The sequence below is a fragment of the Diplotaxodon limnothrissa genome, linkage group LG18 (genome assembly GCF_057381915.1).
Source record: "Diplotaxodon limnothrissa isolate DT_005_m linkage group LG18, D_limnothrissa_male_GT1.1, whole genome shotgun sequence".
NCBI classification, from domain to species: domain Eukaryota; kingdom Metazoa; phylum Chordata; class Actinopteri; order Cichliformes; family Cichlidae; genus Diplotaxodon; species Diplotaxodon limnothrissa.
In genome coordinates this window covers 8,872,411-8,943,768 of record NC_140613.1, presented here as the reverse complement: position 1 = coordinate 8,943,768, position 71,358 = coordinate 8,872,411, and the positions used below count along the sequence as shown (strand labels likewise).

The window sequence follows — 71,358 nt, the reverse complement described above, 5'->3', positions numbered from 1 at the left end:
GGCCAAAGTTGAGTATTTGTTCTTCATCCATCCATCCATCCTCATCCGCTTTATTCGAGGCCGGGTCGCGGGGGCAGCAGCCTAAGCAAAGAGGCCCAGACCTCCCTCTCCCCAGCCACCTCCTCCAGCTTATCCGGGGGAACACCAAGACGTTCCCAGGCCAGCCGAGAGATATAATCTCTCCAGCGTGTCCTGGGTCTGCCCCGGGGCCTCCTCCCGGTGGGACATGCCTGGAACACCTCACCCAGGAGGCGCCCAGGGGGCATCCTTGTCAGATGCCCGAACCACCTCAGCTGGCTCCTTTCGATGTGGAGCAGCAGCGGCTCTACTCTGAGCCCCTCCCAGATGGCCGAACTTCTCACCCTATCTCTAAGGGAGAGGCCAGCCACCCTTCGGAGGAAGCTCATTTCTGCCGCTTGTATCCGCGATCTCGTTCTTTCGGTTACTACCCACAGCTCGTGGCCATAGGTGAGGGTAGGGACGTAGATCGACCGGTAAATTGAGAGCTTCGCTTTTACACTCAGCTCCCTCTTCACCACGATGGACCGGTGCAGCATCTGCATTACTGCAGCTGCAGCCCCAATCCGTCTGTCGATCTCCGGCTCCCTTCTCCCATCACTCGCGAACAAGACCCCGAGATACTTTAACTCCTCCACTTGGGGCAGGAACTCATCCCCGACCCGGAGTGGGCACTCCACCCTTTTCCGGCTGAGAACCATGGCCTCAGATATGGAGGTGCTGATCCTCATTCCCGCTGCTTCACACTCGGCTGCGAACCGTTCCAGTGCGAGCTGGAGGCCCTCACCCGATGAAGCCAACAGAAGTATTTGTTCTTCACTCACCTATTTTCACTCACTATGTGTGGTTATGGGAGACTGCCCCGCCCCACCGAGCCTGTTTCTACCAGAAATTCTTCCTTACAGGGGATCATTTCATTGTTTGGGTTTTCTGTCAATTGCTGTAGATTCTTTACCTTACAATATCAAGCGCCTTGAGGCGACTGTTGTTGTGATTTGGTACATAAATAGAATTAAATGAGGTTTGTAGTAAAAAGCATGTTTAATGCTCGTTTAGAGTATGAAAGCACTATGTAAGTACCTGCCAAATTTAGGTAGTGAAACACGATCATTAGAGGATTGATTAGATTCTTGAACAAAATCCGAAAGGGCATATTTACATTTACTCCAAGATCTCATTAGTTACACGTCATTCACAAGAATAACTTCTGGTTTGTTGAGGCGGATCACATAACACTTTTAGCTCTGCTATTTATGAGGTCCAAAATAAATCTGTGCACCTTGTGAAAAGTTTTAAACTCACGCATGGTGCATAGTGTTTGGAGATATTGCCATGTAACAGTTTTGCAAGTTTTACCAAGGACCTGATTTCAAAACTTGAATAATGTGAAACTAAAGTGGTGCGTGCAGAGTCCATACTCTGCCACGACCAATGTTCTGTTTTTCAAACTTTTAGAACGTAATAACAGACCAAAGTTTAACAAGTTCTTCCTTTGCCACTGCTTCACCTCTCCATTAAACTTCATGAAATGCAGATCAAAAGTTGTGTAAACACAAAATCAGATGAACAAATGGCATTCAACTAATGTCTATCTTGACTCTCATCTTGGGGAAGAATTAAAGTTACAACTCTTTAATGTATGTTATTGGTTTGTTTCTGTCATTTTACATATCTCACCATCATCCTGGGGAAATTACTTCCTCCGGCTTCTAATTGTTTTGGAATTAAGTTAGTGATGGTTTAATTCAGTTATAACATGCATGTTTATCTTTCTGCAGAAAGCCAGGGTGGTGCTGGTGATGTGAAGAACTCTCTTGAAAATGTGCATGCTGATGATGGACCCGCCACTCTGTCTGTACCTGAAGTGAAGGTCAAATGTGAACCTGTGGAGGAGGAAAATCAACAGGCCAGCAGACAGTCCGACAAACCAGGAGAAGAGCTGCCTCTGTATGAAAGTGGACAGTGGAGATCGACGACACAAAATGAGACTGGACATAACAGCTCTCATTATTTACGTTTAGGACAGAACTCCCTGTCGTGTCTTCCCGAATCGTCTTTGGACAGTGGGCTGGCCGTGTCCTGCAGCAGCTCTGGTGGATTTCAGCAGAACCACTTTGGTCGTGGGTTACTGGGTTATAGTCTGTACCGCAATGCGTACAACACGGCACGGAGGAGGACGGTAAAGAGGCTGATGTTTAAGAAAGGCTTTATCTGTCCGTACTGCGGCAAATGTTTCGAGCGCGCGGGGCATCTCGAGCGGCATAAAAGGATTCACACTGGTGAGAAGCCATACCGCTGCGAGATATGTGGGAGGCGGTTCAATCAGAAATGCAGCCTCAAGGAGCACACAAAGATTCACAGAAGATGTAAGTAAAATGCTTCCTACTATGAGGTTTTTGGTTTGTTGCTTTAAGTTGGATTGTAACCAGCTCTCATCAGTGAAACACTTGGTCAGTTAAAGCTTGTGGAAATGAAGGCAGTGTTCATCTTCAATGCTTTCAAGCACTCAACAACTGAACAAGCAAACTATTCTGAGGGTGCAAGTATAGACACATGACTCCTTTCTTTTTTTGCTGATATATGCCTATGCTCCTATGAGCAAGCTATTGCAGTATTAAAAAAAGGGAGGGTTCAGCAGCCCCAACTATATGCTTCATCAAAGAGGAAATATTTAAGAAGAGAAGAAGAGGGGCCTGAAAGCTGAAGGATCTGCCTCCTATTCTACTTTTTAATCCCTAAGAACCAGAAACGTGCTCTGTTGGGGTGATATCGTATTATAAGGTCTTTAAGATTATATTGGGCCTGATTCTTCAAGACCTTGCATGTGAGAAGAGTATGTATAATGTTAAATGGTGATTATGAGACAGAGTTTTTCAGCTATTTTACAGAGTAACATGAAAGTATTGTAAGTAGGATAACAAATAACTTTTTCCTGAGAGTAATGAGGTAATGTTTTAGGAAAGCCTGTAAATGAATTACTATAGTTGAGCATAGAAGTTTTTCAGCATCACTTTGAGACAGGGTGTTTCTAATTTTAGAGATATTTCTTGAATGCAGGAACACAGTCCAATCATGATAGGTGTCGTAGATAAATAAATACTAAAAATTGATCGTTTTAGCCTATTGCTAGGTGGTTCCTAAGCAACAGGACATGCCCGAATAAGTCTTTGTGGATCTAAATGAGATGTTATTGTGAACTTAAAACTTTTAAAAGGTGTTATAGGTGCATAGATGAGAATAATTGATCATTTATACCTACCTAACTATTGTTTGGTGGTTGCTAGGCAACATGATGGCATGATATACTTGATAGAGAGATAAACTTTGTTCATGCTGAAAGCACTTTGCTTGTTGCACTTTGCTGTGAAGCTGACAGCTGCTCACCTGCTGACATTCCAGGTTCTGGTTGCCTTGGTAACTCTCTAAGATTGTATGCCAGTCAACAGTTTCCTGTACTCTCATTGGTCCTGTACTCTCATTGGTCCCGTACTCTCATGTTGGAGTCCTGCCCCACTCATAGTCACTTGAAGTCACCAAATGTCATTCATGTTTTCTCCTCACTTTTATCTTCCATGTTGCTTCCATCTTTAGATGTACCTGTCCTCCACGTTTGGTTGCTCAACTCACGATTGTTTAAGCATAGTTGGAGACAAAGAAACAAACAGATTTTGTATAAGAACAATATGTCGACCAATTAGCTTTTCAGAAGCGACCAAAATGGTTAGTGCAGAAAGCTCGTTTAGATGATTTGAGACACAAAGACAAACACAAAAGCTTCTTATTATAGTTTTTCAGGAGCATCAACCACAGTCACAAACTCTGTCCTAGGCAACGGCTCTGTCAGATTAAGCCATTGTTCTGAAGAACTACAAACTGATTGACAGCTCTCCCTACTGGTGGCAGGTTTGGCAAAACAAAAAAGAAATAAATATGACCCTTACATTTAGCGCCATATTTATCATAAAGGTTTGAGCTATTTTCACACAGGAACTTCATACAACGCTAAAAGGGAACCTGTCACAAAATGGTTCGAAGCTGCCTGTTCTCACTTCTAACGCAACAGGAAATCTGCTTCAGAAGGTTTCTTACTAGCAGAAGTACTGTTGATTTTTAGGTGATAATGCCATTCAGGTATGGGACCAAAACTAACTCGAGTGTGACTTCACGTTGACAGATGAAAGACCGTTTGTCTACATCCTCGCATGCAGCTCGTTTTGTACAAAGACTAAAAAGGTTCAGGGTGAAAGCAGCCCTGGACCCAGTTAACTCATTCACTGCCAGCCATTGGCAGTGAATGAGTTAAACCCATTGACTCATTCACTGCCATTGACGGCTATAGACGTCAATGGCAGTGAATGAGTTAAGCTGCTCCTCTGCTTTTCTAACAGTCTGAACATGAGCAGAGAAAAAGTTGTGAAAACATCTGTCGTACATGCTCAAATATTTCAGTAACTGCACAATCATTGTCACTCTCAGAAGGGCCAAAAGACTTTGTGTTACACTTGGCAGTTTTGAGGTCTCCAGTAGTTTGGAGGTACATGTAAATCAGGGTGTTGCTGCATAATGGTGTGTGCACTCAGGCAGTATCCTCCTCTGTTATCGTACTGAAGGAGGTCAGGACCGGTGGCTGTTTGGTTGGTGGGGAATTACTACATTGCTCAACGATTCTTCAGCAGGGCAGGATTAGGGAGGTTCACGGATTTGTGGAGGATCAAACTTGGATGCCTGGGGTCATTGGCTCTCTGCCAGCGTACAGTATTATAGATTTTACTTATAAGAATGAATGAAAGATTAAAGACACATTTAAAATTATATGTAATTTATATGAAACATATAGAAGCAGTAATTTTATCTTTTAATTTGAAGGTTCATGTCACTCACATGACACGTTAGTAGCTAGTTGTACGCTGTAGTGTGTTATTTTTATCTTCTGTCTCTGAGTCTTGGTTCACAGTTTGAAGTCAGTAAGCACAGGAAAAATTATGTGGGTTAGGTGTGACGACAGTGAGTGAGTGGAGGGGAAGGTGACTTAAAAGGGTCTCAGTGAACAGCAGAGTCCCCCTTCCTGCCTTGTAGAGCCAATTTCTAGCTTTGTGCTACCCAGAGCAAGACCACCGGGCTCTGTACAAGATCCACCGGATATTAGTTACCGAGGTTGAAACCCAGTTCATGCATGTAACGTGACACTATTGAGATGTTCAGTGCCCTTCGAACCTTTAGGCAATTAACCAATTTTCAGCTTATTTTCTGCTGATCTTAGCAGAGCATAGCAAGCAACACCGAGGACAAAAATGACCCTCTGTGTTTGCAGACAGATGAAACAATAAATCATTTCAGGGGTTCCCTCAAAGTATTTAGCATAGTTGGTAAGCCACCATAACTTTGTGTTCGAGTGTGGCGTCAAATCCAAACCGTTTCCAGATGTCTTCATAGACGACATCATGATTATTGTCAAGCAGGGGTCGCAAGTTTCCTTCCCTGCGGGTGTTTAAAGGAAAGAATTTCTAAAGCTTAAACTACTTGTGTTTTAAACAGCTTAAAGCTTTAACTGCTGATGGTAAAGAAGCAGGAGCATTATTTTCCATACCAACTGATCACTTTTGGTCTCAATTGTTGTTATTATTAACAATAAAAAATGAGTTTTTTGACATTTAACTTAGGGGTGAGCAGAATATTCCTTTCATCCAATAAATAAACAAATTCAAAATGATTAATTTTAATTGCAGTTTCTACACTCAGTTGCTCTGTGGCTGCCAGTGGGGCTCGCTCTGCAGTTTTATACCATTTCTGTAGTGTGAGGTTGAAACCTGCTAACCCCGTGAATATACCAAACATGGCTGCATGTTCTGGCTCTGAAGCCTCTGGAGCTAATTGCACCCACTCAAAATGATGATTACAGTTCCACCAGATGTGCTGCTGTGTGATTCAGAAGCATTGTAGGAGTGACTTGAGGTCTCAGTGCTGCTTAAAATGGAGCCGGGTCTATTTTTGATGAAGACGCCTCAAGTTGCACAGAGCAGATTAGGGAGGCGAGAATCTGGTCAGTTTTCAATATCAACGAACCCCCACCCACAAGACTAAACACTTCATTTCTGGTGTGAACTGACACTCTGAGAAGCGCTGAACAAAAAACTGGAGGTCACAAAACTCCACAGACATACACCTGACTCAAGTTTGAGAACATGTACCAGTTTAATCTTTGGTTTTGTTTGTTTTTTTTTTTTTTTTTTTTTTGCCTCAATAATGACTAAAATGACTTTTGAATAATGAAATTTGCTTATTTTTGATGAACTTATCCATTAATTAAATAACTGGAACACTACAATAGACTTCATAGCAGACCTTAGTCAAACCACCAGAACTGAAGAAGCTTCTCGGATGAGAGGTGAAACGTCTTCAAGCAACTTAAAGAAGTCCAGACGCTTTTCTTTCCAAGCTCCTTAGACCACCATTTTCATCCACACCTCTGAAATTGCAGCGATAGTGAGCTGAGTGTTTTCAGGCGTCATTTTCCCAGCAATGTTTTCTCCAGTTCCTCCTGGAGGTCCTGAGGTGTCCACAGGCCAAATTCTGGCCAAAAACATCTGTGTCATTTATATTCAGTCTGGACAGGAAACCTATATTTAATATAAATTTTTCCACATTCTTGGAGGGTCTTTAAGTGTGCTTTAAATGAAATCTAGTCTTTAATTCAGATGAGGCTGGCACCATTAAAAAAATATTTCCTCCACTTAGTGTTTCCAATTAACCTATCCCCACTAACTGCATGTCTTTGGACTGTGGGAGGAAGCCGGAGAACCCACGCAAACACAGGGAGAATATGCAAACTCCACATAGAAAGACCCTGGCCTGATGGTGGAATTGAACTCAGGACCTTCTTGCTGTGAGGCAACAGTGCTAACCACGGTGCCACCCAATTTAAATCATATTTTAAAACAAATTAGTTATAGTTAAAAGCAATTTGGCATAAAGCCCACCACTGAAAATGCTGAAACAATGGGGAAGGTACTGACTGGAACTTGGAGCAGTGGCACTGATGATTTGACAGATGGGTCGTAGTTGGTTTGTGGAGGTCTTGGGGAGATGGTGGACTGACTGACTTGTAAATTGTAAATGGTCTGGTACTTTAATATAGTGCTTCTCTAGTCTATTTAAGAACTCAGTGTGGTTTCTTGTTACAAGCCTCATTCACCTATTCGCATATATTCATGCAAGAGCCTTTTTTTTTTTTTTTTTTTTTTTTTTGTCTAAGCACCTTTTTACCCAACATTGAATCAACGGGGTCAAATATCTATGGATACTTTGACATCTGGATTGGAGGAGTAGTGATTGAATATAAGATGATCCATTCTGAAACCAGAATAAACTCTAAATCGTCAATGTTTAAAAGGTGAATTACCTTATTTTTCCTCCTCTCTCTGCTTAAACAGGTATTCAGTCAGGACCTGTTGAGATCCAAGTGACTGAGCAGAAACTGATTCCTGAGGTGACTCCACCTATTGATGCGCATCGCCCTGAAGAAGCGATCGTTGAAGATGCTCTACCTAAGAGTGAGGACATTCTGCCAACACCTGTACAGGTTAAATCTGAGCCTGCAGAGAAGACTATCACACCGCCACCACTCTTTCACGGGGGAAACGAGCAGACAAGAGAAGGAGTTGAAACCCTCGGCGACACCTTCGCAGCGTTTGAGAGAGACAGCCAGCAGTGGATGCCCAGACTACAAAACAACCCTGAGATGGGCAGTACAGAATTTCTTAGCAGCTCGGAGCAAAACATGCCATCGTTCCCCGGGATGGCTCAGTTACTCTCTCCACCAGCTGAAGCTTCTTGTAGCACCTTCTCTTTCCCAGGAAAACCGTACGGCGAACTCAAAAACAGCATTATCTCCCAAACGCCCTTTGGATCCTCAGACCCTCTTATGATCTCACAAGAAGGAGGCTTACACGGTATGACAGAGACCTTGATGAATCATGTGCATCAGAGGAGAAGCAGATCTTTTCAGGTAATCAAACCAAAGAAGTGCTTCATCTGCTCGTACTGCGGCAAGATCTTCGAGCGAGCCGGACACCTTGAAAGGCATTTGCGAATTCATACCGGCGAGAAGCCGTACGGCTGCCACATCTGTGGGAGGTGCTTCAATCAGAAGAGTAGCCTCAAAGGCCACATGAAGACACACAGAAATGGTAAGGAAGGGGCAAAAGTATCGAACTTCTCTATAACATTATAGATGATTGAAAAAAAGCAGGTACACGTTTTGGTAGCTGGAATAGTGCATTTTTGTTAAAGCTTAAAAACTCGTACTTTTTTCCTAATGAGACACACAGGTTTCACAACATGGTAAGAAATTTATTTCTGAAGAAATTCATTAGGAAAAACAGCAAATTAACAGTATAATTCATTTAGTTTTGGTCATGATAAATATTATAAGTTTATCAATGCTGAAACCAGGAGTCAACTGTGATACAGCTTCCTGTGGAGCGGTTCGTGGCAGCCCGGCGAAAGCCGTGAATAGTTTTTTTTGGTTTGCTGATCATATTTCTATATCCCCATTAAATGTGTATTTTCCACTTTATGGGATCCATATGTGAAAACAACCAGCACTATTGTGTATAAAATTTGTTGGCTAACACTATCTGCTAATTAACGTCTGTTCTTGTTTTTTCTGGAAAGGAGAAAACCCAGATGTGCTGGAGCCCCAGCACATGATGTTTACACTTCCTGATAACCAACTGTTGCAGAACTTGGCAGAATCTAAGAATGGACTACCACCTTTTGAGGAACCCTTACCAGGCCCCACATACGGTGAGACGGCCAGGGAGGAAACTGTTATGGTAAAGCTGGAGCCTAATGGAGAGAATTTTCAGGCTGTAGGTCAGGTAGGGACTGATAATGGCACGGCAGCACCAGATCAAAGTCAGCTGTGGACGTCTGGGCTTGAGAAGAGCAGCGATGCCCCTGAACAAACTGTCTGTGTACTTCTACAAGATGTCAAGTATCACCTCAGTCCTGCTGCCGGAGCCGCGAGTGAGCAGCAGGGATATACGTCGCCGATCAAGGATCTGCCTTTTCTAGACAAAGAAAATGAAGAAATGATGCTCAGTGACCAGTATTCTGTCTTAGGCATGCAACCCAGCAGCTCTGATATAACTCTCACACCTGAGCCACACAATCAGCATATCATACACAAGGTGGCTGTGAGTGATTACAACACAGCGAATGACCGGACTCCTGAAGTGAGTGTTTTTGGATTTAACATGAACTCGTCAACTGACCGTGAGGGAAACTGCGGCGAGGAGTCTGCCACGCAAAACTGCTTCATATGCTCGAACTGTGGCCAAAGCTTTGATAGCTTCGATATATTTCAGAGACACCAGTGTGAGAAAATCACAGAGCAGCCTTTCAGCTGTGAGATCTGTGGAAAGAGTTTTAACCAGATGAGCATCCTGAAACTGCATCTTAAACTGCATGTGGACTGAAATATACAAAAATATGTAAGCATAGCACACAAGTACAGTTATTCATATTATTTATATAAACACTTGTAGTAAAACTCTCAAAGGCTGAATCTGAAGAACAAAATCTTGAGGTAGGTTTTTTTTTTTTTCAAGCACAAAAATGACTGATCCATCTGACTTCTGTGATATTTTTAAGTGCTCACAGAAATGTTTTCCTGGTGCTTCGAACCACTTCATCTGTTTTTGAATTGATTGAGGAGTGTAATTGCTCTGCAACACAACTGCTCTTTACTTGCTCTGTATTGTTCTGTGCTGGGCTCTTGAGTGCCTTTCACAATAGTGTAATTAATATGAGGAGAGAAACAAAGTTGAGAGTATGGAAGTGTGATGCATTCACTTGACAAGAACAAAAATACACCTGTTTTTTTTTTCTGAATTACAATAATTATCTTGGAAATCCAAAGAAAAACTTGAGATCTTAAAATCGTAAAAGAGGAGAGAGTCTTTGAGTCATATAGTTGATAACAGTACAAACTGTTTGCTGTATATTCAAGTGTTTTTCTGGGATCTCTTAAACATCAACATACAAAAATAGCAGTATCTCCCAAAGTTTTAAATGTGAGCAAAAGTAAATCCATCCATCCATCTTCTTCTGCTTATCAGCTGCCGGATCATGGGGGCGGCAGCCTAAGCAGAGAAGCCCAGACCTCCCTCTCCCCAGCTATCTCCTCCAGCTTGTCTGGGGGAACACCAAGGCGTTCCCAGGCCAGCCGAGAGATATATTCTCTCCAGCATGTCCTGGGTCTGCCCCGGGGCCTCCTCCCGGTGGGACATGCCCTGAACACCTCGCCCAGGAGGCGCCCAGGAGGCATCTTTGTCAGATGCCCGAATCACCTCAACTGGCTCCTTTCCATGTGGAGGAGCAGCGGCTCTACTCTGAGCCCCTCCCAGATGGCTGAAATTCTCACCCGAGAGGACAGCCACCCTTCATAGGAAGCTCATTTCTAACTGTGTAACACTAAGTGGGGAGTCAGGAATTATCATTACTACTCAAGAAATCAAGCTTTCGTGTTCTTTTGAGATCTTACGTGAAATATGTTTCTTTGGTTGGCACAAACAACTCATTTTTAGCATTTATGCACCTGCAACACTTATTTTCATAAAGGTGAATTATATAAGCCTAGAAAACCACCTTTTAATGGGCTAAAATTACCGATTTTAGCATCTAAACAAAATCTGGTGCCTGAGTTAACCAGCAGCACAGACAGAACAAACAGTGCTGCATGTGCATGGACTGGTCTCACTGATTCAGAAAAACAGGAGCGTTTTTGCACAAATGAATCCATTATGTCTCTGTAGGTGAGAAACATTAGAAGCTGTCAGATGTTCTTGTCTGTAAACGGAGCATTTACTCAGACTTGTCATTCGTTTATGTGTTACTAACTTTTTTTTTTTTTTTTAAGTAACAGGCCAAAAACAAATGTTTGATATTTGCAAGCTACTAACTAAAAGCTTTTTCTGTTATTTAAGTGCAGAACTTCAATTTTTAAAAAAAATCTAAACTACTCAAAGACATTTATTTTGTGTCAAAAGTACTTTATTTTATTATAGTAGCCAGTACAGTCCTGTAATCAACCATTACCTCAACCCATATGACATATTAATAGAATTTTAAAGGGCACTGCTTCTTATGTGTCCTTTTACATTTGAATTACATTTTTAAAAGATAGATTTCATTTCTCATTATCACATATCAATTCGAAAATATTTGATTGTTTTTATTGGTACAAGTGTATGCATTATTTTAACACATTACATTGAAATTTAGCGTTCTGCTTTTTTATTTGCTGTTCCATACTATAGCATATATAACGAAGCAAGTATACTGGACCAGTTTTTCTAAACTTTGGTTGAGACATCATGCCAATGCTGTTAAAGTAAAATAATTTAATTTTGCATCAGTAAAATAGATTTTAAGATATGGGCTGGTGTGTAGTTCACCCACACAGAGTTTAACTGTTGTAGAAGTTACTGTAAGGTAAGTTTTAAATTTAGTCGAAGACATTCAAATAGTTGCTTTGCAGCATTTTATTTCTGTCCTCTTATGGGCTGCGCACTGAACCTCAAATCACAGTATCTTCTAAAGTTACATGAAATTTGCGCTTGCACTGTAGTGCCACATTCTGCAAGTTTGGTCTTAAACAAGACAAATTACAGCTGGATAGTCTTTAACTTTCCAGTCGAGCCAAGATTTCAATTATGTGACATTTTCCACTAACCAAAAAAAATTTCCTTGAAGAAATTAAAGGATGAGTGTTAATGATGAAGAATCAAAGAGAAGGTTGTGCATTAAATACCTCATTTACATCTATGGTGACTATCAAGAATTTCAAATGGTCAAAGACTTTGAAGTTTCTCTTTGTTTGTTTGACTACCTATACCTACCCACGATGATATTTATTGTGTGAAATGTATTTTTATTTATGACCTGGGTCAAAGACATAATCCAGAAACTAGTTACTAAAGCAGTGTTGAGTATTTTATATAGACAACAGTGTCCTGAATTGTCAGATGGACTTAAAGAGGCCATTAAAATAGCACCGACCAAGCCAACAGAGAGACTGTCTGAGGCAGGTGTCACAAAACTATTTCTTGTATCATATGAGTGCTTCTGGTTTTTTTTTTTTTTTTTTTTTTTCCATGGAAATGAAATTCCTAACCTGCCACTGCAGTGTCGATGCCTCTCAAAAGTGCATCACAAAGTAAACCTCTTATAATTTCCCCCCTTCCTTATATGAAGTGTTTTCTGTTTACTTTAGTACAGAGGTTTATTACACAAGGCTGCTGATCAACAATTGCTGAAACCCAAGGCCGTTGTGGAAAGATTTAAATTCACTTTGTACATGAAGTTGGATTACATATTCAAGGATACGTAATATGTGAATAACAAAATATAATTTTCTTTATTTGTATTTTCTAATAAATGGAAAATTCTGTGTTTGAGTTGTGGATTCTTTTCGTATTGATCAGTCTAAGTAATTGCTAAATGTTAAATCTTTCAAATGCTGATTTCTTCCTTCTCTCCATTCTGTTACATCTCCTACCTTCCTCCTAGTCTTCCAGTTTTTCCATATTCTTGGAAAAAATGTAAAACTGGGACCCTGTAGGGATCCTTGAAGGAGCCTAACTTACACAAAATGTATAAGTTCTAAAATCACAGATGGGACCTTTGACATTACGTTTTTTTCTTTTCTTTTTTTTTCAGTTACTAAGATGCTAACTCACGAGTTTATAATTTTTAGGATCCCTGGATACGTCTGTTACATTAACTGCATATTCTAAAGTGGGCCAGTGTGTGACTTGGGAAGATGAATGGCTGATGAGCAAAGCCTGTGAGTTAGTTGAGGCAGACATCACATCGCACCAAGTCTATTTAAGTGTAAAGAATCTTTCTCTCTGACATCTCATGCCAGCATCCACCCTTAGTTCTGGAGGACATTTGACTCATCACTATGCAGTTTCTATGTGTAGCATGTTTGTGGGGAGTAATAAGCTTAGTAATAAGTAATAAGAGAGTAATTAAATTCAGTTGTGTATTTGAGATTAAAATGAGAAGATTTAAAACATGGGCGATGTTACCGTGACTACCATGATCTGTTTGTAAAACCCTGATCTTGAACCCCAATAACGGCATTTTGGTTGTTGCCATGTTGTGTTTCTTAAGATCCTGCCGTGGGCACATTTGGATGAATAGGTGGAGTTTTTAGTTATCACATTAAGGCTTGTGAGATACTGTTATGAAGGGAGTTATTACTTCTAGAGACAATCAACTGTGGCACCAAGCCATAAACATTTTAAATTTTGCTTGCCACAAATGCCCTGTGACAATGCGCACGTGTTTCTTTTGGTTCTTCGAAGTTGGTGTCTGCTTCATTCTGAGTCGAGGGCAGTGGTAAAGGCACAATTCCACAATGTCTTTAAACTGACAGTGAAAGATGGTCTCAATGAAAGTTGGTATTAATTGTGACGCACCACGAGTGGCTGGATTTAGCTTTCTCAAATCTGTTTTGTGTGTTTCAAACTTTTTTGTAAACAGCACACTGGGTGCTGGCAGCTAAGAACAAGAAACTGAGGATACAGTTCACACAGGCTCACCAAAACTGTACAATATGAGGGATGAGTCTTGATTTCTGTTGCAACAATCAGATTTTAGGGTCACAATCTGAGGAAAAATCGGGGTTCGGAGTGCTGCTGGTGGTGTAGCAGTGTGGTCGATCTTTCCTTGGCACAGTTCGGGCACCTTGGTACCAATTGAGCTTTCTTTAAACACCACAGTCTGAGTGTTGTTGCTTGCTCATCCCTTTATGACCACAGTGCACCCATCTACCGATGGCTGCTTCCAGAAGGATAACACACCCGTCAAAAATATGTTAAGGGTTTAGTCTAGAGGTATGATTGGTCTGGTACTCATTTGTACCAAGAGATCTATTTCACAGGTTCTTCTTACACAGAAAAAAGGTCTCCAAACAAATTCATATAAAAGCAAATGAACTAGATTAAGGTATCCACGTATGTTTTCTTGTATTTTCTAAATTTTTTACTGATGTCCTGGAGTCCCAAAGAGAAGGTCTGTTGTTCCATTTGCACACATTTCCTGAACTTTCTTTATTCAAACATTTTTTCTATCTTTCTTTAGTTTTTACTACTACTGCAATTAGTATTTGTAAGTACAATCTGACTTGTTTTTTGAGACCATGTGGCATATTTCCCAATAAAATACAACAAGAATCTAAACTAATCTTTGAGCTGGTTATTGACCTTTATCTCATTTCCTAACCCACAATTTCCTTTCTACGTGCAGTTTTAGCTCAAATTTAACACCCATGGGTGATGACTCAGAAGGATGAAGGCCTCGTACCTGTTATTCCACCGCGCCTCTATTCGTGTATTTATGGTAAAGCCCTCCGCCACACGGAAGAAAGGTTTCAGCTAGCATGATGCTCACAGGGATGTAAAAATTTTCTACTGCGTCGCTTCTTTTCACATTTTTTAAACCACTACTTGGAAGCACTTACTAATTCTTCTAATTTACCTGGCATATATTACTTTGAATGAGTCAACATGGCGACGTGCATTCCCTTTCAAACACAGTTATCCTCAATAATGGAGGTTCTGGTGAAGGCAGCAGTGGCAGAGATATCCAAACTAGTCGATGACAAATGTGCGTTTCTGCATCTTGAAATATCCCGAAAGCAGAGCGAGAACGAGATGCTGAAGAGGAAACTGCTGGTGATGGAGAGCAAAAATGCGCAGCTGCAGCGAGGATTCGGTAAGATTTCCATCACTGTTTGTGCCAACTGACAACTCAGTGTGTTGTGCATCTAAATGTAGAAGTAGAACCAAACGCAGGAAGAATTTGATTTAAAAAGCCACCGCTGGTGTGTTTTATGTTAACCTCTGCTTATTTTTGTAAATGAATTTCGAGGTATTTTACTCCCCCTCCAAATAATATCTACTTTTCCTCTGCCCGAGCTTTCAAATTGAGATTTTTCTTCCCTTCTGCAACCAGAAAACTACATGGACAGAGGAACTGATGTGGGGAGCAACTGTCCGCACCCTGCAAGAGATATGAAGGTCTGTGTTTACTACATGCTCTAATAATTGTTGCCTTTTGGACAACATTTGCTCTTTTAAAAAAAACCCCAAACAAAACAAACTTTTTTGTTTTTAGAGAAGTCATACATAAAATGAATATGTTGCTGCAAGTTTCAATGTTTACACAGTTTAAAAACATACCAGCTACATGGAAAAAGTAACTCCGCTTAATTTAGATGTTTTAAAAGGGAGACCTGGCCTTTAAACAACCATGAAGTGACATCTAAGGGATAACTTTGTAACAGCAAGAATGGTGATTGAAGGATAAAAAATGTTTTGAAGAAAAGTCAACAAACTGTTAATTTTATTCCTTGTTAAATTAAAGTTATTTCAATAATCCTTCAAAATAGCACCTGTAGGTCTTTCATGGTGGTTACGATGGGGTAAGATTTGCATCTCGAGTTATTTTGTTACCCCCTCTGTGTCACACACCTAGACTTAAAATCAGGTCCAGGTTAGGCGTCTGCGATTTGAGCTTCCTTTAACAGTGACAGCTGAAAGCTGTGAGGTTTGTGCTCTGCTGTTCTCTTTGCTGTTGAAGTTTGTGGTTGTCATCAAGACAATATCTGAAGATTGTGTTCATTTAAAAATAAATAAATAAACAAATAAAACAAGAAAACGTGTATTGCCTGTGAGCATGGGAATTCAAACATATCCCCAAATGATATGAGATAAAATCCCCCACACGTGGAAGGTCAGTTCAACCCAGGGGCAGATTGACTGATGCAACAAGAAGTCTTGCAAAAAACTTGAGCATTTGTTCATTTATTCTTTAGCTGTTAGTGTCAAAGTGTTAGCATCAGAAAAATAAAGAAACAGTAGAGCTGTATGGCTGGAGTAACAGTAGACATGTTTGGTGCAGACAAAAGATGGCTTTTCATGAGAAAAACTGTTCACCATCTGTGAAGTTTAGTGGTGGAAGTGTTGTGGTTTTGCGCTGTTTCGCTGCCTCTGCAGAAGGTCCCTTATAGTCATTTATTTACTTGTGAGTTCTACTTCATATTAAAAACTGCTTAGATATAATGTGAGGTCATCTGTTGAGTTTGCATTGAGGGGATTCTCAAAAATCTTTCATGTTAGAGTGATCAGAAATTTTCACACCCAGACTGATGAACACTTCCGAAAAGCCTACAAAAAGTTACAGTGTTTGGACGTGGATATAAGATGTGTAGTTTTGTACACCAGTACAGTGGATTTTAGATCAAACAATCGAGATGTGGTGAAAGCGCAGACTTTCAGCCTTTAATTGAAGGGGTTTAACAAAACTGTTACATTAACCTTTCAGGAATTATGGGCATTTTTATGCACAGTTCCCCATAATCAGAGGCTCAGAAGGACCTCACTGTATTTCTGCTAGGCCTTCACACACCAGTTAAAGTAATTGCTGTTGCTGTTTTTGTACTGTAAATGATTGAAATGGTAACTTTATCTTAAAGCGTCATCTTTATTTTGTTTTCCAAAAGAATTAAAAGTTTGCCTTTCTAAACAAAAAAAAATCCAGAAACTTTTAGTGGTTGTATATATTTTTTCACAAATTGTAAAAGAAAAATGGGGGGAAAAATGGGCAGCTGACACTGGTGATAAACTAGTTCAAAAAGTGGATCAAAAACCTGTGTGTTAATCTAATAGTGTCAGTTATATGATAAATGTCACCTCGCTGCGGAAATGTCACCTCTTAATCTTATAGTTTTGGTTTCATTGCTGAGGCTTTGTTTGTGTGACACCACTCCCATAGGTGTTTCTATTTATGGCAGGTAGCTGTGTTATGAAAAGGGTGGATTAATAATTAGTAAGTTGTTTGTAGAGGGGAAAACAAAGCTAAAAGAAGTGAAATATAAAACTTAATTTGGCAGATTCTGGTGTTGCAATCTCTATATTATTAACATATATCTTAGAAGTTCTCAAGTTGAAAAACAAATAAGGTAATCCATGCCCTTTTTGTGTAGTTTCCTGAGATTGAAGATGCAACTGTTTCCTTCACAATTAAAGAAGAAAGTCCAGATGAGGCTCTATGGATCAGTGATTCTGCTGGACCAATTGGTGAGTTGAAGACCTAGGTTTTGTGCAAGAATTAAACCTTAATTGAACTTCACACCCTTACCTGAAGTCTCCTAACACCTGTCACCTGCAGGTTCTGCTGTTCAGTACCCTAACGCTGCTAGTGCTCCAGAGAACCAGCAGTTTGAAGAGGGCCACCAGTTAACCCATCCAGAGGTTGCCAGACAGAAGCCATCAGAGTTCAGTGACTCGTTTAACTCTGCCCAGCGTGCAGTAGACATCAGTAGCCTTCAGTTCACAGTGAAGACAGAGAAGGAAGAAGATCGACTGGCATTCAGACAGGATGGGTGCCAGCACAATGTGGGGAAGCAGACGCAACTTGCTGCTGAATTTTCATTGGATGAAAGGGAGAATCAAATTTGGTCGTCCATAATTGAAGGTAATGACATTGACACTGGGTTCCCTGACTTCTCTAGTGTAGTAGAGGAGTATTCCAACACGTACCCGGACCATTCAGATCCAAATGTAGCTTCTAACCTGAGCAAGTCGACTAACGTCCAGCAGTTGCCTTCTCAGAGGCTTTGCAATGGGATTTACAACAGCGAATATCAGAAGGACGTTCCACAGTCGTCAGATTTCCAGCCTAGGTCGCAGGCTCCGTTATTGCAGCAAGACAAGCAGAAGGAACTAATTTACCCGCAGAGAAACGCGTCACACTCCACTCACCTGAGCCAGCTAGAGGAAGACCCTGAGAGGGAGACCGCAACTCGAGACGGACCAGTTGTAACTCAGTCGCACAACACGTTCACACCGAGCAGCTTTAACCCTCACAGCCTACACAAACCCCTCTCTGGGACGGCCCGATGCTACGGGTGCTCGCAGTGCGGAAAGTCGTTCAGCCGCCTCCACCAGTTCAAGCTGCACCAGCAGAGCCACAAGAGAAAGCGAGCGTTTTGGTGCACGGTGTGCGGGAAGAGTTTCCAGTGCTCGTCGCACCTCAGCATACACCACCGGACTCACACGGGAGAGAAGCCGTACGGTTGCGGACAGTGCGGGAAGAGGTTCACGCAGCAGAGCAGCCTGAGGGTTCACCAGCGGACGCACAGCGGGGAACGACCATACAGCTGCTCACAGTGCGGGAAAACCTTCATCCTCATGCATCATTTAAAGCGACACCGAATCATTCACACCTACAGCTGAGGTGGTGCGAGTGGTCGAGGTGAAAGACGACGGTCTGAGAATCAAATATTCAGTGGACGGCAGCTTTTTTTTCCAGTGGGATTTTTTTTTAACCATATGGCATTACTGAACAACTTTGTATATTAATGCATATTTTACTATGCAAAATCCATCTGGATATCAACATGTTTGCTTCTTTTTAAGTACTTAAAATGATCAAAATGTGAAACTGAACTGCACCCTCGTTCACACGTTTGTGAAACCCTTCCAAAGCTAGAAATCCAAAAAAATGGAAAAGGAAAACCAAGCTCTTAAATGGTAAATGGCCTGTATTTGTATAGCGCTTTACTAGTCCCTAAGGATCCCAAAGCGCTTTACACAACCAGTCATCCACCCATCCAATCACACACTGGTGATGGCAAGCTACATTGTAGCCACAGCCACCCTGGGGTGCACTGACAGAGGCGAGGCTGCCGAACACTGGTGCCACCGGGCCCTCTGACCACCACCAAGCAACGGGTGAAGTGTCTTGCCCAAGGACACAACGACCGAGACTGTCCAAGCTGGGGCTCGAATCGGCAACCTTCCGATTACAAGGCGAACTCCCAACTGTTGAGCCACGATCGCCACCAAGCTCTTAAATGGCTGAGTCATCATCTAAAACCACGTGGCTTTGCTCTTACAGTTACCTGCATAAGTGCAGATCTGCTCTGACTTCCTGTTTGTTTTTGCTTCTCATGTCGAACTGGGGTTCGTGTCATCTCAGTACTGAAACCTTACAAGCACAAGATGCTCATTACCCCCATTCACTCTGACAAAGGTTTTTCATTCAAATTCATTCAAACTTTTCTCAGGTTTGTGCTTTAATGTCAGACGTTCGAAGCCTGCCTGACTCGTCCTCTCTGTTAGATTTTCCATGAAACTCTTCCCATAAACCCTTTGCTCTTTGTTATGCTTTATATTAAAACTGTTATCAAAACCAACAGATGCATTTTTTTGCTGTTATACTCACATGAAAGAATTAAATTCAGACCTTTAGATGGATGAAGGGATAGAGGGTTTTGTCAGTGTTTCTGGTTTTGGACGTCACACTTTTTCAACGACAAACTTCGAGCTCTTGGGTGCAGCTACTCGCGTAGTAAAAATGAATGTCATGTTGTGGTTTGTACTCACAGTTATGTGACTATAACTCACAGGTACACACTTCTGTTTGCTCCACTTCACGTGCCCGGCCGTGGAGCGCTGGCTGTTCTGAAAACTCTGACTGCGAGGTTAATTAGCTATGCGAGACAGCTGTGCCTCTCCTCAGCTGGCAGTGCTCCCATCACACCGCTCCAGCTCTCCTTCATACACCTGAACCAGGAAACCACTCCCTGCTGACACAGAGTTCCTCAAACTACTTGCCTGAGTTCACTATCATTCAAAATTAGGCTGCAAATATTATTTTAATCCATTAACTTTCAAAAGATATATGACTGATTAATGTTATTTAACTCTTGTCACGTTGACCATTAAGTAATTCACCATTTTGTGAGTCATTAACAATAGAAACGGATACAAGCTGAATTTTAGCATTAGTAAAACCTTTGGGGATTTTTCCCTTAAAACAAAAAGGTTAAAACCACAGCTTTAACTTTTTGTCTTGAACAACAATGGTCCAAAAACCAATTACGTGAAAGACACGAAAAAAAACAAGCCTTTGATTTTAAGATTTGATTTTGTAACACAAACAAGATATTTAATAGGAACATTTTATAATTAATTTACTCGGTCAGCAATCAGATGATGCTCAGATTATAGCATCCTACTGTAATCCACCAAATTTCTGTCTGCTTCTCTGCAAACTACAAGACTTCAGCAATAGTCATGGCAACTAATTTTAAACCTTATCTAGATTAAATTTTATTTTACCTAACAAACACCCACCGACATGTGAAAATGACCCTTTTTTTTAGCATTTATACACTTATCATTTTATATAAGCATCATAGCATTTTAATTGCACGACAATTAAACGTCTCTATTATTGTGGCCTCTTTAACTTAGGCATAAAGCGCCTTGAGGCGACTGTTGGGATCTGGCGTTACATAAATCAATAACCTGATTTATATCTACAAAACTCGCCTGCCGACCACCGAACAACAGACTGAAGTTGCAGACAGACACTACTGCAGCATGCCATGCACTCATCAGATTTGCAGTCAGTCCATTAGATGAGATGTCAGCAGAGGGCGTTGTAACTCATCCAGGGTGACTGTGCAAAAAGGGAACTATGCTGCTGCCTGAACAGGAACAGGGAGTTCACACTTTGATGTTTATTACAGGAACTAACAGCAACCACCTGCCTGTGAACTTCATGTATTTTACAGCCTCTTACATAAACTGCTCTCAGGACAGTCCTGCGACAGGCACATCAGCCTCTAGAGCACTTGTCTCTGTCTCTTTGCGTTATTCCACCTCTTCATGCTTTGTGTTCTTCACTCGCTGTTTTCTCTTGGACTGTCAGGCTCTCAAAGAGGAGAAACCCTGTAACACTGAGACAGTAGATTGAGTCGTACACAGGCTGTAACAGGCCTGAGATCATTTGGATAAAACTGCTTTCTGTAGTTTATAAGATAAGCCTTTTGGATTGTAATGCCAGCTCACTTGGTTTATACTGAAATCTCTAAACAGCAGTGGATTACTGCGAAATTTACTTCTATGGTTTCCAGACAACAGATCCATGAAATAACACATTCATTCTTAGAAAAATAATGCTGGCATACCTGAAATACTATTTTATTTTTTTTTATTTGCTTTCATCGAGTCAATATCCCAATTTTACTACCAAATATGGCCTTACTCTGGGTTTGTTCTATTAATAAATGTTGGAAATATAACATGCTAAAGAATGATTATTATGCTATAATGTTAAATATTAACCTTGGTTAACATGGACTTTTCAATATCATCATCATCAACAGATCAACACTGTGACGTCAGTCTTCTGTGTAAGGTGACCTTGAGTGTTTTGAAAGGCGCCTAAAATAAAATGTATTATCATTATTGTTATTACTTCTCTATCCCGTTTTCAAGGCTCCAGACTCTTGGCCTTGTTCAAAACCTGTCAGAGTTTTTGGTAAGAGCACGTGCACAGAACTAATATGGAAAATCTTGTTGGTTAAATTTAAAGTTTATCTTTGTGGGCAGGATTAAATACACAGTTTTAATGTGGCTTTTTATTGGGAGGTTGTAAAGTACAACAAAAAACTGCCCGGGTGCAGTGTGCCCCGGTAGATGGCGTGTGAAAAACACTTCCTTTTTCTTCTACATTATCTTTCGAGAACAGCTGTCATATTTGTGAGACTTTTTTGATGTAAGTGGAGGAAGTTTTCAAAGGCTTATTTGTCCAATAATGGGCCATTTTAATACAACCCTTCAGTTTATCCTCTGTGTAAAACATCCTGTTTTAGCTCACTTCACCTACCTTTGAGCCAACTTTCTGTCAGCTGGATGCCTCTCACAAGGATTAAACAGTAGGTGGGCGGGGCTTCTGTGTTCTTAGTTTTATAGCTGCGATGACAGTAATCGTGTCCCCTCTAAATAATAACACACAGAGCTGAAGCGGAAATGTCTAAACCTTTGTCTCTTAACTAATAACTTGCACACATGCGGACACTTTATTTGTGTGTGCGTTTTCGACTATTGTTCAGCTGTTTGTCTTGTGTAAATATCTGATCATGACTGCAACTCAATGCATTTCAACATCTAAGTTAAACTGGTGACAGAGTTTACAGAAAATAGGTCTGAAAAAGAGAACAAATCTAGTGAACTTCACTTCTCTAGGTTAAAATGCTTTGTTGAGGCCAGAGGTCAGAGGAGAATGGCCAGACTGCTTCGAGTACATTCAGAGATCAGAGGTGCGATCTATTCCTATGGCCTTATTAGTAATCCTGTATATATTTCCACTCACATTTCAGCAGAATCTGTCTTCTGTCTTTTACCTCAGCTGCAAGTTGTAGAACGTGTTATCTGTGGCGATTCAAAGCTTATATATAAAGTGTGTTCAAGTCAAATAGTGCAGATCAGTACCTTTAACTTTCTTGTTCGAAGGAGGAACCAGAAGTGAAAATATGTCAACCGCTTTGCGTTCAACATATTTTTATGAACAGCAAGCAAATTACTCACAGTACACTGAGGACTCACAAAGGTTTATGTGCGTACTTTTCCATAAATCTAGCCTTCACACCCACAGGATGATTCTTTGTTTCTGTGTATTTATTCAGCACATTTTGTGCAGACACCTGATCGCCCTCTTTTGGATGCTGGATTACAGACAGCTTGTAAAATTCTCACAACCTTGTTTGGCTATAAACAGCAGTGCCTGAGCGTCATGGAATTTTTTTTCTTTTCATGGGAGGAGGAAGGGAGCAAATGGCAGTGGGTGATATTTGGGTAAGAAAGTGACCAGAGGTGGCATGCAGAGTAGAAAATGCATGGGAAAGTTAGGGGAGGCTGTCAGTGATAAGAAAGGAGGATAAGGACTGCAGATAAAATGAGAAACAAACTGAGTACCTACTAAATTCTTACTCAGGGAAGCTTACACTGAGCTAGCAGGTTGTGCTTTAATTGAAGGTTTTCTTCTAACAGGCTCCTTTATGTGTGGACACAGTTTGGATTTCTTCACCTTTTTTGGTCCAACAGTATTTTTCTTTGTCCTTTAGGTGAAGCCGAATATTAAAAATAACATTAAAAATTTAGGAGTTATTTAAATTAAGCTGATCAGATTGTCTTTGCTTTAGTGGCACGTTTACAAGGTAATAAATAAACCAAAGGGGTACAAAAATACTTGAATGAAAGACACTAACTTCACAAATAAAAAGGTGAGAACAGTCAGGAAATGTTTGCACACGAATAACAAAAGAACATTACTTTAATTTTGAGTCTCTTAATGCTTTAGCATGAAAATGAAGATTGATTTAAATCATTTCAAGATGACTGGAGAGAGACATCCTGTGATTGATCACAGAAACATTCAGCCCCACAGTTTCAAACGCAGCACACAAAAACCACTTTAGTTTTCCAACAGAGTAATTTATTGTAAAAGCTGAGCTATAGTTGTTACAGATCTTAGTAAAGTACCACTAAAAGCACAGGCTGACGCACAGCCGGCCTGTTAGTTTACACAGTGACAGGAAATGGCAAGACATTTTTAATGTAATCTACTTTCTTTCATAACTGTGCCATGTCTCTTTCTTCAATGTAGTCTATACATTAAAAAAAACAAATACAAAAAACCTACTTAAATACATTTTCTATAAATAGTTTATAATTTACATTTTCTCTACAAAAAAAAAAAGGAACATTATTACCACTTTAGTCAAATTGACAGGAACGTATGCTGAATGAGTTGGTCCTCTTAAATAAAAAAAAATGTGAACATCATTTGTTTTTCATATTAGCGAATAGTTGATGTGAGGGAATGTAAGAGAATGAGAAATAAATAGGTTAATAATTTAGGTTTTATAACACGATACTGTTTCACTGAATCCCTTTGCAGCTGGACACAGTACAGTATACTACAGCAGGAAATAGTCAAGAGAACGTTTGTCCTAACACAGTATCTGTGCAGTGTAAATGTAAACAAAGCTTATTATGTGGACTAGTTTCCAAGCTCATAAGACTAAAAAGTTTCGCTAAGAAAGTAGTTCATCATTCTACAAGCATTGTGCTTTAAAAATTGCTTTCAGCTAAGCGTTTTGATAGAAATCCTCTAGATGTGATGCAGAGATCAAGTGCAGTGACGGTGGCCACCAGGTCATCTATCAGTTATTGATGTTATGCTCCAGCTGAGCCACAATGGTGGACACGAGCTTCTCCATCTGCTCGGCCCTCAGCCTGCCCGTCTCCAGGACCTCTTCGTGGTTGGCCTTCTCGTGGCTGTCGTAGTCCATCACTGCGCGGTTGCTGATCAGAGACAAGGCGAAGCAGCGCATCCCAGCGTGGCGGGCGACGATCACCTCGTGTACTGTGCTCATCCCTGCATTAAAAATTGAAAAGGTAAGTTATAACACTGACGTTCTCAATATACTTCCTTAATTAAATGGCATAAAGCTTATTCTTAAACTAGAAGAACAAATATGAAATTATTTAACTGTCAGATTTTATTTAGTATTGTACATATGGATGTAGTTTTGGTATATTAGTGCATTTGGGCAATCTTTTTCTATAGAGGGATGACACGTTTCGTCTGTGTGAGGTATGCTGATATGTTGATTATTATTTTATCCATTAAATGCCTTGTTTGTGTTTTGCAGTCCCTAACAAGAATTTTCCTTTGCCTTACATCTGAAAAAGGCCTATTCTGCATATCATATTATAAAAGAGACTGCTTGATCGATTAAAGCAGCTCCTTTAAGAAGTAAATTAATCTGATAAGACTTTCAACAGGCCTCCTAAAAGCCCAAGCACCGATCCTGAGCTCCCCATGAGTAACAGAGCTCTTCACCTTATCTCTCAGGGTAAACATGGATCTGTGATTTTATTCTTTCAGCCACGACACACAGTTTGCAGAGACAGATGAGAGTAGGAACCTCGATCAACCAGTAAACTGACTGCTTTACTTTTGAACTCTACTTCACCCTCCATCCTGAACAAGACTATTATCTGAATTCTTCTCCTAAATAAGCAACTAATATCCATCCTAGAGCAAGAAATCCATTTTGGATCAGATAAGATCTCCATTCATTCAAAAAGATATCTGCTTGTAGTTGTGATGATTCGGGATTGGGACAATGTGAGGCGCGTAGGAATATTAAAACAGAAGTCGATGTGTTTTTGTGTGAGAGAGCAACATTTAAAACTCACCGACAGCATCAGCGCCTAGCATGTGCAGCATGCGGCACTCGGCAATGGTTTCGAAGGAGGGGCCTCCGAGGACGCAGTACACGCCTTCACGCACAAATTCACTAAAGCCCAGGTCTGCGGCCACATCGTGCGCCAGCTGCCGGAGCTTGCGATCGTAGGCATCAGACATGCAGGGGAAACGCAAGCCAAACCTGAAGGGAGAACAGGAGTGTTGACGCAAAAGAATCTACACAACAAAAGACAGGAATCTACACAGCTATGACTCAATACTGAAGTTACCCAACAAATAGATACTCAGAGTTTTTTAATGTGATCATGAGAAGATAAAAAGCTCACAAAGGATATTTTTCATCAGCCAAATTGTCTTATCTTTCAGCATCTCTTACAGAGATAAGAATGTGCTATGTTCATTATAACAGACCAACATAAGCTGGTCATAATTTTAAATAAACCACAACATCCCCACTTGGCAGTTGTTAATGTCTCAACCTGGCTCTGTGGCCAGCATTAAATAAGTGTCATGCAAAGCCTCCAGTGTGAAGCCACCCTAAACAACAGGCATACTTGCTGACCCTAAAAATCAAATGCCTATTGTTGTTAAAGGTCTGAAGAGTCACAGTTTTGTGTAGGAGGGCCCAACAATGCACATTTGTCATGGTGGAGGAGGGAACTTAGAACAGCTCAATTGTTTGCACAGTGACGGTGTAGCCCTCGCTTGAAATATTTAACCAAATGATTTGGGGACCACGAGTTGCTTACAAACATAAAATTTGCGATCTTTAGGAGGACAGCAGTCAGTTATGATAAAATAAGTAGCAGAATGAGCAAATTCTGTTACTGCAGCGCATCCTTTCTAACATTCATGTAAATGTGTTTGTACCAAGGTTAAACCTGAACAAACTTAAGTCCGAAAGGTGCCTCTCTTGTGGCCCCAGGGCTACTTTAACTGTGAGTAAAATTCAACCATGTGTACGCTGAGAGTGTAGCATCGGGTGGCACCAGGGTGAGGCATTTTCCAAGGTCTTGTTAATGATTTTAGCGGTCGGTCTGTCTAAATGTTTATACTGAGCGAAACAACGGCTCATTCATAACAGTTTGTTTTTAATTCAGAGGAAATCTTCTCCAACGCTTCTTGTTACACAGGTTCACATTCAGCCTGCTTTATTTATAACAACAGAAGCCCTTAGACTGATAGTGGACTGGTCGACTTTCATAGCTACAGGGAAATGTTAACAATGACTGGAACAGCAAAATGTAATGCTTAATGTACTGAGAAAAAAATTAGCTAGAAAAGCTTCAAACCAAAAAATGCTATCTTCAATATCTGCTTCTACCCCTCCCTCACCTCCACCTACCTGTCATCATTGGGTCCAGACAGCGGGTTGACCCCAGCAAACCCTGGCATGTTGATGTGGTCCTTGATGACCATGATGTCCCCCACTTTGTAGTCCTGGTTGAGGCCTCCGGCTGCGTTGGTCATTATCATCGTCTCTACGCCCATCAGCTTGAAGACGCGCATGGGCAATGTGATCTAGTATAAATAAGTGAATATAAAACACACACAAAAAAAACGTGTGTTAACGTTATAAGACAAACAAGCAAAACTCATGCAAAGCGAACATTGAATAACACAAGAGACATGAAATGTGTGGAAGAAAACTGCTCTCAGTTATCGATTTAGGAAATTCACCTTTATTTATTAACACACTGATGTAACAATAGACACAAAGAAATTTCCTACACTGATAACCTGAATACAGTTGTCTTCTCCCGAGAGCAGTCGACATAACAAGCTTAGATCAACGTTACATTTAAGGAGCCATCCAAGTCAGAGAGAACGCTAATTTTCTCATTGTTTAGTCTCCATGCGCTCCACAGCAAAAGTCTGGGAGTGAGTAATCTTCCAGAAGCCTTAGAAACCTGAGATTTACATTTGAGATGCTCAGCAGCTGTTTGTGTCTTCAAAGCTCCGAGCTGGCACTTTTTGTGGGAATAACTTTCTACTAGATAAACTATTCCACTGTAAACACTGGACAGAAAAGCCTGTGGATAACCCTGCATAATCCTGACCAGTGTCTGAGGGGAAAAAGTTCCTGCTGAGTTTTTAAAATGTTTTTATTAAAAGCTTTTTGGCTTTTATTCATCCACATTTTGTATCTCTATGATTGGAAGTATATTATGAGTAAATCTCTCTAAAATCTTCTGTATTGTTCAATTAGGTAAAACATACATTCGAATAAACATCTGCTGTGTTGTCTGAGGGATACAATCCTTTAATTTAGCATTTTATGATACGGACTACAGGGGTTTAAAGTACTGGGACTTATGTGCTGCTAACACTCACAAACCACAAAGCTAAAATCGGGTGTATAGTATCGATACAGAACATTTACAATGTTCAGCCATCCAGAAATGACTGTGTACTTCCTCTCCCCACCACTGCCTCAGGTTTCCTTTTGTCCTCTGACTGAATACAACTTATTGACCCTGTGAGAATCTATGGAATGTCCTCTAAATGGAAGAACCTGCTCTAGTCCAGAAGACTCTGATAGCAAAAAAACGACAAGCTTTTATTGCCTGTGTTAGCTTTTTGTCTCTACTCACCTTCTGGATGGGGTAGCCCTCGTACAGGTGGAACCTGCCCTGCATGCATACACATGGCTTCCCTTTTAGTGTTCCAAACACGAGCCGGCCAGCATGACCATGCACTGCAACACACACAAACACACACTGTTAGACCCCAGTGCAATTCACAACACAGCCCAATCTTATGGCAAAGTGTGAAGTAGTCATGAGTCAGCACAGTTGAAAAGCTGGATTTGACAATGAAGAAGATGAAGCTCTAAAAGTAGGAAAAGTGGCAACTATTATATTTTAACCCAAAACATGATCTTTTTCTACACCTAAGACAGTATTTGTACTTCCTAATTCTAACTGAACAGTTTATATGGTTCAACTCACCCTTTTTAAGAGCAGTGTAATGACAATTTATGTCCAAGAATAAAAAAATCAGCAGATTAAATCTTAAGACTGTTTCATAAAGTGCCGTGGGACTGTGTCGAATCAAGGTCACAAGCATGCGCGTACACACACACACACACACACACACACACAAACAAACAAACAAACAGTTGTGTTTCCCAAACTGCTGGAGGTTGTGGATACCTGTACTCCGGGGGAAATTGGGAATATCGCTGTATTTGAAAATCTGCGGGTCCTTGATCATTTCAGCCAGACCTCCCAGGCCTGAACCGCACACGATTCCCACAATCGGCCGCACCTGTGTGTTCGACAGCAGCCAATCAGCTGTGGTCTTGCATTCTTCATAGCTGACGCTGGAAAGCAAGAGAAACATATATGAAAACATGAAGTTATGCAGTGTTTCAAAGCAGAACGTGGCCTAACATGTGAGGACACACAAACAAAGTCAGTTTTTATTTATAGTATTTATCTCAAAGGTCTGACATAGAGGCTTTAGTCTTCTTACACACAAATTCATACTGCATACAGCATTCCTTTACCAGGAAATAACAGTGATTTGCCATTTCAGCCGATGCAATTTGTAAGGAGGAGTATCCTGTACAGTTCCTGAGCTGAAATGAATGTCTTGAACAGACATGTACAAACACACTTAATATCCTGTTATTGTGCAAACATACAGTGTGTCACGGTCAGGTGGTTGAGTGAAATGCCTGTGTGATGTAAACAGAATGAAATGTTTCTCAACCAAACATCGATGCACCTTTTATTGTTCAGTTTTGTTTGTCTGTACATTTGAGGAGTCAATTCTCACATCAACACTGACGGTTTTCTGCCTTCTGTGCTCTGATCACCACCAGCACGGCTCTTTAACTTTACTTATAACCCTGTTAATTTCCTGAGGATGGCTACGTTTTTTTAAACTATATAAATAATAAAATGTTGTAAAGCCACTTGATTACAGCCACTAGGTTGTTCCACATGAAATAGAACCAATGAGATAACATAAAACCTTAAAAACAACCCCAAAAGCAAATAGTTTAATCAAAAGCAAACTAAATATTGTTTAACCTGTCTGTGCTCTTTTCTACAAACACTTTATCTTTAACCGGATCAAAGTGAGCTGTTAACAGGCTCATCCGATATATAAGCCATTAACAAAGACTGGGGAAGTGTCTTATTAAAGCTGAATATTAGCATAAAAAGGGGCTCAGCAAGATAGCATCAGAGAACTTGTTTATTCTGCTTGTTACACACCACGTATTGCCAAATTAGCTTCACTGCATGCTTGCCCTCTGGCCACCCCCCTCATCCTATGCAGTAGATGCAGAGGCCTTAACCACATATGGTAAGGCACTGATTTGTAGAGTGGATGCCTATCACCAATGGAAATATCACATGTAGTTTTAAATATCACATGTAGTTTTAAATATCACATGTGTTTTAAATCATTTCATTAGTGGTACAAAACATCCCAGCCCTTCCCCCACTCACCCACCCAAGTGGAGCTATTGTAATTAAAATCACCACAGTGTAATTACCACAAGAATAACTGAAGACTCTGGAGGAGTTTGGGAGTTAATCCCGCCCTTTGAACCCCCTAAAGCCCCTTTAAAGACCTTCTTTTTCGTTCAGAAAGAAGCTTCACGGTAGTTGGAAAAATCCAGGTGGTAGAATGGGTCTATTAATGATGCTACTTCGATCAGGTGTTTTAAGCAGGACAAGATTCAAGATCCAAGATCCTTTATTTGTCACATACATAGTTCTGAGTACAGTGAAATGTGTACTAAAAAAGCATTATAATAATGGCAGTATATGCTTATTTTATATAAGGATAAAAAAAACCCGATAATAAATCGAGGGAAAGTGAAGATCTGTTCTTTTTTACGCGCTCAACATTTAAAAACAGAATAAAACAAACAAAAATCATGTTCTAATCTTTCTGTTCAATCGTTTCCAATGTTTTCATTCTTTTCCTCTTTCAAAGTGGTACGTGCGCTCCGTCACTAACCCAGCCCACACTTTTATGTGATGGTGGTGCAGGCTGTAGCTGACTCACGGACACCTCATTGGGCCCACATGTGGTCAAATGAAACAAACTGCGACATGAAGGAAGCATTACGGCAACGAGGAGATTACAGTGTGTGTTCACTGTGAATAAACCACCTTCCTGTGCCAGTAATGGGACAGCGGGTTCAGTGACGTCACGGAGGATCTCGTGTGGGGTTTTTCCGCCCCATCCATCAGTGCCGGTGGGCACGTTGTAGCTCTTCCGCGCGTAATTGCGCGTTCAAAGACTGCGGAAGAACTCAGGAAAACTGCCAGCGGAGCGGAGAGATGTTAAAGCCCCAGGCAGTTTATTTATTTATCTATTTTTTAAAAAAAAATCAGGACCACCGTAATTAAGCAGTTTGAGGATATTAGTTTCCTTATTGATGTTCGACAGAAGCAGCTATACACATTCAACAGAATAGAAACCCGGTGATGGACTACACAAAGTTAATCCAGCCTCCACACAGAAAACGTATGCTAGAGGTGCGAGTATTTGGTATTTGAGGGATTAATACATCATAAATAGAGTCTGCCTACACGAGTAGTTCTAATCACACACAGATGTTTAGTCTTTAATACGAATACAAAAGGAAGGTATGAATAGTTCACTCACCCAGAGATAAACTCAGACATGATGGAATGTGATTCAGATGGAGTCAGCAGGTTGTTCTGTGTTAGAGTGAGTCCTGTCGGTATTATTCGGGTTTCCTGATGTGGGACCGGTTTTAGATTCACACCCCCACCCTTCTATGTCACTGCTGGCATAGCATGACATCGGAGGCTCTGATTGGTCCACCCACAGGCGTGTGCCTCTGATGCACTGGTTAACACAAGTAGTCATAGCAATCGGTGCTGCGTTCAGGATACAGCGCGTCGACATAAGGAAGGATGTGTGTGGAATTAAGACAAAAATCCACACGAGGCAGCCTCTTGAGGAGCCGGGATCCGTCCTCTGTTTTTGTTACAAAAGGAAATTAGTGAGACTGCTCCCACTTTGACTGAAATACACCTCTAATACTTAAGAATGAAACTGAAAAAATAACTACGAATTATTAATACGCATTTGTCCAAATATACCAACTGTAAGACATTCTTTATTAATTATATATAATATTCCCTTAAGATGAGTTAACCTTGTTAGCCTTTTATTATAAACCATTTAAATTTACTTACTTAGCTCATATATTCTATATTACCTCGCTTTCTTAACTTTCTCGAGCTTTTATTTAGCGTGTTTTACACCCAAATAAAACTGCTGCGCACACAAGAATATACCCACTTTGGGATAGATAAAGAACAACAACATTTTTAATAACGGGATCAAAAACAAGCAAATGTTTCTGAGGGATATTATTGTTATACTATTTGAAAAGGAGATTGAAGGTAAGATGTTGGGAGTTATTCTTTAGCTTTTTGAACAAGCATCAAAACTTTGGTCGAATTTCCCACAGGACTTGAAGGCAGCACCGAACCCCATTCAAGAACGTGGTTGTGCAGGTTTTGGTGCTGATGCAATCTCCCTGCACGTGATACAAAAAGGACCATAGGCTACATAATATCCGGCATATTTTAATTTCTTCTAGTATTTACTAGAAATATTAGAAGGAATAAATTGTCACAGCTCAAAAAGCTTACCGCATACAGACTTTGTTGACAAATGATAGGGAAAGGAAAATCAACTTTCCAGAGTAACTTAACCACACGTGGTAAGAGTAGGCATTTCTTCATGTACTTGAAACAATGAAAAATTCTAGTTTATCATCGATCTGTGTTTGGAGGGATGAACTGATTCACAGGAAAACGAACTCAGAAGATTTTAAGCTGTGTTGAGATAGTGAGAAGGCGATTGTGGATCAAGTCTCAAGGTTGTACATTCCCATGTGGCACTACTTAGCAGTGTGAGCTGTCCTGGGTTCTGTGTGCAAATTTTACGCTTTTAATAAAGTTTTTATGAAAGAAAAAAAAAACGTTTTTTTTAAAGCAACAGCTTGCAATTGTTTTCTAAAGATACAGTCATTTAAAAGAAAAAGAAAAGTAAGCCCACTTTCAGTTCTAAGGTTTTATCTTTATATTTATCAGGACATTTAAAAAAAAAAAGTCATCTGTCAAGCACAGGGGGTGGTGCATTTGGATTTGTTTTATAAACACAAGACCTGGACTCCTCGCGGTTAATGAGCTGACCATGACCTACACTGTATACCAAAGTATTCTACAGTTAATGATCCCAAGCACTGCAGCAAACTGAATGGTTGAATGCTGGATTGTAATTAGTTTTTCACTCACTGCTTCAGCATTTTGCTGAATTTCTCTTTAATATATAATAACACTGTAATAAATCATGTACCATCAATCATCTGAGGTTGTTCTTAAATAATTTTAGAACGTGCTGAGAATTATTTTTAATTGCGTCCTGATGTACCCTTTTTAATGCCGTGTATTTATAAGATGAGTGTAAGTTTTTCAAGAGCTGAAAAAACATTTTTCAGCCTCTTCAGATTATTTTGTCAGTCTGCTATTTTCCTACAGCTGTTGCTGCTTACAGAAATGAACTGTCAGGACTGGGGACCCTTCCTCTGCTCATGGCTGAACATGCACTTCTCCTCAGGCATGAGGGGACACTTGGGTAAAAGGGCTGGGCGTCTTTAACATTAAAACGTTTCATTTCATTGGTAGCGAGGAGTTCAGCACTAAATCTGCCCTTGGGCTCTTACATAATGAAATACTACACTTCAGAGGAGACATACTGCAGATGTTGGTGGAACTAGAAGAAAAGTATATGTTCCAAAATGAAGGATATGTTGCTTTTGGGATTTAGTGAATATTTTCCATGGGTTTTACCACAAACATTGGGTCTAAACTCCTAAAGATCATTGCAAGTGTTGCCCCAAATTTCACCAAAATCTAGTGAGCACTGTTTAAGCACCAGTCATTCTTTAAAGTGTTGACTAAGTAAAAATCCTAAATTGATGTTTTTACAAAAGGAAGGCCGAACACTTTTCCAAAATAATCAGGAATAGTCCTTCAAGTACAAATTAAATGGCAGCCCATTTGTATGCATGTGAACATAACAGTAGCTTTAGTGAATAAAGAGTTTTAAAACCAGATGGTTTTAAAATGACAGGTTCATACACGTGTAATGTATGCATGCCAGAGTTTATGTGTTCACTATATCACAGTGTGTCCTGTGTTATATACCTGCTTTGGGAGCTGTACAGAGCAGCCAGTGTTCTGTTACATACTGTTATGTAACTGCTGATTTGCATTCACACGGCTTCCTGACGTGCAAGCCAAAGCCCGCTGCTCTCACTCTGAATATAAATTAGTAACAGGACACAAGTGCAAGAATTTTGCTTTGATAACCCAAAGCAGATTCGAGCTACTGTTTAATTGTAGGTTAATTGTCCTTTGACGTCCTTTTAAGGAGCAACTTACTCTTTTTTCCCCCTTTTACTTCCTCCACAACATCCACAACCTCAACCCTTCATCTTGAATTGAATTCAGTTGAATGTTGAACACATTCATGTTATTTCCTGTTGTTTATAGGCCTCAAACCTAACCAAGCTAACCAGTTAGATTTGAGCTGCAGTAGTGAGGCATCCATGCGCATGTGGATATATTATATATAGAAACACAGTCAACAGAATGCTGAATGAATGAATAAATTAAAAAAAAAAAATCAATATTAACAACTTAATTTAGTGAACCAGAGCTATGATTTGTTTATTTGAGTGTTGGATCCTGGAACAAAGTATTGTTCTGCACTAAAACCCTTTTTTCCAGAAGCAGGAAAGTCAAAGTCGCTACGCGAAGGCTGAGAGTTGTCAAGTAAAACTGTCTGCACAAGGACGACTGGTTCAGCTGTGGCTCACCAATCAGCCTCTTAGACAATTTAACATTTTGGTTGAGTAACTTTCTACTTTCTGTTCTTTTACAGATAAACTTCCAAACCACGATACCAAGGAAAAGGATAAAACAAACTTGATCTTCTTTTGCTTTCTGTTGTTTCCTGTAGGGGTCGCCACAGCCCTCTGATAAAGGACGAATGAGGCTGAACTGTGAAGCTGAAGAAACTTTTGCCTTTAACGCACATTTATGTGTTTCAGTGTGTCTTTGAAGGGGAGCATGTCCTACTGGATGCAATGCTTATTCTGTAACATGCATTTCTTAACAATGAAAGAAACTGGGTCATTTTTTGTGTTCTGACTACAGACCTATGAGCTGACTTTAGCCCTCATGTTGTGTTCATTTCGCGTCAAACAATTTTGTGTTCCCACTTTATTAATCTCATTAATCTGATCTTATATGTCTTGAATTTGAGTTCTTATAGAAACACAATTTCTGTCTTATATTGATTATAAGAAATAATCGGATCAAACGGTAAACTGTGTATTAGAGACTACTCTGGGTCAATATTATAATGAACTTTTGTTTTGAAACATTTAAAAGTTTTATACAGTCACATAATGTAACCTGTTGTGTTCCTGGTCAAAAGTGAATGTTTTATTTGTGCACCGAGGAAAGTATCCCAAAACTACACTTGCTTCTGACACAGTTCCTGACCAAGACCGCACAAGATGAAGAAATTATCATCTTATGTCCCCGAGACCTCCAATCAAGCTCCAGAACCACAACCTTTGCTTGTTTCTTTTCAGGAAATCTTCTTTGTGGACAAAGACATGGAATCTTAGGTCAGTCTGATAAGTCAACTACATTTTTTGGAGGTAAAACTTTTAAAGTTGTCAAATTTGACCTAACACAACATTGGGGTTAAAAGCATCATATCACTAATGATGGCAGTTTTGAATAGTTAGATAATCAACTTGTTATTTTGTCAAAATAAAGAAAATAATAAGTAGTATCATATCCATCCCTAAAGACTGGAGTCGTCGTGGAATAAAGTGGTTATTATAGTTGCTTTCATTATTTTTCATGAAACTTTAACAATGAAGTCACACACCAACGAGCATAAATTGAGGGTTGGTGCCTTTGGCCACCAGTAGGGGGCGCTCCAGTCTTAAAAGCTGCTGATTCAGTAGGGGACGCTGATACTTCACTAGGTAATGATTTGGAATTCAAAGAAAAATTCTCATACTGAGCAACTGTGGTTCTAGCAGCAGTGCCAGAGGTATTATAAGTGTTGTCTGGACACCAGATCAGATAAGTTTTCATGAGGACTTTCTTAAAATTCCTTGCTCTTGGACTTATTCATACAGGGAGTGCAGAATTATTAGGCAAGTTGTATTTTTGAGGAATAATTTTATTATTGAACAACAACCATGTTCTCAATGAACCCAAAAAACTCATTAATATCAAAGCTGAATGTTCTTGAAAGTAGTTTTTAGTTTTAGCTATTTTAGGGGGATATCTGTGTGTGCAGGTGACTATTACTGTGCATAATTATTAGGCAACTTAACAAAAAACAAATATATACCCATTTCAATTATTTATTTTTACCAGTGAAACCAATATAACATCTCCACATTCACAAATATACATTTCTGACATTCAAAAACAAAACAAAAACAAATCAGCGACCAATATAGCCACCTTTCTTTGCAAGGACACTCAAAAGCCTGCCATCCATGGATTCTGTCAGTGTTTTGATCTGTTCACCATCAACATTGCGTGCAGCAGCAACCACAGCCTCCCAGACACTGTTCAGAGAGGTGTACTGTTTTCCCTCCTTGTAAATCTCACATTTGATGATGGACCACAGGTTCTCAATGGGGTTCAGATCAGGTGAACAAGGTGGCCATGTCATTAGTTTTTCTTCTTTTATACCCTTTCTTGCCAGCCACGCTGTGGAGTACTTGGACGCGTGTGATGGAGCATTGTCCTGCATGAAAATCATGTTTTTCTTGAAGGATGCAGACTTCTTCCTGTACCACTGCTTGAAGAAGGTGTCTTCCAGAAACTGGCAGTAGGACTGGGAGTTGAGCTTGACTCCATCCTCAACCCGAAAAGGCCCCACAAGCTCATCTTTGATGATACCAGCCCAAACCAGTACTCCACCTCCACCTTGCTGGCGTCTGAGTCAGACTGGAGCTCTCTGCCCTTTACCAATCCAGCCACGGGCCCATCCATCTGGCCCATCAAGACTCACTCTCATTTCATCAGTCCATAAAACCTTAGAAGAATCAGTCTTGAGATATTTCTTGGCCCAGTCTTGACGTTTCAGCTTGTGTGCCTTGTTCAGTGGTGGTCGTCTTTCAGCCTTTCTTACCTTGGCCATGTCTCTGAGTATTGCACACCTTGTGCTTTTGGGCACTCCAGTGATGTTGCAGCTCTGAAATATGGCCAAACTGGTGGCAAGTGGCATCTTGGCAGCTGCATGCTTGACTTTTCTCAGTTCATGGGCAGTTATTTTGCGCCTTGGTTTTTCCACACGCTTCTTGCGACCCTGTTGACTATTTTGAATGAAACGCTTGATTGTTCGATGATCACGCTTCAGAAGCTTTGCAATTTTGAGACTGCTGCATCCCTCTGCAAGATATCTCACTATTTTTGACTTTTCTGAGCCTGTCAAGTCCTTCTTCTGACCCATTTTGCCAAAGGAAAGGACGTTGCCTAATAATTATGCACACCTGATATAGGGTGTTGATGTCATTAGACCACACCCCTTCTCATTACAGAGATGCACATCACCTAATATGCTTAATTGGTAGTAGGCTTTCGAGCCTATACAGCTTGGAGTAAGACAACATGCATGAAGAGGATGATGTGGACAAAATACTCATTTGCCTAATAATTCTGCACTCCCTGTACAATAATCTTGCATCTAAGATACATTGTAGTAATATATATGTCTGTATATACATATATATTTCTGCAATGTATCTAAAGTGTTGTTGAGGAGATGAAATACTATCAGGTGTGAGTGATTGGGCCTGCAAAGAGCATAGCAACTGGTGGCCTGAATGTCTGCTGTAAACTCACATATAGTACCTTAGATATTGAGGTCATTACCCAAACTTCCTGTTCCTGTTAAGCACATTTTCACCTTAACTTTATCTTATGGAAACTTGCTGTTTTTTCCTTGCAAGGGAAACAGGTCCCTGTGATGTGGCTGTGTGAAGAAATAAAGGTCATCTGAAAATGAGTAATACGTGTACCACACACACACACGCAAACACTCACTCACACACACGCACACACACGCACACACACACTTCTCAACCCTCACCGTTACCTAAACCACAGTGAGTTATACTATAATGACTTGTTTTTTTTTATCTTAAAAGGGAGCTCATTCCTCAAATGATCAATAGTAGGAAATACTGTCATATGTTTCCCTCTGCTGACTAAACCTGGAATTGCAGCAAAAGTCAAACTTCTGTAATTGGTCTTGCACAGCTACTATTTTTTAAACAAAACATCAAACATCCATCCATCCATTTGTCTATTGCCTAAAGCTCATCTGAAGCTGACAGATATTGAATGAAACATAGTATGATATTATGTATTTTTATTGTTATTATTGCGGCATCATAATTACATAATGCTGGATGCTAAACATAATGAATGAATGAACCAAGTCTACATTTTAAATAAACCCTGAATTTGTAAGTCTGTCATGAATATTGGCAACAAGTTTTTTTTAAACTCTCTGTAACCTGATGTCTGTGTTTTCACCTTAGTGAATTCACCAAGCAGAAGTAAGAACCGGAAGGAAGTGGGAAAAACAGCAAAACAGCAACTAAATGTGCAGAGAGAATCAGATAAAAGGCTGCAGAGAGAAAAAGGAGGGTGAGAAAAAGAGTTTCTAAAGAACGGAGGTAAGTTCACCAACACCACCACTAACAGCTAACATGAGCCAAGAGCACTGACTGACCCCACCACCCACACACACACACACACACACACACACACACACCCCTACTTTTTTTCCCTAGCATGCGCATGAAGAGAAAAAACGGTAAACAGCTGATTTTTTTAACAGCTCTTCATACTGAAACTGAATCACATGCATGCACGCATGTATGTCTCGATGTCTCGAGTACTTCAGCACCTTGAGGTTTTAAATGATCAAAGTCATGCTCAAAAAGAGAAGATGGTGAGATCATTACTTTTTTTGCAGGTACCATATTTGATGACATATCTTCAATTAGAATATGTTGATACTAATACTTTTTAACTAAGTGAGAAAAAACCCCATCAGTAAGTGGTATAATAAAGATAAAGTTTTAAAGTAAAAGGGAAGCCATATTTTTATCGTTCCCCCTTGCTTGGTCCAACTTCCTAGTCAAGTCAGAAGTACTGACTGTAATTTACAAGAACTGTGGAGGAAATTGAATGTGGGTTGAGTGATGCTCATACAGGTTGGGGTAAAATTAGCACTGAGGGTCGACTTTACGTTCAGTGCACAAACTTACATATAATTAGTGTGCAGTACAGCAACTTTATTTGGACAGATACTTTTCTCACATAGTTACATAGTTAATAAAGGTAGTTTCCGCACATAATATACCTGCCAAAAACAGATAAACTCTAGACTGCGGGGCTATTAATGCACGTGCAGGTTAGCATGCATTATTTTAACAAAGTGAAATACTTGGCTAAATGCTCGAATGTTGTTGTGTTGTAATAACTGGATTTTCAGGCTAAATTACTTAGAGCTTGATTGTCACTGTGACCACAAAACAACCCTTGAAGAAAACTATTACTTCTACTTTTACTTTTAACTTTATAAACTAACACACACTTTATAATTCTTGCGCTCATACACTAATGTTGAAGTACAAGCACCTTGCGTGGAGATGCCCTGCAAAATGCAGGAACAAATAACCAACTAACTGCCACAAATGAGAAGAATAAACGTTCATGCTGCTTCAGCCTACGCTTTGATTTTAGGATTCTTGCTCCTGCAGCTTTATAGATGTGCATGCAAAAACTGACTGCGTAAGAAAAGTTCAGACAGCGTGGTTTAATCTTATCTTTTTCCTTCCTCTTCAAAGGCCACACGCTTGCATTGCCACGATCACACATATTTTCCGTTTCTTTTGAATACACAGAAAACTTTTACACAGTTTCACAGTGGTTATTTAGTTTCCACGATACTGACTTCCTCTTCATATATGTGTCTTGTTTTTTTGGCGGTCGGGGGTAATACAGAAAGGCTCCAGTGTTGCTTTAAAATAGAACATCTTGATGGCAACAATAACAACACAAAAATAAAGTTCAGGGCTGATCCTGCACTTTGTTCAAAGTGGACTCTTCTGCACATGTGACCAATGGTCCTCTTTCTATTAAATAATGCTTTGTCACCCTCTCCTGAGCCAAACCATGGGGTTGTATTCACCTCACGGATGCCCCTCTTTATGTGGCGGAGCTTAACAGGATGCTCCGTACAGACGCTCTTGGACACAGCAAACGCCGGGCACAGAAGAAATGAATAGGGTGCTCTGTGGTTTCCCCTAAAAGAGTGTTTGTGTGTGTACTTGTGTGTGTGTAGGTTTGCTGCAGGGGGTGGTTTGTTAGGGCCATTTGTTGGCGCGTGCACATGTCCTTGTGTGCGTTTGTGCAGAATGTGCACGCGAGGCACTGAACATGTGTGTTTATTTCTCTCTGCGTGAATCTGGTGTGCTGCCTGTATGATGTATTCATGGCCCTTTGTGTCATTTTAATAAAAACAAAAGGAAAAAGGGAGACTGTGGGGAGTGGCGATCAATTATTACACCAATTACACAGACTTTCAGGACGCAACAGGGATTCAGGAATGAGAGAGCTCAGGGGGAACAGTGAGAGAGGGGCCTGTTATAAAGCCAAGTCCTGTCACTTTGGGAAGAATTTGTAGCCAGTGAGAGCGGGCTTTGGGTCCGAAAAAAGAGCCCGATGAGCCAGTGACTGTCTCCATAATTCTCCTCAGCGGTGTATCAGTGTCGTGGGACGCAGGGTGTTGAAGTTACTCCTGCAGAGTTACAGTCCCAATTGTGTCCTGTGAGCATGACAACAAAGCAGCCATGTGGACGAAAGGCTGAGGCTCCAGGCTCCTAACTCCTCTCTGTACGGGTCAATTAGATTGCAGCCTGCGCTGAAAAGGTAAGCAAATGAATTCTCAACAAAGTGCGCTGGAAATACGAAAGAATAAATCAGAGTTGGACCCGATGATCATTAGACTCGTAAAGTAATAATTCTCCATGGAATTAATTCTCCAGGACAAAGCGATTGTGTAGATGTGTGTAATTATATATTTGAGCTTATTAAATTGATTTGATTTTTTACTGCATGTATTGTTGAACCTAAACAATATTTCAGAAAATGCTGACACACTGCAAATTAGATCATGAGAGCATTGCCTTGCACAATCAGAGGTTGCAAAACACAAAAATCCATGACAGTAGCATAAACGATCTTGAATATATCATTTACAAAATAAAAAGTTAATAAAGGGGACTTGTCTTTTTGTGCTGCATTTTGAAGTAAAGTTTCACAGTTCCTTAAAGTGTTTCTCTTAATATCTTGGTTTCCGGAAGATGATAGATAGATGGACATTTTATCAGCAATCAGCTTGTCAGCAATGATCAGTTTGTTCTTTCCATCTCTGTAAAACATACCGTATAAAACAAACTTAAAAATGCTTTGAAAGCTGTGGATACAAATCGAGTTCAGTTTATTTCACAGTGTAAACCAGGCAGAAGGTTTATTATTGTGCATATTTGCTCCAGTTTATTATTTCAGTTTACCTTAAAAAAAGGTTCAATGCTGCCTCAAAAGAGGTAAATCAACAGTTTTTGGTGAAGATCTGATCAACACTTGAAGAAGTTTACACTTCCCCGCATCTCCATCGCAATGAAACTATAGCATGATATTGTCGATTATATTTCCCCAAATCTGATCTTTAAAGAGGGAGAACACGTCTAATAAATGAACTTTAGATCGTCAGTAAAAAGACGCTTAGAGGATGAGAAAAAAGTTTTTATTTCTTAATGAATCTTAATGAATTTTTTGACAGAAGGAAAAAAACAAAATAACAAATAAAATAAGAAGGGGGAGAAAAGTGTGTGTGAGTGTGTCTGGAGGGGAGGGAGGGGGATTACTCCTCACTCCAGAATACTAATGAGGGCCTTTTGTCACAGATCTTTCTCTCTTTCCCCTTCTGTCTGTGTGCTCTCATTTTCCACTTTACTCATTTCTCCCTCTCTTTCATTTTCACACACACACACACACACACACACACACACACACACACACACACACACACACACACACACACACACACACACACACACACACCACTTCACAGGACATTCAGGACTTTTACTCATTCATTCATTCACTCAAAAAACTTTAATATAAGCTTCCCTACCTACAAGCCTAATTCAACCAAAATGCACTGATTTGTGTTTACGTTGTGACGACTTGCTTTTCTTCCATCAGTGAAACGTTGAGTCCTCACAATGTGAAGACGTATTTATACTGACACAACATGACTGGCACACATGCATAGCTGTGCACTTGTATTTACATGCATACAAAATGACACACCTACGATCACATAAAAGACACATGTAATTTCAATCCTACTCTCACATAATCACACACACTCTCGCACACGCACACACATGGATGGGCACAGAGTCGTATTTGTCAATGGCGCCTTTTGTTTCTTTTATCTGAGCTCGCAACAAAGCATTCCTGTGTACACAGAGGGGAGAGAGATAGAGAGAAGGAAGGAAGGAAGGCGAGAGAAAGAGGAAAGGAGAAGAAGAGAGAGGAAAAGAGAAAGAGGGAGATCAGGAAAACATCCACTGCTCTTTTTGTCAGACAAAAGTTTTGATTGAGTTCTTGGATTCGTCTCACTGAGGCTGCAGGTACAGTAAAGTTGTAGCGCTGCCATGGAGATGGAATACATCCTGCTGGAGAGGTTCGTTAATAGTTTCCCTCTCATTTACTCTATTAGTTATCTGATACATGGCTGTAGTGGAATTTGCGAGCGTATTCGTGTGTGCGCGGCTGACAGGGACAGGGCTGGGTAAGAGGGTGATGCAGAGTTGAAAGAGTGAAGTTTTCAATTGATCCATTGTAAGTGCAAAGCCTTTGAATGGCTCACAAAAGTGTGATGTAATTAAAGCAGATGTGAATTGTTACAAATTTCAGCAAAGCGATTTTTCATCTCTGAACTGTTTATATGAATTAATTTTATTTCGCTCAAATTTTCTAGGGGCAAAATCTGTTATTTAGAAAAAGGAGAGAAAGTAAGAGCTGTTTGTTTTTCTCTCCTATACCTTTTACACATCTTTGTTTTTATTGTGAACATCCAAGTAGGGTCCAAACTCTAGGCTGAGAATCCAAGTAAATGATAATTTTCGTTTATGCTATGAAGATGACACATGTAAGTGCCTCTAAAGTGAAACATAGGAGACAGAAAAACAGTCCCCAGCACAGCGGCATTATGAAGGGTGAGAATCTTGAATTAGGTTTAAAGTTTTGCTTTCAGATTCTGTTTGGCACTCTTGCCATCAATTCCTTTTATGGAGAAAACCCCTCAAAACTTTGCCTTGTTGTTTGTGTGATGTGATGGTGATTACACCAGACCTCATTTGCAAGACAGCTGAAGCTTGCCCAACTTATGCTTGCACGAGTAATTTACATTGTCATTTTTGGAGGAAGCTAGTCTGTCAGAAATAAACAACTGCTTTAGAAAAACAGTGTAAATGCAGCTGAAAATAGTGTCAGTTTGACTAGCTGCAAGAATAAAATGCCGTTAAGCCACAAATTCACAGTGTTTTTAGTAATATGTCTGTCACACTGATCATTATATGCAGAATATAATAAACACAATTTTATTACAAAAGATTTCAGTTGCATTGCAGGACTTCTTCTTACTTATACATCTGAGTATTACTTCCACCACTAATATACGTTTGGAGCTCACCGATGCTTCTGTCATTGAGTGGGATCAAATCCCTGAAGCCAGGCTCCAAAATTTTATCAACAATCAGGAAGCTGAAATAAGATTCCCAGTAATCACAAATTATCATGTTAACAGGTGGCCACTTACTTTTTGGCCTGAGAGGACCATGAAGACTAGAGAGCTTTTATATCCTTTTACATGAAAAGGAGAATTTTACATTCTGCTTTAATGAGCGTGAGAAGTTCTCACAGAGTGATCTTCTGAGGATCCAGAGTGTAAAACACCCGAGAAAAGACTTCACAGGAGTCAAGTCTCAGGCTGAACAAGGCCAAAGCACACAGAAAGCTGAACTGGCCCTTTCCCTATCCATCTCTCACTGTCTCTTGCTGTCTCTGGTTTCCAGTCAGAAGTTCACTCTTTGTCCACTAAAGGTCTCCCTGATCAGAATCAACAGTAAGCTTTTTAAATAAACGTTATCTTGATAAACGTCTGAGTTTCCAACAAAGATTTTGACCTTAATTGACTCTTTCAAGTTTCTTCTCTGTCCTTTGGATCACAAATGAGTCTCTGTGTGGGTTGTCTGTTGCGTCAATGAATGCATCCTAATTACTGTCTTCTTTCTTTCTTTCTTTTCACCTTCCTCTTCCTTATCTCCCTGTTTTGTGGGCTATTCTCTCACTTGACCTCCATCATTTGTTGAACGTAAGTGAGCATGTCAAATTATGCAGGAGCTAGCTGTCTGACATGACCTGTATCTAAATATTCTTTCATCTACATATTCATGCAAACATACCAAAATGTAAAAACTGAAAAACTGAAATACTTGCTATCAGATCACGGGGACATTTGAAATTCAATTTGTCTTTCTAAAGACAGAAATAAACAGGTCTTTTGTTTTAGATGAGGGTTAGTCCAAATATGGGACTAAACATTGATTAGCAGCTGTTTCTCTTCCTGTTTTTCACATCAAGTATACATCGCCCAAACCTGGTCTTAAGAAAGATCTAACCACACTAACAGATGTGTGAGCTTGTACTTCCTCTAATACCAAGTCTCTCCTCTTTAGCATTCACCATCATGTTAACAGACACAAAGTGGAGCTGACAGCTGACAGTGATGGAGATGCTGTCAGTCTGAAGAAATGCATGCATTTCAAAGAACATGCTAAAGGAGTTAGCATCTATGAGTCAGAAATATCTGTCAAAATGCTGTGTGACATTTTACTATTTGAGGACATACAGCGAGTGTTATTCTTGTCTGAAGCATGCTACATACTTGTGTGTGTAGTTTATCTTTCCATCACTGGTCACATGTTTGTTAGTTTGCTTTTTTCGTTAGTAGTTTACAGCTAGTGAGTCACAGGCACGACATGGTGAGATAATGTATGACTTCCATGCGTAACTATACTTAGTCACTGAAATTTACTTTTTGAAACCACATTTTAATGACTCACTCTACCGTTTAACCACCATAAAAAGCACCAAGCAGCCCACCTTACCTGAAAAACATGTACAGACTATTCTAAAGAAATGATTTACACAAGAGGAGAGTTCTCTATCTTCTATGTGACACAACACATGAAGCTGAAACCCAATAAGTTTTGAAACGTGAAGAAATGTTTGTTCTTCCTGTTTCAGGTTTTAGTTTCAAAGATCGCAATCAAAAGAAGAACAAAGCACCCCTTTTGGGCCACACAGTGACGGCATATGTCACTTCTTCATGACTATATTTCAGTAAATTTCCAAACACCAAGAATGCCTATTTACGGAAATAATGGGCAGGGTACAGACATTTAAAATGTGTTAGTGTTAACTTGCCCTCTAAGGGTTTCTTCTTTTATTTCTCACATTTTTTTAATGGTGTTATCTGTTTTATATTTTTAGGGTTTACACAGTCTAACTCATCCATACTATAAGAACAGCCATATGGCACTGGCCTTGCCTTCTCATAATCCTTGATTTGCTGCCTCTAAACTGTTGGCAGGGTGGCACTTCTCATTGCTGCTAAAATATTCATGCTTCAGAAAACTTTCCTTGAGCCATGATATTGGAAATGAAATATATGGTACATGTTAATATGTGTATTTATTCATTCTTCTGTCAGAACTACTCACTGAATATGTGGTGTTCTAATATTAACACAGTGAATTTTAGTAAATTCCTCAAACTATTATTACATTCAATCAGTTTCTGTTGGAGAGTGACTCATGACCAGAGAGGATTCCTGTCTGAGTGAACTCCCAGAACAGTTTCACCAGCTAAAGAATTTCCCACAACAACATGTGTGGGTCTGCATGACCTTTCATCTTTGTTATTCTGTTATTAAAATTATTACCAGGCTGAAACAAACACATATTAGACACGTAGTTTAAATGTGTTAATGAGAGAGCAGATATCTGCAGGGAAGTTACTAACAGCTGCAGTTAGTCATAGTGGGAAGAGTGTAAAGTCTGTACACAGGAAGCCACTGTTATCAGATTGGCTCTGCTTAAATATGAAACTAAAGTTCCTCTAACATGTGTCGGATGTCACACTCCGCTTGCCTCTTTTCAGCTAGCAGGCTTACTGTTCTGAAGGAGCTCAAATCATGAGCTTTTTTTGAAATCCAACCAATTAACTTTGTGCCTACACCTAAAAGTAAAAAGCACAAAACCACAAAATGCAAAGGTTTCCTGCAGCTTACACCACAGCTTATACCTGCAGACCCCTAACAAGGATTGTGCAGATCCTGTATATTTTAAAGCATAACATATTTTGCACTCCAGGATGAGAATGTGTACTTTGTGTCAGACAAATGACCAATAAAAACATTGTATTCCATTTTTTTCTATTTCCCAGATGACATCTGCCACACCTCCTTCCTCTCGTAGCTCCTCTCCACATAAAGTTTGCCACTCGCAGACACAGACAGATGTCTTAAAACCTTTACTTGGTGGTGGCATATCTAGTGGGGGAGGGTCTCTGAGGAAGAGGAGACGTGTCCTGTCCAAAGACGGGCGAAGCAACGTGCGCATCGAGCATGTCAGCGGACGGAGTGCTCTGTACATGCGTGACCTCTGGACAACATTTCTGGACATGCAGTGGCGCTACAAGTTCTTCCTGTTCACTGCCACTTTTGCAGGGACCTGGTTCGTGTTCGGGGTGCTGTGGTACCTGGTCGCACTGGTCCATGGAGACCTTCTTGGTGAGAAAGCAGGGAGAAATTTAAAAGAGCAAAGATCAGGTCATAGGTTCACACTGACACGCCTCACCGGCCTTGAGTTTGGCACATGGAGTCATTCTAAGTGATCTACAAGCGGGTTTTCAGTTAAAAGTTTCAACTGACATTAACAATCATTCACTATTACACCTGAAAAGTGTTTTTCAGTTACATAATTAGTAACTGAATCATACAGAAAGTTTCCAGTTTTGACTTCAAGTCATCTGCACAAAAAGTACCTAATCTTCCTGCGCAGGTTTGTGGTTTATTATGGGTCGAATACAGGAAATGTCTGAAAAAATGTCAGTGCTGACTTTAAAACCCCAAATTATTTATACATTTGAGAAACACTAAAACCTGCAGGTCAGTGCAAAAATATCTAACTATTCAAGTGTTTCAGTTGTTAACCACTGACAGTTTAATACTTAGACTTCCTGCTGACTTCTTTTAAAAAGTGAAAAACCGTTGTGCTGTGTGTGTGAATTCAAACCCATTCAAACCGAATGCACACAGTCATTGCATAAACTGAAACAGGAGTGTTTGCTAAGAAGCTTCCCAGACTTCAGGTGTTCATTGCGCTTTACACGTCATGACTTCTTGCAAAACCTCAGTCATGTCTGTTTAGGACACTCAACCTCAATGTATGTGCAACTGAGCAATGCAAGAAGAAGTGTGAAACAGATCTCATTGCCTTCTTCACACCAAAACAAAGAGACTACAGACAAGTGTGAAAACAACCATAATAGTGAATATAACCTTGACTAAAGAAGTGACTATAAGGGAAAGTGGAGCCAACAAGATCTCCTGTTCAAACTAAATGAAATCAAATTTATTTCTATAGCACATTTTAAAAGACCGGAGTACATCAAACTGTTTCACAATTGTACCGCAGTGCAGATAAAATTAGGGGCAGAGCATGACAGGTAAAACAAGGTACGAACAATACAATTACATAGTGCAATGCAGCGGGTCAAAGTCAAACTAATTTGCTTCAAAAGCCAAGTTAAACAACTGGGTTTTTTTGGCGAACAATTGAATGGACTCAGCTGTGCGGACATCGACTGGGAGATTGTTCCAGAGTCTAGGGTCGGCAATAGCAAAGGCAGGGTCACCTCTGGTCTTTAATCGTGACCTTGGTTGCACTAATAACAGTTGGCTAGACGATCATAGTACTGTCTTAGGGTTATACAAGTCGAAGAGACCAGTTAGGTAGCTAGGCGCCAGGTTATTTCGAATTTTAAGACTAAGCAAAAGTATTTTAAAATCAATACGGTATTTAACGGGGAGCCAGTGTAAGTTAGCTAGGACAGGGGTGATGTGATCATGCCTTCTCCTGTCTTAAAGCTGCCAGTGCTATTCAGTTTAATTGCTCTATATTTTGTTATTTGTTTGAATTTAAATTTAATCATGCATTTAATAATGCATTTTACTTACAAATCTAACAGATCTATTGCCAAGAAGCATTGTTAAACAAAAAAAATAACTAACTAATTTCCTTACTTTTTGTGCTAACCAGGATGCATATGCAGTGAGGGTGAATGTTATAGGAGGCTTGTAAAGAGATGCAGAGGCTGTTGTTTCTTTTTTTTACTGAACTTATCTTGCGGTTAAAGTGAAGTTTTAGCTATAATCTGGCAACTATATCATATCTTTATTCTATCTTAGTTTTCGTTAACACACGCCTCTCCCCCTCTTCCGCTGATGTTACTCGTGTCTCAGCAGACAGTGTGTTTAATAGCAAAATCCCTTTTTTAGCCAGACTTTAAATATTCTGGTCTGTTGTTCCATAATAATGTGTATAAAACTAAAAAGCAAATAATAACAAAAGTGTTTATTTTTATATTTTAAAATGACTTAAAAGAGCTTTTGATGCTTTTTTAAACATTTTCCTCCAGAGTTTGACCCTCCATCAAACCACACGCCCTGTGTGATGCAGATGCAGACGCTAACGGGGGCTTTCCTCTTCTCCCTGGAGTCCCAAACAACCATTGGATACGGTTTTCGCTGCATCACTGAGGAATGTCCAGCTGCCATAATCCTTCTTATAGTTCAACTGGTTATCACCATGCTCATGGAAATCTTCATCACCGGTACCTTTCTGGCCAAGGTAGCCAACAAATGAAATATCCATGTAAGATGCAATGAAAAGAGACAAGTGCCTTGTATCAACAAAGCCGTGCAGGTCTTAATTTGTGTTTTGAAAACATTTTTTTTTAAAAAAAAAGCAGAAGTTGTCTTGACTAAAACAACACTGCAGTGTACATGTGAGCTGCAGGTTTACTCAATAATCATTAACAAAGATGACTCTGACCAAGTTCCTCCTGATCAGGTTGCCCGGCCAAAGAAGCGCGGTGAGACAGTGAAGTTTAGCCAACATGCTGTGGTGTCCGCCCACGAGGGCCGCCCCTGCCTCATGATCCGGGTGGCCAACATGCGCAAAAGTCTCCTGATTGGGTGTCAGGCAAGTATGCATGCAGATACTTTAAGTATACAGTAGCTGAGAAAAGTTCCACTTGTTACGGCAGGTCTAGCGGACCCGACCGCAACAAGAGGAATGATTCACCCCCAGTTCGACCCCAAGCAGCACATCACACCATAAGTTAAAATAAGAGATGGTTTATTTACAAGAACAAAACAAAAATGGGTTTCACAGGAGACACTCAGGCTTCGGGGTGGACCCACGCCAAAATAGCAGACAAAAGGAAACTAACTCAGAGGAGCGACTGCTTGCCTAGCCCCAAAGAAACATGACCAAACAACAATCACTTACTTCGCTGACTAACAAAACATGAGAAAACTGTGCCCAACTGCAAAGGCGGTCCACCCCTACTTCCTGCTGGATTCACAAAACAACACAGGGCATGTCGCAACCCCAGCTGGTTGAGGGTAAAACCGAGGATGGATGGATTGCCATCCTCAACCGCGTCATCTTATACCCCGCCTCCAGATCATCATCCAATCCAGGCACACCATCTTCAGGATCCACCACTCCTGGAGGCACACCTGCACAGTCACATTTATATGTCAGAACCCCAGCCCACGAAGACAGCCGTAACACACTCCATACTTGTAAAGACTAGACAATAAAAATAGGTTTAGAGGTCATAGATTAGTATGAATGAGAAATTTGTCAAACTGGGAACCAGTTGAACTAAAGCAACATGTGCACAATATTCCTATCAGGTGACTGGAAAACTGCTCCAGACGTCTCTGACCAAGGAAGGGGAGACGGTTCGTCTGGATCAGAGAAATGTCCCCTTTCAAGTGGACACTTCCAGTGACAGCCCCTTCCTCATCCTGCCCCTTACCTTCTACCATGTCATCGATGACAACAGTCCCTTGAGAGCTTGGGCAGCCAAGGGTAAGTTTAGCGATGAGAGCAGTAGACTCGGCGGATGGTGTCACAAACTGCATCAGAATGATTTCTTTGACCTTTGTGTCTCATTCCTCTGTCATACAAACATCTGACCCTGAAGGTTTCTAGCACAATTTTACCTCCTTCCAAGGTGCTGGTAGGAAAAGGCAAATGCTTTCAGCAACACTTGTGTTATAGAGAAAAACATCATCCCTCATTCCTCCCTTTCTGGTGTAGGTGGAGAATTTAACAATAGGCCTGCTTTCCACAAATTGCAGTTAGTTAATAAGCCTAGTAATGAACTGTTAAAAATAGCTTCAGTTTCTGAGAAATGTCATGACTAGGTTTACAAAAATTGAATTCATGCAGAAATAAATTTCCTCTTTTTGGTTGTGAAGTCAAAAGATTAAAAAAAGACTTTAAAAAATGAAGCCACTAGCTTAATGTTTTACATGTTGCTTGATGCTGTATTTGTTAATGTAGTAACTATGTCACATTCTTCAGGGGTCTCACACTCATTTTAGTTCATGAGCCACATTATAGTTATTTATTGATCACCTATTAAATAGAGCCTAAATAAAACCAGCTTTTTAAAAACAGATGATCATTTGGAGAATTTTAACAGTACTTCCAGCAGAGACATAGTTTTGTTTCACTGAAAACGCAACAAAACTGTCTCAGTTCTTCATCTGAAAAAAAGAAATGTGAAATGAAACAACATGGTCTCTGATTCCCAACCAGACCATGGGTGATGTCCTTCCAGTAATTAAATGGCTGTAAAGCTGATGACAGTTCTGTCTCCATTACTTCTTTATCTGCATGGACACTTGTTTTTAACCCCAGTTTTCATCTGTATAAAGATTCACTAGCTGGGCCAACGTCCTCATTTTAGGTTTGACAGCGTTTTAGTAGGTAAAGGTGATGCTTGGACATGAATTGAGCTGCGGTTTGGGGAAGGCCTCGAAGGGGACTGTCGATGGCTCCCGGGCCTGGCAGATCTCCATGTACTAAATAGAAGTGAAGAAGTTAAGAATCGAAAACAAGGAGGGAGGGAGGGTGGGGCACGTCAACGAGAATGAACAGCTTGCAGAACTGGGGGAACCCATAGAGATGACAACCAGAAGGAGCGTGTTTGGAGGCGTGGTCCCGCTCCTGAAATTCCGATACATGATCTCCAATTAAAAGAAGATACACACAAAATGCTCATAATAACACAAATTAAGAGCACTACTAGTGGTTAAAAACCTTAACTGTGAGTCTTTAAGTGAAATATCTTTATAACTTTCTTTCATCCATTTTGTCCTAAGGATATTCTTGGTCTTTAACTTTAATGTGACATTTCTTTCCATTGTATGTACCTTCTTCAGGTGGTGGCTGGACTGACCCAGAATTGGCTGACTTTGAGTTGCTGGTGATCATGAGCGCCACCGTGGAGCCAACCTCCGCCACCTGTCAGGTTCGCACCTCCTACCTGCCAGATGAGATCCTCTGGGGCTACGAGTTTCCCCCTGTAGTTTCCCTGTCTCCCTCAGGGAAATATGTAGCAGACTTTGCCTTCTTCGACAAAGTGGCCAAGACCAAGACCGCCCCCATTTTTAAGCCATCCAGCCCCCAGCACGGGTACCAGAGCAATGGAGGGGGGACTGTACCTGAGGTGACTGATCCAGAGAAGATTCGTCTGGAGCAGAGCTACAGGGAACAACGAGGAGAGGACCGAGGTCGGGTCAGGGACGCTCCTCTGAGTGTTCGCATCAGCAACGTGTGAAGAGTATAAACCAGAAGGTTTAAAAAGCAACAGGAGACGTCGCCAAGTTCAGTGTAAATAACAAATCAGTGAAACATCATATCGATGAACAGAACAGATTAATGCTGACTACTGTATGAACATGTGGAGTATGTTATTGTCATATGGTTGCTGGGTATGATATATATAGATACACTCACTTGACTGTATTCATATGAAGGAATAACGTCATAACTACAGCTCTTTACATCTGATCACAGCAAAAGTCCATTCACTTCACATACACTACATACAGTTTTAACTCAAAAAACTACAATACAAATGATACAAAAATCAAGTAAAGAAGATGGAAATCTCAGTGGGCACTAACCAAGTTACAAAAAGGTGTGAGACAGTGGTGTTTAATTTTCATTTTTTCCAAAGTAGAGCAGAATAAAGAGTGGGTTTGGAGACGTTATTATGACGAAGTGAGATGGAAACACCCGCCCACTTAAGTAGAAGCACTGAACCGTGTATAATACGCCTAAAATGTATGCAAATGTGTGTTTAAAATACATACCCTGTTACATGTAAACATTTATGTACAAAGGTCATATGACTCTGAGTTTTTGCAGTAAAACAGGAGTAAAAGCAGTTTTTCTGCCTCCTGCAACCCCTCCCTACCCCCGATTTCCTCTAAATGAGTAATATATTTTATATTTCCTGGTAAAAACCCAAACATGTACTGTAATAGTTCAATTAAATGTAGCACTACAACTGAAAAGTAGACAAAGATGATACATTTTACGTTCAGTATGACCTGTATGTTGGTAATGGTGTTTGTATTTCATGATTTCTGTCGTGCGTGACTGCTGTTGCTGCTTCAGAACATAGCACTTTATGTATGTGATGTAAATTTGCACCTTGAAAGGTTAAGGTGAATGTGTGTTAAATTTTGAGTCTACTAAAAGCACTCAAACACTGAAAATTGTTAGTGTTAAAAACAGATGCTTAATTATTTAACAAATCAAACTGTTATGTCTCTCTAGCTTTAATAATGTTAATGTGTCCAGATATGCACAAACATTAAAGGAACTTGCCTTTATGAGAAAACTTGTAGCCTACTGTTCACTGAACACTTCCATGATAACTTTCTTGAATCCCCATATTTTATTTTAGTGTAGAAATCACAGACAAAAAGTGGAACAGTAGGATGAATACATCACAGGTGAGTACTGAAATGTGAGAATGTGGAATTGTAATAGTTAGAAATGAAGTGATCCATAGGCTTAATGGATCTGAATAGGATGAAAAATATGTTTTATAATATTTTATTCACAGCCTGTTGTGAGTCTGCCAACTATGTGTTTAGATATGAAATATATGCTCTTATTTTAATTAGTTTATTAGTCCATATACAGGCAATAATAAATCGCATTTCTGGCATCTGATGTACGTAACTAAAATGATTGAAAACAAAAGAGAAGCTAACAGGAAACAGGTTTTCAAAGCGTTATGCTACTTCCTTCATTGCTCAGTTGAGAGAATCATGACTCGTGGTGTAGTCCTGTTTGCTTTTTCTTTGCTCTACATAATAGAAGTACAAGGTAAGAACTTGCTCTTTTTTTCACAGCTAATGCATTGTTATTTTTAAAGACCTTTTAGCAATACAAATCAAATGACAAAAATGCTGTTTTCAGTAATGCCTTTATTTTAGTCATGACGCTGATAAAATGTAATATTATGCAGTTAAATGCAGTTTTTACTGAGATGTTCATTTAGTAGTGTGAGTATCTGCTCACATTAGTCATGGGGCATTGGGGGGCAATAACATATCAATACCGCTTTACAAGGATAATCTACTCAGTATTAACATTGCTTTGAAAGGGTACAATGATCAAAATGTGGTATGTACTTTAAAATAGGACGAAGCAACACAAAAGAACCATAACTCTGTAGGTTATAGATACATAAAATACTATAAATATAAAATAATGACAAAAGTAAAATTAAAATAATCTTTTCTGTTTCATATCAGTATCTGTATGTCTGTATGTTGTGCATATTATATGTATATTATATTTATCTGTGTGTCAAATGAATTTCTTCTGCTGCACAGCAAAAACCCAATGAGGAAACCAGAGTTGGAAATACCTTTTTTTCTTCTGCACATTTCGGTATTTCCTTTGATTGATTGATTGATTGGTAATTTATTTCAACATGTGAACAATATACAAGTACATTTAGAAAAGAAATGAGAGAAAAAAAATATACTATACAAATTACATACAAAAAAACATTCTGATTAATTTACATGTTGAAAGGGAGTGGGAAGAAGTATACACTTATTTAATCCCACCCCTGTCCCATAAATTATCAGTGAATATTTAGTCAGCTTCCTTACTGATATAATTTGTAATAAAAATAGTGAACAGATTTCTGATATACTATATACTATAATATCACATCATGAATTTTTTGTTTGTTTGTTTTTAAATAGAGACATTCACTTAATTTAAATATTTTCCTTTTCTTTATAGATCGAGAAGATCATATTTTTATAACTCTTTTTGAACAGTTTTATGTTTGGACATTGCTTTAATTCCATATTCAGTTTGTTCCATAGTTTCACTCCTTGAACAGAAACACAAAAGCCTTTTCTTGTAGTACGTACCTTCATTGTTTTGAAGTTACAAAAACCCCTTAAATTATAACTTCCTTCTTTCAAAAAAAACATACTCTGAATATTACCTGGCAGTTCTTTATTTTTTGCTTTGAATAGAATTTGTGCTGTTTGGAATTTCACTATATCGTCAATTTTCAATATTTCAGACTGCAAAAATAGTGAGTTTGTATGTTCCCTATAACCTGCATTGTGGATGATTCGAATTGCTTTCTTTTGAAGAGTAAAAAGTGAATGTAATGTGGTTTTATAGTTATTGCCCCAGACCTCTGCACAATAGCTTAAGTATGGTGAAACCAGTAAACAGTAGAGAATATGAAGTGATGTTCTGTCGAATACCTGTTTTGCCTTGTTTAGTACTGCAATGCTTCGTGATACTTTGGAATGAATATATCTTACGTGAGCTCTCCAGTTAAGTTTTTCATCTATTATTACCCCCAGAAATTTATTTTCACTGACTCTTTCAATATCAACACCATTTATTTGAATCTTTGCATTTGTATTTAAACTACTATTTCCAAATAACATAAGTTTAGATTTATTCAAATTTAATGATAATTTGTTTTTATCAAGCCAGAACTTCACTTTACTTATTTCATTAGTCATATCCTCCAATAAATTCTGCAGATCATCACCAGAGCAAAAAATGTTTGTATCGTCAGCAAAGAGAACCATTTTTAATACTTTGGACACTTTACAGATGTCGTTAATGTACAAGTTGAAGAATTTTGGACCCAAAACTGACCCTTGGGGTACACCACAAGCAATGTCCATACATAAGGAGCAACCACCATTTATTTTCACAAACTGCTTTCTGTCACTTAAATAACTCCGGACCCAATCTAAAACTACCCCTCTGACACCATAACGTTCCAGTTTTCTTATTAATATATCATGATCTATAGTGTCAAATGCCTTTGTCAAGTCTATGAATAACCCAGCCACATATTGCTTTTTGTCTATGGAATTTGTGATGTATTCTATTGAATCTAATAGTGCCGATGATGTTGATCTGCTTGATCTGAATCCGTACTGACTCTCAGTGAGTAGTTTATGTTTATCTATAAATTTTTCCAGTCTGTTTTTAAACAGTTTTTCAAGAACTTTTGAGAATTGAGGTAGTAAAGAGACAGGCCTGTAGTTTGTGAAATGGTGTTTGTTTCCAGATTTGTATAGAGGTATAACTTTTGCTATTTTCATTCTGTCTGGAAATCGACCAGTTTGAAATGATAAATTACAGATGTATGTAAATGGTTTTATAATAGCCTCAATGACTCTTTTAACCACTATCATATCAATATCATTACAATCCAAAGATTTGTGATTTTTACATTTTTTGACAATTTCAAGAACTTCATTTTCATCAACGGCTGTGAGAAACATAGAATATGGATTTCTGTCAATCAGTGTATCGGGTTTTTCCTGTGCTTTCCCAGGATGAGTGATTGTTCTTGCTAAATTTGGTCCAGCAGTTACAAAGAATTCATTGAGACTATTTGCCACAACATCCATATTGTATTCTTCATGGTCATTACAAATGAAATACTTGGGATAGTTCTTTTGTCCAGTCCCACATTTTATAACACTGTTCAGGATTTCCCATAATCTTTTATTATTATTTCTATTTATATCTAATTGCTTCTTATAGTATTCCTTTTTACTAAATCTAAGTATATTAGTTAACCTATTTTTATATCTTTTGTATCTGATTTCAGCATCTTTAGTTCTCGTTCTTAAGAACTCTCTGTATAGAGCATTTTTCTTTATACATGCATTTTGCAGACCTTTTGTTATCCATGGACAGTCCATATATTTCTGTTTCCTACTATATTGCTTTATTGGACAGTTGGTATTGTACAGTAATGTAAATATTCTAAGGAATTTATTATAAGCACTATTAACGTCCTGTTCCTGATATACTTCACCCCAGTTTTCCTTCAATAAATCTTTTTTAAATGCATTCATTCTTTCTTCTGTTCTTACTCATCTGTACTCTTTTTTACTGTCCATTTTATTGATCTTGTAATTCCTATCATAGATTGTAAAAATTGGAAGATGGTCACTTATGTCGTTAATCAGGAGTCCACTTACAGTCTTATTTTCAATGTCATTTGCAAAAATGTTGTCTATGAGAGTTGCACAATGTGATGTAATCCTGGTAGGTCTAGTAATTTTAGGGAATAGATTCATACAGTGCATTGTGTTTATAAATTCCTCAGTGGTTTTATGTTTATTTGGGTTTAGCAAATCAATATTGAAGTCTCCACAAATGAAAACTTTTTTGCGAGCTATTTCAATAAATGTTTCTTCTATCCAGTCTTTAAATGTCTCAATACTACTACCTGGAGCTCTGTATATACAGCTAATGATTACATTTTTACTTTTTTCTTTACAAATTTCAACTGTAATACATTCTAGTACATTATCAATCACCATCGTCATCTTTTCCACCACATTAAATTTCAAGGATTTGTCCACATACAAGGCCACTCCTCCTCCTCCTTTGTTTCGCCTAGTTATAAATGTGAATTCATAACCCTCCAGTTCAAAGTCTGTTCCTTTTTCCATATTGATCCAAGTTTCTGATAAGGCAATGACACTAAATGGATGTGAAAACTGGTTAAGATATTCTTTGATATGACTAAAATTAGCATAGAGACTTCTACAGTTAAAGTGGATAATTGATAATTTATTCTCAGTTTTAATCCTCTGATTGTAGTCTTTATTTGTATAGTAGCAGCAATTGTTATTGTTAGATGAGAAAAAGTTGTTGTCTGGATCTATTTCATATTCCAAGTCGTGTGTATTGTGATCCATATAGTTAAATGTTTTCAGTTCCAATTGATCATATTCTGCAACTGTCTGACTGATGCAGCTGATTCTTCCAGATGTATCTGAGTTCTTCCTTCCAGTGTGTGTCATAAGTGAGTGTGTGGTTGTCTGTTACCTTGTTTGCCGTCCAGATCGTGTTGCTCACTGATATTTTTCGAGATCCGCCATATTTTTAATGGTCAGAACTTTGGCTTCCTCTGGTGATCCGTTTAGTTTAATGAATATTTTGCAGTTCGTCGTCCAAGTGCCTTGGATTTTTCCCAGCTTCTTAAGGTGTCGCGCTTTTTTGGCTATTTCAGCGTTGTGTTTGGTTAGATGTTCATTGATAAAGACATTAGATCCTTTTAATTTTCTTCCTTGTTTCAGCAGCGTAATCTTGTGCTTTCGATTTACAAACCTTAATATAATAGCCGGTATGTTGCCGTTCCTCCTGTACTGTTTGAAAAAAAATCCATCCATTCATTCGATTCCGCGTATCCTGTTCAGGGTCGCGGAGGGCGCTGGAGCTTATCCCAGCTGTCATAGGGCGAGAGGCGGGGTGTCGCAGGGCTAACACATAGAGGCACTCATGGGCAATTGAGATTAACCAATTACCCTTTCCCCACTAACTGCATGTCATTGGACTGTGGGAGGAAGCCTGAGTACACGGGAAGAACGTGCAAACTCCACACAGAAAGACCCCGGCCTGATGGTGGAATTGAACTCAGGACCTTCTTGCTGTGCGGCAACAGTGCTAACCACCGTGCTGCCCTGTTTGAAAAAATATTTAGAATTATTAGAGTGGAGTCAGCTGTACGTTTGCTGCCATGACTGTTAGAAGATGGTCTTTTTATTTTTATGCCACCAACTTATAACCAGTCAGACAGGCACAGTAATAATATCTTCATTAATACACAGCAGGCTCATTAGCTGACGCTAAATAATTTTTTGTGCTACACAGGTCAGCTTGTTAGGTTTCTATGGTGGCTTAGTTTGTAATAATGCTGCTCTACTCAGGACAAATACTGAGCTCCACCAGAGTCTTAGTGCTCAGTGCTAAGAAGGGTTTACCTTTCATTTTAAAAACATAATGATTCTATGTTGATCTGAATTACTGCACTGTTTTCAGAGAGAGCGCTCTCCCTCATGCATCCTTATTGGGTCTGCTGGAGTTTTATTCAGTAACTTTTGTCTCAATCTTCTCTTGATCCATCACTTATCTCAGCTAACCTGAAGCAAAAATGCATTTAAAATGATGCAAACTGAATTATACTGAGCCTTAAATACACTTTGATAATTTATTGTTTATCATAATCTCATTTTAAAGATCTTACATAAAAGTGCAAGAAAACAACTGGACAAAAACCAGATTTTATTACCGCAGTGTTAATTTAACATTTTTTATTAAAAATTCATAGCATTTAGCAAGTTATGGAATTAAACTGAATTAGAGTTATAGTTATGATTGAATAATCTGTGTACTTTGTGTCACCGTCCAATCATTTGTTTTCATGAATGCTCAGCTGGTCTGTCATTATCAACTATGTGACGGCATTTTCTCCTCTTATTTCATAAAGGATGATCGCAGTGCATCCTTTGCTAAAGTAATAAATGAATAAAGAAAGCACTGAAGTTCATTTTCTTAGCAATTGAACAGTTCAATTCTTATTATGTCCACCACACAGGTACTCAGGTAACTTCACTCATTTAGGAACTTTCCCTAAGCAAAATGGTCTATTTCAAATTCAAATTTTCAAAATTCAAATTTTATTTGTCACGTACACAGTCATACACAGTACGATATGTAGTGAAATGCTTGGACAACTGCTCGTGACCTAAAGAAAACAAAAAAGGAAAGGCTATGAATAAGATAGGAAATAAATATGAAAAATTAAAAAGGGTAAATTTAACTAGGAAGGAATAAAATATAAATTAAGGTTAAAAATGAAATAACTGTACAACACAAATTAGAATGAAGGGTAAATTTAACTGGGAAGAATAAGATAAAGATAAATATATAAATTAAAGTTGAAAATAAAATAACTGTACAACAAAATACACAATACACAATATAGAACTATATAAGAATGTATGAAGAAATCTAAATATAAATAAATATATACACAATAACAGCAGCTGTACAAGTATTAACCGGAAATGAAGAATATAGTGACCAGTGTTGTGCAAAACCAAAGTCCAGAAAGTCCAGTGTGTGTGTAAGAACCATATGTGTGGGTCAGTACTGTGTGGTGGTGTGATTGAGAGACCGTATCGCCTGCGGGAAGAAGCTCCTCCTCAGTCTCTCTGTGTTGGTCTTCAGGGAGCGGAATCGCTTTCCTGACCTCAGCAGAGAGAACAGTCTGTTGTTGGGATGGCTGAGGTCCTTCACGATCTTCCTGGCCTTGGTCCAGCACCGCCTGCTGTAGATTGAGTGCAGGTCAGGGAGCTCGGAGCGGATGGTGCGCTCAGCTGACCGCACAACCCTCTGTAGAGCTCGTCTGTCCTGCATGGTGCTGTTCCCGAACCAGGTTAAGATGTTTCCCGCCAGGATGCTCTCTATGGTGCAGGAGTAAAAGTTCCTGAGCACCTTGCAGGGCAGTTGGAAGTCTCTCAAGCGTCTGAGGTGGTAGAGACGCTGTTGGGCCTTTTTCACCACGGTGTTGATGTGACAGGACCATGACAGGTCCTGCGTGATGTGAACTCCGAGGTATTTGAAGCTGTCCACTCTCTCCACTGGGCACTCGTTGATGACGGGGGTCTGGTAGTTCCTCTCCTGCTTAGTGCTGAAGTCCACTATCAGCTCCTTTGTCTTACTGACGTTTAGAAGGAGGTTGTTCCTCTGGCACCAGTTCTCCAGATTCCTAATCTCCTTCAGGTAGGCCGTCTCGTTGATATCAGAGATCAGGCCCACCACGACGGTGTCGTCAGCAAACTTGATGATGGTGGTGGAGCTGGTAGTGGCCACACAGTCATATGTGTACAAAGAGTACAGCAGGGGGCTCAGAACACACCCCTGGGGGGCTCCAGTGCTGAGAGTGGTGGAGGCTGAGACATGTCCGCCCACCCTTACTGCCTGTGGTCTGCCAGTTAGGAAGTTGGAGATCCACTGACACATAGATGAGCTGAGTCCCAGATGCTCCAGCTTGGTGGTGAGTGTGGAGGGAATTATGGTGTTAAATGCAGAGCTGTAGTCTATGAAGAGCATTTTAACATAATTCCCCCTTCTAGTGTCCAAGTGAGTGAGTGATGTGTGGAGGAGATGAGAGATGGCATCGTCTGTGGAACGATTTGGATGGTAAGCGAACTGTAGTGGGTCCAGTGTGTCTGGTAGTGAAGAAATGATGAAGTCTCTGACCAGGCGTTCAAAGCACTTCATCACTACTGAGGTGAGGGCTACAGGGCGATAGTCATTGAGAGAAGCAGGGTGGGGTTTCTTCGGGACAGGAACAATGATGGACTCTTTGAAGCATGTGGGGATCACCGACTGAGATAAAGAGATGTTGAATATCTCAGTGAACACAGGAGCTAGCTGGTATGCGCAGTCTCTTAGGATACGACCTGGGATGCCGTCTGGTCCTGCTGCTTTCCTGGTGTTCACTCTCTTGAAGGCTCTCCTTACTTCATGCTCGGAGATGACGAGCACGTTTCCGGTGCTGGCAGTATCTTCCTGTCTGCAGCCGTTAGCGCCGCTAACACTAGCATTGTTGGAGACCTTAGCTGCAGCCTCGAAGCGAGCATAGAAAGTGTTCAGCTCGTCTGCCAGAGTCACGGCCGCGTTCGTCATACCGGTTGTTGGTGCTTTATAGTCCGTTATTGTCCTTAGTCCCCGCCACAGGCTCCTAGAGTCACTCTGTTGGAGTTGTGACTCTAGTTTCCTCCCGTAGCGCTGCTTCGCCTCTTTCACCGCCCTCCGCACGTTATATGACGCGGCTTTGTACGGGTCCATGTCCCCCGTCATGAGTCCCGTGTTGTAGGCAGCGGTGCGGGATCTCAGAGCGTCGCGGATGGTTTTATCCACCCACGGCTTCTGGTTGGGAAACGTTGTGATAGTCTTTGTCTCCACGGTATCATCCGCTAGTTTCCCGATGAATCCCACAACCGCTTCCGTAAACACGTTGACGTCATCGTCGGAGCTGTTTCTGAACATGCCCCAGTCTGCGTCATCGAGTGCGTCCTGTAACGCGGCCACCGATTGATCCGTCCAGTGCGCGACCTTCCTCTGAACCGGAACTTCCTGTTTCAGCCTTTGTTTGTATTTTGGCATGAGGAAGATGGCGGCGTGATCAGACTTGCCAAACGGGGGGCGGGATTGTGCCTTGTAGCCGTCCTTGACCGTAGTGTAGCAGTGGTCCAGTGTCCTTTCACCCCTGGTGGGGCAGGTGATGTGTTGATAAAAGTTCGGCGCTGCGCGTTTGAGGTTGGCGCTATTAAAGTCCCCCGTCACAATAAGCGCAGCGTCCCGGTGTTGTGTCTGGTGCTGTGTGAGTGCCTCATGCAGCTCGCATAAGGCGGTGACCGTGTCCGCTTGTGGTGGAATATAAACGGCACTTACAATGACCGATGTAAATTCCCGAGGTAGATAAAAAGGACGACACATGATGGACAGTAGTTCCAGATTTGGTGTGCAGGAGCGTGTGAAATTGACCCAAGATGTTTCTTATTTTAGCAATAACTCATAGATGAAACAAGGGAGTCATTTTTTTTAAATGAGTGGATTACTGGGTTACTGAAGACCAAAGACATTAAAAACTGTTTTATTGATTATAAAACAGACTATATCGGATTCATATCGGTATCGACAGATATCCAAATTTATGACATTGGATTTGATATCGGACATAAAAAAGTGGTATCGTGTCATCTCTAGAACATACTGCAAAGAAGGACACAACAAAGCACAGAAGGAGACTAAGGCTGTGTCCCAATTCAGGGTCTGCACGCTTGAAGTACACGCACTACGCATACTACGTACTATAAGTACTATAAGTACGAGAAGTGCGGAAGTGAGAGGCTTGTGAAATGGGACGGTCTAGCCTGCGTCGCGCTGTTCAGGTTGCCTTGCAACCATGATCCTAACCGCGAGAAACGTTACATACAGCTTTGTGTGACAGAAATGAAGGAGAAAAAATGTCTTGTTGGTCATTCATTTTTGTCATGACATCACTTTGAGTAGTTGAGTATCTGAGGCTGAGACCAAGTTGCAGTTATTTATATTTCCTATCACCTTAAATCTTCACTCAAAGGTGTATATAGAGATGTATTATACACAAGAGACAAATATTGTTCGTTTAATATGTTGGCATCATTACATTTGGCTCAATGCTTACATATATGTGTAAAAAGGAAAATGTACGAGCTGTGAAAACTGTTTCTGATAGAATGAAGAGTAGACTGATATATTAAATATTCCTTTATTGGGTGAGAAAATCAGACCATGTCATAACTGTCATGATCCTGGGTCCTTTTGACCCAGCATTTTGTGTTTTCTCTTCGATTTTGGTTCTGTTCTTCCTTTGTTTAGTGTTTACTCTGTTCTGCCCGTGTGTTCCTGTTTTATTGTGAAGGTCTGCGTCTTATGTGAGTGTTTTCAGTTTGCCTCCCTAGTCTCGTTATGTTAATCACTCCCAGCTGTGTTTCCCACCTGTGTGTATTCTCCCTGTGTTCTCTGAGTGTATTTAAGTTGTATTTTCTGTCTTAGTAATTGCTGGTTCGTCTGTGTTGTTTCCCCTTGGTCTCCCTGCGTTTTCCCATATGTATTTCTCCGGACCTCCCTGCATCCTCGTTCTGGTTTGTCTTATTAGTTTACCCAGTTTAGGTTTCCAGTTTCATGTTTTGTCGCCACCGCTGTTTGTACTTACCCACCCCTGTTAATAAACACTCACCTGCACCAGAGCTGCTGCCTTTTGGGTCCTTCCTACATTCCACACGGCTTGCCCCGGCAATCCGTGACAGTACGAACCAGCCACCATGGACCCAGCAGCAGTAAATCCGTCCGAGGAGCTCCAGGACGACGTTACATATAACGTGGAGATTCTCCTCGGGCTGTGGCTTGAAAACCCTCCAGAGGAGCTTCGCCGCACCGTCGAAAGCCGGCTACAACGGCTCTTTTCCGGCCTGCCATGGCTTCTAAAATCGCTTCCTCCGACCATGCAGGCTTTTCTCCAGCACACACCTCACCTTCTCTCAGCCACTCCTGCCTCGCTGCCCGACTCGCCGGATGTGATCTTGCCCGGCCTGTCGGAGCCGTCTGCGGGGAGGAAACGCCGATGCGCCGCCGACGCGCCACCCCACAGCCGGACGTTCGGACTTCTAATTTACCGGCTGTGGTGAGTGAGGACTCTGTGTCTTTTCCAGACAACGTGACTGTTCATTCAGGGGCTGTGTTTTGTGTGGCGGATGTCAACGCGAGCTGCGTATCGCCTGTGCAGCTACTCCCAGCTCAGTTAGCTCCCCCGCAGCTACCCTCAGTTCAGTTAGCTCCCTCGCAGCCACCCTCAGTTCAGTTAGCTCCCTCGCAGCCACCCTCAGCTCAGTTAGCTCCCTCGCAGCCACCCTCAGCTCAGTTAGCTCCCTCGCAGCCACCCTCAGCTCAGTTTCCAGTGTCCCCCTCAGCTCAGTTTCCAGTGTCCCCCTCAGCTCAGTCTCCCGTGTCCCCCTCAGCTCAGTCTCCCGTGTCCCCCTCAGCTCAGTCTCCCGTGTCCCCCTCAGCTCAGTCTCCCGTGTCCCTTTCAGTTCAGTCTCCCGTGTCCCTTTCAGTTCAGTCTCCCGTGTCCCTTTCAGTTCAGGCCCCAGAGCCACCCGTGTCCCTTCCAGTGCCGCCTGTAGCACAGGCCCCAGAGCCACCCGTGTCCCTTCCAGTGCCGCCTGTAGCGCAGGCCCCAGCAGCTCCAGTGCCGCCTGTAGCGCAGGCCCCAGCAGCTCCAGTGCCGCCTGTAGCGCAGGCCCCAGCAGCTCCAGTGCCGCCTGTAGCGCAGGCCCCAGCAGCTCCAGTGCCGCCTGTAGCGCAGGCCCCAGCAGCTCCAGTGCCGCCTGTAGCGCAGGCCCCAGTAGCTCCAGTGCCGCCTGTAGCGCAGGCCCCAGTAGCTCCAGTGCCGCCTGTAGCGCAGGCCCCAGTAGCTCCAGTGCCGCCTGTAGCGCAGGCCCCAGTAGCTCCAGTGCCGCCTGTAGCGCAGGCCCCAGTAGCTCCGGCTCCAGTATCGCCGGTTTCACTCATTCACTCCATGCAGGGAGAAAGTCTAATATCACCTCAAGGGGCTTTTCGCGGTTCAGCCGCCATTGGCACAGTTTGCCGCTCCAGGGCTTCCCCAGAGGCTAGATCTCAGTCCCCAGCTGATTCTGGACCCCTGAAGTCTATGCAGCCACCTGAGAACTGCACCATGTCAGCGTTGCCTGGGCAGAGCCAGTGCTCAGTGCATTGCCAGTTGCCTTCGTGTTTGCCAGAAGACTCCATGACTGCTGGCTTAGTGTTGACTTCTGCTGGAGGGTCCGAGGGACCGCTCCGGCCTTTGTCTCTAGTCTCCGCTGGAGGGTCCGAGGGACCGCTCCGGCCTTTGTCTCTAGTCTCCGCTGGAGGGTCCGAGGGACCGCTCCGGCCTTCGTCTCCTGTCTCCGCTGGAGGGTCCGAGGGACCGCTCCGGCCTTCGTCTCCTGTCTCCGCTGGAGGGTCCGAAGGACCGCTCCGGTTTTCGTCTCATGTCTCCGCTGGAGGGCACACGGCTTCCCCGGCAATCCGTGACAATAACTGCTTTAAGTCATACAGAATAGACATCAGAGCCTTAAACAGGCTGGCTTCTGCTAAATGGATCAAACTGGGCAGAAAGTATACAAACACATAACATCCTTATAGAATATGATGTAACACTATAGATCAACTTACCTCAGAATATATAAAGCATATAAACAATTACAGCAATATGATGCAACAAACACAGCAGTGCTACTGATCCAAAATACTCAAAGCTTCATAGAACTGAAACAAACATTTATTTTAGCTCCATTCTGCTGCTCATACATACTTTAGGTTTCTGAACATTAAACTTGTTTCTGCCTTTCATAGTGTGTAACTTGAAGGCCCTGAGTACTTTCTCCCACACTGGAAACACTGGGATGATCAAATTATTTGAACATTACCTAATAAGACTGATTCAGGACAGACAGTTAGTTATTTTAAACTTTTCTAGCAGTCCTTCACAAACAGGGAACAGTCTGTCTATTCTCTCCATCTGTCAGCTGCTGCTGGCTCTTCCTCCTCCTCTTCCTCACACACTGCTGAGTTTGTCCTGGTGGATCATCAGGGGTGCAAAGCCTCACAGATGATGTGCAGCAGTGGGTCCCTCAGTCTGTCCTCACTCTGGACACTTGCAGTTGTCACACATGGAAATCAAATGTGTGATAAGCTGCAGGATAAAAACACAAGTGTAACTTATAAACACATGTTCATACTTTTATTCCACAATCAGAGAGAAAGAAACAGAGAGCGAGTGCAGGACAGACAGACAGGTGACAGTCTCAGGTGTATACACTGCTACAAAACAGGAGGATTTAGTGTTTGTGTTATTACGAGTGCTAAACAAGAAGAGTTCCCAGATGGTACAGTGGACACATGTGTGACTCCTGTGATTAAAGCATCTTTCTTTCAGCTTAACGAGTGAACCGTCAACTCGTTCAAACACATGTTAAAGTCCATTTGGCTCGACACCACCGAACAGAGGCAGCAATATAACATAGCTAACATTAACAGTGCAGTGGATCCTGCTTGTGCCGTGATATTCAGGACTGCAAACCGAGCAGCATCACTGACTTTCAGCTTGTTGTGTTTGTGGATATATGAATGACTTTAATTATCCATAAAATCATCACATTCTCTGTAAGATTAAGGTCGACTATATATATATATGTAGAGGCTTTAAAACCAAGTTAACGCTGAAAGTACAAACATCACTAATGTCACACAGCTTTGCCGACATGTGGCCAACAGCAATGTTTTAATGTTCTTCATTATTAAACATTCGCACATAAATAAGTGACATTATATTCGGTACTTACTTTTGACAGTTCACTCTTCGGCCGCTCCCTTCTGCCGTACTTTGTGGCAAAATTATCCACACCCACCGCTGCGCTATGAATTGTTGGATATATGTGACCACGAAGCGTGCACCGGACCACACTTGATTTTTGGGGAAAATCGTATTTGGAGTATGCATTTGAAGTACACTTTGAATTGGGACAACCGTCGTCGCGTGGCAGTGACGTCAAATTCTATTATTTATAGAGATATGAATGAATGTATCAAACCATCTAAAACACATCTATCCAGGATTGAGACCAGGAAGCAGAGAGGCAGTCTTGCATATCTCTCAGCTGCTTTTGTCCTTGTGAAATGCCCACCAAGACCCCATCCCCACAGAGACCGTCTTCTCACAGACCACAGAAGATAAACAAAAACAAAATATTAATTACCCTTAAAATTTATAAATAAAAATTATTTCAGTTGCACCAAAGAGGAAAAATGCAGACCAGCTAGCAAAACGACGTCAGTTATCTTATTAATGGTGCTGTGGCTGTTTCTTTCACATTTAACTAGAGACTGAATTTTATGTAATTTTATTTTATTTTGTATTCTATACAAAACTTAACACAAGTATAAAAAAAAAAAAGAGTGTTTTTCACAAGTGACTGCTTCTGTCTTGGATGAGTGATGAAATGTTTTTCCCTTTACATGGATGCCTGCCACACAGCCAGCACTGACGTGTTTTTTGTCTTTCTGTTCTTTTAGGGCTCCAACATGTGTTTGCGCTGCATGGAAAGGACTTACACTTGGATGTAAAGGAACCATTTAAACTTGTAAAACAGACAGATGGTTTTTCCTGGAAATTTAATTCCAATGCAAATATTGTAAAACATGTTTTAAATAGTGAACCAGACGTGTCTGACAATTATAAAGGAAGGGTTGAGTCGTTTGGACCAAGTTACTCTTTGCTATTAAAGAATGTACAACACAGTGACAGTGGAGATTATACTGCAATTGTGTCTGTGCAAAGCGACAAAAAGGTTGCTGAATACAAGGTCATAGTCCAAGGTAGGTTTCTCTTCTAATTGTTTAGAAATGTTCACACATCATAGACCTGTTTTTAATGCTTTCACATCTCTTGGTTCTCAGATCCAGTGACTCCTGCTGACCTGACAGTGCACCTTGTGTCCAACAACTCAGACTCCTGTAACCTGACTGTGACCTGCAGCACAGTGGACTATAACATTAGCAGTAGTTTTAGGTGTGATGCCCAACACTGCTCTCATGCAGACAAAAAAAATTTGAATACCACAGGAAATGTTTCCTCTCTAAAAGTTTACCTGCATCAAGACACCATTTTCTGTAATCACAGCAACCAAGTGAGCTGGAATCAGACCATGAAGGTGCTCAAATCTTACTGTGACATAAAGACAGGTGAGAAAATATTGAGAAATTATTAATGAATGAAACACTGAAATAACCACTTTTTAAAAGACTTGCTTTGTGGTGTTTGCGTGTTCTCCCCATGTCTGACTATATACCTTTGGATTTTGTAGCTCCCATAATCCAATCCAATGAAACGTACTTGGTGGCATTGACTCAAATGATTGTGAATAGTTGTCAAAAAAAAAAACCAAACCCGTATTTCATTTTTAAAGAACGTGTGTAAGCAAACTGTCACATGCAATACTGCTGTGATCAGTAAAATATTTGTTGCCGTAATAAATCGGGGGGGGGGGGGGGGGGGGGGGTGCATAGATATCCTAGTACTGTACCGTTCAGATTTTTTGTGGTGTAATATTTTTCTTTCATTACAGATTCCAGTGGAGCCACCATAATTGCAGCTTCAACTTCTGTTCTCTTCTTTTTGACTCTCTCCATTACACTTTGTGTCATCATGAAATGTAAGTTTCAATGTTTTTTGTTGTTGTTTATACTTAAGCTACACAAATTATATTTTGCATTCAAGCACACCCTTTATACAAATACACATACACATTGACAAGAGAAGTCCAGATTAAATTATACTTGGTGCAACAGTAAACATCTGCTTTATGTCTGTTCTGCGTGAATCTGTTTATAACTGTGTTCATTCACTCTGAAATGGGAGATTTAAAAAATAAATAAATAAATAATAATATTAAGTAAATAATATTATTATTAATAATAACAACAATAATAATAAATCCATGGAAATGGTCAAACAAAGATGGTGGAATTGCCCAGAAGGAAATTATTTTCCTTTACCCCCTGTAGAAAAAAAAGAAAAAAAAGAAAGAAAAGAAAAAGTCAAAAGACCACAAGGAAGAATGACAAGGGAGAAGGTGGTCCTCAGCTGTGCCAGTGTACATCTTAAAGCATAGACTTCCCTGGTTTTAGTTAACATGTTTAGCTTCAATAGGATATTTTACACCAGACTTTTGAAGCTCAGCGTTGCTGCCAGACTTCAGCGAAGAGCACCAAATCAGTGACCATCTTCAAAATTAGCTCCCAGACTGTTTGTCAACATTCAGTTAATTTCAATGTGGGTATGATACAGAGGAAGTTATGACCTGCCATTGTGGCCAACATCTTGGGGCTTTGTTACTTATAAACAGTCACGTTTCTCCCCCAGGCACACTCTTCTATAGGGGTGCATCTAGGTTTTACTGTAAGACTCAGTCAAATGAAAAAGGCATTCCCCTCCTACCAGGCTGCCACAGCAGACAATATATTCACAGTGAAAGGGGTACAAAAAAATACAACTTCACAAAGCTATTTACAACAGTAATGTTCTAGCGCCAGACACACATCAAGTTATACTTACAAATAAACCAGTTATCAATCAGAGACACTCAAAGTAGCAATCGGAAACACAGGCTAATTGTTGTGTGGTGGACATCAGGAGAGAGGGAGCCAGATGGCTGTCATCTTGTGGTTAAGTACTGGTTGATCAACCAATTATCCAATCAATCCAATTACTCAGCAGGCACTAGTCTCCATTAAGACACACCCATCTCCACACCTGAGAGAGAGCAGAAAGAAAAACCCACAGCCATCCTCTGGTGGGAGGAGTCACACACACACACGCACGCACGCACGCACGCACGCACACACATATGACCCACATGATCTTGGGTCATAACATTATATGCTATGATAAAAAGTTAGTGTTAAATTGATATGCAGTGTATACTCTGTGACTATGTGGGGGTTACAGTGTGGTCACTATAATAGTATGGCTGCTGTTTTTGGTTTTTTTTAATGACTCTGACAGCTTCTATAGGCATGTTTTTTCACACTGAATGAAAGCTGTAAAAATATGAAAATCACTTTGACTGCAAAGAGGGATGAGTTTTTCTTCTTTTTTTTAAGCAGACTGATCTTTTTACAGTCTACTGACAGAACAGGGTTGCATCAAAAGTCTATGTAATTAGCATGAGTTAACATACAAAATCTGGAATAAATGTTATTGTATTAGTCCACTATATCACTTCTGTTTGGCTACAGTAAGATCATTTATTTGTGTAATAAAAAAATCACCTTGTAGAATATCTAAATAAGGAAATAAAATGTAAATTTTAAGCAAGTCAACCTATATTTTCTATGCCTGACTTACAGGTAAAGGTAGAAGAGGGAACCAGGAAAATACTATATATGCGGTTCCTGAGGTAAGCATATTTTTTTTACCCAAAGAGAAGAAAAAAAGCTCCCACTTTGCTAGTCAAGCTGTAGGAACAAATGGTTTAATTGTGAGTAATTAAATTATTGAGAAACTTTTTTCTGAAAAAAATCCTTTTATTTTAAACTGAGCTGAAATCCACACTTATGAATTTCATAAGTCTACAACCATATACATGATCAAACACTATTTCACAAACTACTTTCTAAAATCAACACCATCTCCTTTCTACACCAACTGTTCCATCCAGTCTGCTGATACAGATCCAAACTTATGCTTCTTCTTGCCACATTTAGACATCACTGTTTGTGATATTTTCTTCCTGGGTTATTATTGTATAAACATGTAAGATAAATATTACATTTTCCTAACAAAGCACTTTTGATTTATTTCCAGGAGGTCACTCAAGGCCAGACTCAAAGTCAGACTCCTTCAGGACATGAATCATGTAATTCTCCAACATCTACTTATGCTTTGGTGGAGTTTCATACTGGACAAAAATTGACTAAGACTGAAAACATCCCCCAGCCAGAGACGGTGTATGCTCAGGTTGACAGAGCTGCAAAGCCCAATTCTACAGTCCAACAACAAACACCCAAAGCTGAAGAAAACCAATAACTGTATTTATAATGATGTACCATATGTGCAAAATGTGGGTGTTCATGTTACTGTGACCGAGAGAGGAACATTTTAATCAAAAGGCATATGTCTGTTCAATCACATGTAGCTCAGTTTAGATATGAGAGGCTGGTTGGTGAGTGATATTGTGGACTAACTTAAAGATAACTCAATTTTTTAAATCTTAATTTGAATTCACAGAGCTAGTTAGCCCAATTTTGTTGAATCATGAACTCTGACCATTAAAGAGACATGTGAAGCTTGGAGTTCTTTAATTTTGTTCTAGGTTCTTTTGTGACATCTTTACTCCTGCTGCCTGGTCAGTGTGCTCTGACAGTAATATTGGTCGGCTGGTCACTCCTGGGAAGCTTCAGCACTGCTCCAAGTTTTCTCCATTTGTGTATAATGGCTCTCACTGTGGTTCATCTAGTCTCAAAGTATTAAAAATGGCTTTGTAACCCTTTCCACACTGATAGATGTCAGTGACTATGCTTCTCAGGTGTTTCTTTACATTGTAGCATGTTTTGTTGCTTTTTGAGATCTTAGCATGCTTCAGTTTGGCATACTGCTTCTATTTAAGAGAATCAGCAGGTCTGCCACTAATCAGGCCTGAGTGTGTTTATTGACACTGTATTCAGCTTTCCAAAAATGGATTAGCATTACCTGGATATTACTTAACCTTTTAGGCAATAAGACTGTACTTAGTTTTTCACAGGCCTGCATAGAGGCCTGTTCAAACTTTTATTTTCACATGAATATGTACTTGATATTTTGAGCATTTACACCCCAGTAACATCCATGTGACATGACTAGATGGAGGAAGTATCATGGTTGTGGGTCTGGTGACCCAGTGTTCATGTGTTTTTGAGTTGTGTTAATATTCTTTGATTTAGTGTCATTTGTGATTTTACTTCTCTTAAGTGTTTTGTGCTTATTTGCTTATGGTATAGTTTCTGTCCCTGTGTTTCACGTTTCTCGTGTCTCCGTGTTCCATGTTCCCTCTCTGTCTCTCCAGGTCAGTCATGCTCCCATGTTTGTCTCTCTCTCCTGTTCTCATTGTTAAGCTTGTATATCTTCGTCTGGATCTCCTTATTTGTTGTGCTTCCTGTTTTATTTTGATAGTCCGTGTCCTATGTTCAGTGTATTTAGTTATGCCTCTTCTTTGTGTCATTATGTCACATTTGTCCCAGCTGTGTTCCCACCTGTTCCCCATCCTCTCGTTATCCTGCCTGTGTATTTAATTCTTCAGTTTTCCCCTGTT

At 40.4% G+C, this 71,358-nt stretch overlaps 5 protein-coding genes across 5 annotated transcripts in view; 4 read left to right on the top strand and 1 right to left on the bottom strand.

Annotated features, from left to right (window-relative positions):
• The window catches only part of LOC146613055 (uncharacterized), a 12,387-nt gene extending 2,499 nt beyond the window's left edge, over positions 1-9,888 (top strand). Inside the window, exons 2-4 of the mRNA XM_085377306.1 lie at positions 1,797-2,384; positions 7,449-8,204; positions 8,692-9,888. Of these exons, the coding sequence (XP_085233432.1) occupies positions 1,797-2,384; positions 7,449-8,204; positions 8,692-9,497 (2,150 nt within the window). The 3' untranslated portion in view covers positions 9,498-9,888. The remainder of the gene's footprint in view (positions 1-1,796; positions 2,385-7,448; positions 8,205-8,691) is intronic.
• A 4,653-nt stretch (positions 9,889-14,541) lies between these two features.
• LOC146613054 (uncharacterized) lies at positions 14,542-18,329 on the top strand. The gene is made up of 4 exons (XM_085377307.1): positions 14,542-14,805; positions 15,046-15,110; positions 17,078-17,171; positions 17,263-18,329. Exons 1-4 carry the CDS (start codon positions 14,598-14,600, stop codon positions 18,327-18,329), a joined length of 1,434 nt encoding a protein of 477 aa, XP_085233433.1. The 5' UTR covers positions 14,542-14,597.
• A 5,069-nt stretch (positions 18,330-23,398) lies between these two features.
• Positions 23,399-30,871, bottom strand: pnp5b (purine nucleoside phosphorylase 5b). The gene is made up of 6 exons (XM_085377043.1): positions 30,799-30,871; positions 28,320-28,489; positions 27,759-27,862; positions 26,510-26,685; positions 25,155-25,345; positions 23,399-24,327 (listed from the first exon to the last, which is right to left on the bottom strand). Exons 1-6 carry the CDS (start codon positions 30,816-30,818, stop codon positions 24,113-24,115), a joined length of 876 nt encoding a protein of 291 aa, XP_085233169.1. The 5' UTR covers positions 30,819-30,871; the 3' UTR covers positions 23,399-24,112.
• A 15,004-nt stretch (positions 30,872-45,875) lies between these two features.
• Positions 45,876-51,356, top strand: LOC146613052 (ATP-sensitive inward rectifier potassium channel 10-like). Its single transcript, XM_085377651.1, has 5 exons — positions 45,876-46,221; positions 48,132-48,343; positions 48,566-48,697; positions 49,420-49,597; positions 50,959-51,356. The coding sequence occupies exons 1-5, from the start codon at positions 45,876-45,878 to the stop codon at positions 51,354-51,356; spliced, it is 1,266 nt and encodes a 421-aa protein (XP_085233777.1).
• A 1,507-nt stretch (positions 51,357-52,863) lies between these two features.
• On the top strand, positions 52,864-70,193 carry LOC146613051 (uncharacterized). Its single transcript, XM_085377728.1, has 6 exons — positions 52,864-52,921; positions 66,584-66,886; positions 66,968-67,252; positions 67,636-67,722; positions 69,419-69,468; positions 69,876-70,193. The coding sequence occupies exons 1-6, from the start codon at positions 52,864-52,866 to the stop codon at positions 70,095-70,097; spliced, it is 1,005 nt and encodes a 334-aa protein (XP_085233854.1). The 3' UTR covers positions 70,098-70,193.
• The last annotated feature ends 1,165 nt before the right edge of the window (positions 70,194-71,358 follow it).

Bases quoted from the DNA above. Each gene is read 5' to 3' on its own strand.
- LOC146613054 (XM_085377307.1), top strand. From the start codon at position 14,598: ATGGCGACGTGCATTCCCTTTCAAACACAGTTATCCTCAATAATGGAG. The intron at 15,111-17,077 runs GTCTGTGTTTAC...CTTTTTGTGTAG, and splicing joins ACCCTGCAAGAGATATGAAG to TTTCCTGAGATTGAAGATGC. The intron at 17,172-17,262 runs GTGAGTTGAAGA...TGTCACCTGCAG, and splicing joins TGATTCTGCTGGACCAATTG to GTTCTGCTGTTCAGTACCCT.
- pnp5b (XM_085377043.1), bottom strand. From the start codon at position 30,818: ATGTCTGAGTTTATCTCTGG. The intron at 28,490-30,798 runs GTGAGTGAACTA...CTTGCTTTCCAG, and splicing joins ATGTCTGAGTTTATCTCTGG to CGTCAGCTATGAAGAATGCA. The intron at 24,328-25,154 runs GTGAGTTTTAAA...TTTTTAATGCAG, and splicing joins GCTAGGCGCTGATGCTGTCG to GGATGAGCACAGTACACGAG.
- LOC146613052 (XM_085377651.1), top strand. From the start codon at position 45,876: ATGACATCTGCCACACCTCCTTCCTCTCGTAGCTCCTCTCCACATAAA. The intron at 48,344-48,565 runs GTAGCCAACAAA...CCTCCTGATCAG, and splicing joins CCGGTACCTTTCTGGCCAAG to GTTGCCCGGCCAAAGAAGCG. The intron at 49,598-50,958 runs GTAAGTTTAGCG...TACCTTCTTCAG, and splicing joins GAGAGCTTGGGCAGCCAAGG to GTGGTGGCTGGACTGACCCA.
- LOC146613051 (XM_085377728.1), top strand. From the start codon at position 52,864: ATGACTCGTGGTGTAGTCCTGTTTGCTTTTTCTTTGCTCTACATAATA. The intron at 66,887-66,967 runs GTAGGTTTCTCT...CTTGGTTCTCAG, and splicing joins ATACAAGGTCATAGTCCAAG to ATCCAGTGACTCCTGCTGAC. The intron at 69,469-69,875 runs GTAAGCATATTT...ATTTATTTCCAG, and splicing joins CTATATATGCGGTTCCTGAG to GAGGTCACTCAAGGCCAGAC.